Here is a 72,089-nt window from a genome sequence, read left to right on the forward strand (position 1 = left end):
CTCACAAAATAAAGACACCTTATTCACTCCATCTTTCTCTCACTTTGCTCCTATGGGAAACTCCCAAAACGTCCAAAACTTCCCTCTCCATCTTCTTGGGGCGCCACTCTTGTTGTTCTATCCAGAGAGCAACACGGGTCCCACTCTGCACTGTTTTTTCATTCACGATGCAGCTTTTTCCAGTTCTGGGCAGGGAAACAGAGAGGTAGGAATTAAGGAGTCCACATAAGAAAGAGGAGGCGAGATCAAGGATAACATATAAAACTTGACTCAAATGTATTCTGGGAATTCAAGGAAAATAACAGAAAGTCAAGACTTCTCACACCTATGTTCTACCCACCCCCCCATCCCCAGAGACCTAACCAAGACTGCCAATGTCCATGATTGTTGTATAAAACATAATTGCTACAATATTTTCTCACAGAGCTCCTGTTCTTGTATATAGCTTCTCTAGTTGCCAACATGGCGTCAGATTGTTCTGCACTGTAGGAGTGACCACAATAAAGTCTGCATCTTCCTTCAAATCCACTGGCCACCCCTTCATTCTAAGCTGGTATTTTGGTGTTATCTTCTGATACTTGGCCTGAGAGGGACTTTTCACTATTGGGGTGTAATAGTACTCTAGTACACCACAGAGATTTCTGTGTGTTGTGTGTAAAGACATGAATACTGCGGAAAGGAATGGTTCATATAAACAAAAGCGTATGAAAGGGTTAGCGTGAGCCTGGGAACAGGCCCCTGTGCTCCAGAGAATATCATGACGCTGACTTCTTGTTACATGAGGCACTGTGTGACTGTGGTCAACTCTGCCTTTTCTAACTTAGCCCCATGGGTGACTATAAAGCAGCCCAGATTTTAAAGGGACTAGTCCTGAGAACAATGATTATTAAATCAGCATTGAAATACTGACACCAGGGATCCTAACCCCAGAAGCCAGGGCAGTAGAAAAGTAGTGTGAGGACCAACTGTGCGATCCAGCCAGGTTTGGTCAGCTAAGACTTTCTTGTGTTTTACCTTCTAAAAACTCATTTGCATCATCCCAAACAGCCAACAGAAATTCTACATGAGTCAGTAAATGGGATGTTTCCTGATCCTAGACTGGTTCCGATTAGTGCTAATGTAACATGTTGACTTTCATTCCCCATAGTTCATCCTAAAAGATGATTTATAGAACACTTTTTCTGAACATGTGCACATGTCTATAATCTTAATAATTTGGAGGCAGAAGCAGGATTGCTACAAGATTGGGTCCTTCTAGATCTATGTAGGGAGTTTTTTGACAGCTAGGACTACCTAGCAAGAAACAAAACGTGAAACCACAAATCTTGTTTATATGGAGCTTCTTAGACAGAGTCTATGCCTAACCTCAAATTCTTACACGACCACTCCAAGTGGTCTTCTTTATAGTTCGCCTGCTCCACTGAAGAGATAGCTTCTTTCATAGAAAGCTACGTTCTACCAGGGTACGCATTCTTCCCTCTGTGGTGGTTTGAAAAAGCAATGTGCCCCTAGCTCATGTATTAGAACACTCACTTCCAAGCTGGAAGTAGCATTTGGGAATGCAATGGGGCCTTACAGAAGGACAACCTTACTTGAGGTGTATGTAACTAGGGGCAGAACTGGGGTTTTCTACCCTGGCCTCACTTCCTGTTCTCAGCTTACCACACAGAGGTCCTGCCTTCTCTGCCTGTTATTATATCTTTCTGGAGCTATGAGCAACAACCAAGTTTATAAACGGAGGTACAGAAAAAGCTGGGCAAAGGAAGAAAATGAATACCAACCATAACAGCACACCCCAAATTTTAAAGATGAAGCTCCTACTCAATGATCAGTGGTCCAACCTAGGGAGTAATTGGTAGCAATTATAGTAACAACAGCAGCTATGCAACAGTACAAGCAGGCAATTCCAGAAGACAGGCAGACGGATGCAGTATTTCATAGAAAACATTACACTTGTGGCAGATGGGCTACTATCGCTTTCACACCGTCAGTATAGAAAAGAACCGGCTTTGGAATCCTTTCCATAAAACACAGTCGAGACATACATTATCAATAAGTTGGAATTGATTCAAAAGATAAAATATATCCACTATCATTACACTACACAGAGTACAGAAATGAACTTCGGAAGCAAGCACGCTGTAGAGAGCTTGGACGTTGAAGGCCATCGGCAGGAAGAAGCTGAGCTCATGGAGATCACAGAGCAGGCGCCCAATTAATGTCTGTTGATGATTCATTTTTTCATTCAACAAACATTTAATGAGGCCTACAGTGTGCACCGGATTAGGTACTGTGAATACAAAGTCACCATCCTTGCCCTTACGGATTTATTCTGATAGACGAGAGCCATAGCCTCGGACAATAATAATACAACGTGCTAAGTGCTAGAACACTTAGCAGGTTGTATTATATCCATCCGAGTAGGATTTCTTCAGAGGAACACCACTCCACGCTGCTGTCGGATCCATGAAGTTTTCCTGATAACCAAGGTCATCTGTTGGTTCTTGCTCTCCTGCGTTGACTGTCGCAAGAACTAAGGGATTAACATAGCTAGTTCCTAGTTAAAATTGAGCTTCAGGTCAGCTGTGACCAGTTCACAAAAAGAATTTTCTGTATTTATACAAAAACCTTTATTCAGCTATAACACAACTTTTCAACAGCTTTTAACTTAGAACAAAGAAGAAAGGCAACAGCTTACTAATCAAGAGCATGAACAGAAGAATCATCTAGTTTCCTGCATGGACTGACTTCATAATCGTGGCTCATTGAAACCGTCCATGACCCCTCCCCACAACACCATTGACCATTGAAAAGTTATAATAGTAATTAACTTTCTTCTTTTAATTCATGGCATTGTCAGCTCCAACATTAACAGCAACCATAACTAAGATAGTATTTAGTGAAATAGTCGAACAGGCTAGCTAATGGACAAGGCCCAAACCCTACAGTCACTGTTTGCATGCTCACATTAGAGCTTCCTTTTCAAAGTCTTCCCTTGATGTCCTCCAAGTTAGTGAGATTATTAAATAAAAACGTAATCGGTATTAATGCATTATTTGAATAGTAAAGACCAACAGTAAAGGTCTACATAGAAAATATCTTCATGGATTTTGTTCTTAAGAAACTCAGGCCGGCCTAAAAGTCAAGACGGTGTTCCTGTATAAGCCTAAAATGCTGGGATCCTAGGCATGTGCCAACATACTTTGTTTTATAATGCTTTAAGATCAGAAAAACAAGAATAAATATTAAACATATTTAATATTTCAAAGTAAAGCAATAAACATTTTAGTGTCTAAATACTTCAAAAGACTTCACATGTTATTTGGAAGAACAATGAAATTCTGGAGAAAGCCTGCCTGTGAAAAGAGAATATTTTCGGATGAGAAGGATAGGGCCATAGCATCGCTGCTATCCCTGTCTCACTGAGGATCGGCATTTCCTAGATATGGCTACTCAAGGATTTAATGTCTTCTACTGAGAAGAAAGCAAACATCTAGGGAGGAAGAGGATGGCAGCTATGCTGGACAGAAAAATCCTTGCCTGTCAAACTCTCCTCTAGGTACGCCATCCCAAATTTCTTAGTGACTCCAGTCTTTAAGGTTTAACACATAGACCTGGATGTCTGTCATCTTTAGACGTAGGAAACAATTTTTCCTCTAAACCATAGACCATTTTGTACATATTGTCCCTCAAGAGTATATAAGCCAAAGTTCTGTACTGATCTATGTAACTGCTAGTTACATAGATCTGGAGCTAATTCACTGTCTGGAGCTAATTCACTATCCTGACTACTGAGAGAACTGAATACTAGTAGTAAATGACCTGAACTGTAGAAAAACATCTAGGTCAACAGGAAAAAGTGATCTGAGAGGGAAAGAGGTTCTGAGAAAGCCCCCGAAGGCTCTAAATCAGTTAATTCAGAGGTTCTGAATCAAAAGCCACCTCTTGACAGTGTTATCAATAGTCTTGGGCTGGGGGTTTAAAATTATAGGGTAATAAGCAACTTGAAACAGAAGACACTTAATTCTATCTAGATTCATATTGTTAAATGTTTAAAAATGACATTGTGTTGTCATTTCTCTAAGCTAATTAGAAGATGAACAGTAGCTCCAGTGTGGGGCGCCTGACTCCCACCCAGACTGAGCTAAACACAACTGGCAATGTAAGCCATTTAGAGAAGGAGCAAAAATGCCTTTAAATGAATTCAAGGCCAATAAGGATGTCTGGATACAAATTTCTCTGACAATCTGTTACTGAAAACTAAATCCTTCATTACCATCAATTAAAGTTTGCGAAAATGATACATTACCTAACACAGTAAGAGAGTATCAATCTTCTTTTTCATTCTTTTTTCCCCCCAATTGAGACTAGGTGGCCCTGGCTGTTCAGGAACTGGCTTTGTAGATAAGGCTGGCCTTGGATTACTTTAAGGTAGACAAAGGGAAAGTAACCCTGATGGGATAGTCCCATTATACAGATTTGTTTATAAAGTACTGGTTGCAATTTTCATAGTTAGCTATTCCAAAAACAAATGTGCAGGTAGAAGTGAATAATATTCCTTTTGCTGTGTGTGAGATTAAACCCTGGGCAACACACATGCCAGGGAAGTGCTCTACCATTGAGCAATGAACATGAAAAGGAATGAAATCAAAGTTTCACTGGCAAACTGAAGAAGTTAAAGAGCAAAGTTGATTTTCCAGATTAGGGAGCTACTGTTCATCTTCTAATAAAAAAATTTATGAAAGCAAAAAAAAGAGAAAGTTAAACTCATGAGAGTAAGGTGACACAGTCCAAGATATTGAAAATGTAACCCCCTACAAAATTGTAAGGAGAAACAAATTATTTTTGATGGGTTTTCAATAAGACAATGAGCTGGTTCTTGTGCCACATCCACACCTCAGAAGTAGGATAAATGGAATCAGGCCACTACAGAGCACTCAATACGCACATGAAGGATAAACGGCATCGCATCGGTCTCACAGCCTAATCACTTGTCTTCCATTCTAGCACGACTACTTGCTACAGTGACTGAAAACCCATGGGCCTAGGATACACGGATTACTTATTGCTTTTTGGTTCTCTTTATGAGACAGCATTTTCCTGTGTAGCCCAGGCTGTCCTAGAACTAGCTCTGTAGATCAATCTGTCCTTGACCTCACATATCCGTCAGCCTCTGCCGTAGGAGTGATGGGATTAAAGGAAGGCGTTCCAACTTCTCCTGAACATTTCTGAATAGCAAGATAAGAAGTCAGGTGCGCTCCTTTATCACACTCCAGACCCCAAGGGTATGATGTTCCCTCCCTGAGCAGGAAGCAGAGACGAAAAAATGAAGTACATAGCATTTATCTATAAAAATATTGAATAAAACAGTCCACCACCAACCCAAGTCCCAAAACCAAGCTCAAAGTTGAAGAAAGCCAGCTATTTGGAGTAATAAAGGCAGTTTCCCCTTACCAAGACACCTGGTGGTTACAAAGGGACAACAGTCACTGTCATGTCAGCTTGGCTAAAGAAATGAGCTACCCTACCAATTGGGCGCCTAATAAAATCCCCCTCACTATCCTGATTAGGAGACACAACAACTGAAAACAAAAAAACAAAATGAAGAAACCACCCAAGAACAACATTAAAAATATAAACAACAACAACAACAAATCAGTTTTAAGCATGTAATCAGCACACTCTGGAACTCTGTTCACTAACTAAGTATCTGGATCTTGGCACATGTTCAGTTTTGGTAGAATTCTCTTTGGCACAGATTTGGCATTAAATAAATGTGTGTGAGACTGTCTAAATCTCATATTTCACTATTCTTATAAACTTAACTCTTACATATCGTTAAGAGATTGTTAGTGAACATAAGCAAAACTAACACTAACAATTCATAAAAAATATTTTGGACTCAAAGGTTAGCAACACATGTGAAAACATTGAGAAAACAGAGCACATGAACAGTATTCTGCTATCCTCTGTTTTTTTGTATGAAACATAATTTTCATAGACTTTATTTATTGCAGGAAGTATCAGGTTAAAGTTACAGCCTCACATACTTTTTGGACTCCTATATTTTTCCGAGTTATCCTACTACAGCGTTCCATAAAGACACACTTACTGTGCAGTGACACAGAGCATATACATTACCATGAACAAGAAAAACAGTTCCACAATTACCATAAAAGGGTTTTGGTAATAATAACTCTCTTAAAAGCAGTCAAATTATTCCAATGCCAATAATGAGAAACAACTAACAAAGCTTAGCTGTACATTTGAACTCAGTCTATCTAACAATTGTTAAAAGCTTGATAGTGTGATTCAGTATATCATTAGATGACCTTACACAATAAACTAATGGGCAAAATGGAACATAGCTTAGAACACAAGTATTAAACCACACCTGCAAATCACTGGTCGACAAGCAAATGATGTTGGTTTTAGGGCTATTACTAATGTCTCCTCGCTCATTTGTAAAAGATAAGAACCTGAGGTTTATCACTGCAGGAACAGGCATTTCTAAAAGGTCAAGGACATTGCATATCAAAGAGAATTGTATCTGACTTTCCTAGATAACAAATCCTTAGAAGCCAGGGAGTGCCACTTAGGAATCCCAAAATTTTAAGGACTGCTTTGCATTTTGTGATAAAATGATAGGGGTTTTGCATTTGCAAGCTACTTGACCTTTGTCAAATTATACATGGTATTGGACAATTCTGATTACTCATTAGTTGTAATGAAAAAAATATTTTATGTCAATAACCGGGCACCTAAACATTACTGAGGCATTATTTCATGTGCTAGAATCTGAATTCAAAAATTAAGAAGGCAGCAATCTACCTGCCTCAGTGACGGGAAGAGAGGGATCGTGAATGTACCATTATCCTTCATTAATTTAAGTGTGTGATATGTGAGTGCAGATGCGCGTGTGTGCGCGCCCACACACTCACACACAAAGGCTGAATCGGTTCTTTCCTTCTTCCATAACTGTTACTTCTAATTCTCAAATCCAAACAAACCGTTCTCCTCTTGAATGCTTTTCATATGTAGCGATACTGGATTTGAGCAAGTGCAATGGAAAGCACTGAGGACAGTAAAAAATCGTCATATGTAAGTACCTCGTCTCCAAGCTCAGAACTGAACATGGTGTGCAGCCATTACACACAACAGCATGAAAAACATTTACTCTTCTTGGTAGACAAAGAACACTACTACAGTCAGGCTCACTCATCGCCTGAGGACGAGCTATTCTTTCTTGTCTTCATTACAAGTCTTTCATTAACACTCTACAGATTAATGTGCACAGTATCATTGTTGGGAACAAACCCCTGCATTTGGACATGATAATGTCCACATATAAAGTCCCAATTTGGGGCTGGAGAGATGGCTCTGCCGTTAAGAGCACTGACTGCCCTTCCAGAGGTCCTGAGCTCAATTCCCAGCAACCACATGGTGGCTCACAACCATCTGTAGTGAGATCTGATGCCCTCTTCTGGTGCGTCTGATGACAGCTACAGTGTACTTATATTGAATAAATAAAATAAATCATTCAAAAAACGAAGTTGTTATAATGTCTCCTAGCATAGATTGCTTGGAGTGCATCCTCTGGAATTTACTTACTCTAGTGAAAACCGCAGAAAACCTGAGGAACCTTCTGTAGTTTCTTAAGAAGAAAGTTGTAATGTCACCAGGACACCCGGGTTACTAATGAGTTTCTTTACATAGTATTTTACTCTAGGGAAAAAAAATCAAGGTACTGGTTTTGTTAGCATATGATTTTCTCTGCCGATGCTCTGACAAAGGAATACCATCATACATTAACTTAAAAAATAATATCCTTGTGTGTAAAGAGAAAAAGTAAGTGCTTAGTCAATGTTGCTAGGCTGTGGGGTCATGGCTAACACTTCCTAGGTTGGCCTGTGCTAAATGTCTACAACAGTCTGGGCTTGGCTGCTTTTTCTTAAAGCTGTTGAAGCAGATGGCTTCTAATGGCTGCATTTATATCTGTTGTTTAAATGTTCGATATTAAATGTATCACCCAGATCTATAAGATTTCCTATTATATTCCTAGGATTTCCATTTGCTTCTTAAGAGGTGACAAACCAAGCTATTAACATCTGAGAGGGGTGATGCACTTTCTTTCCTTTGAATCAGCTCACCATCCCACAGTAGGAAAGGAGCCTGAATAACACATTTTTAACCCTCACACATAGAAAAAAAAAAAACAAAAACAAAAAAACAACAGGGCCCAATGAATACACCTTTAATATAAGGATCTGTATTCCTTCTCTCAAATGACTTACCCTTGTCTTAAGGCTCTGGGGCTAGCAGCGGGCATAAAGGATACAGATTTTCTAAAGACACATAGAGCACAGTTTCCAAAAGAGCCAGCAGTTGCCTCCTTTGCAAATCTAACACCAAGCAGACATTTGTACCTTGTAATTAAAGGAATCTCTTAGATTCTGCTCACGTTTTCCTGTGACAGCACATTAAAAAGATCAAGTGGCAGAGTAAAAATGATCAAGTCTCATATTTGGAATGGCTTGAGCCATGGTTAATCCACGTGACTTTTGTGGCAGAATAAACTTCCTTAAGTTTCCATGAAGCAGTAGCTCTCAACCCTTCCAATGCTGTGACCCTTTAAGAGAGTTCCTCATGTTTCGGTGACCCCCACAACCATAAAAGGATTCTCATTGGTATTTTAAGCATGTAATTTTTCTATTATAAATTTATTGTTTCCAATGTTTGTAGGCAACAGCTAAAGGGTCAAGACTCACAGGTTGAGACCCACTGCCATAAGGAAAGAGAAAACCCAAAATAGTTAAAGGGAGGTTGAAAACCTAGAGCTGGGGCACTGGGCCTGGAAAAAAACACAGACAAGGCAGGGCCTGACTGATAGCATGCGTCTCACAAGAACCTTTGTTGTCTCTGTGGATCTGTAGTAGACTAAGAGGCAATCCCGAAAAGAAAAAGTTGAGAGGTAATCTAGCCAAAAAGCAAGGAGCAACGCTTCTTATGACAGCTGCAACACAGGGGCACTTTAGTCAGCAAACCAAGGCTATGGTCATATTGTTTTAAAAACACTTGGCGGGTAAGTTTGTTCATTGGGTAAAGATGCACACTGCCAAGTTGGATCTACTTTGGTGAAGAGAACTGAGAGCTATCAACTTATTCTCCGAGCCCGATGTATATGTTCCCTACACACAAACAAATTCTAATTTTTTAAATTTGTAAGCAAACAAACTGTGCTCCTTTTAGCGGAGACTTCTCTATTCAGAAGCCAATATACTACACTTTGGGAAAAGCCTCATGTACCATTTGCAAGTGTGATTTCACTGTAAGTTATTTGGAAAGACTGATTGCCGGGAAAATACAAAAAACATCAAGACTATCTACAAAGTTCCAAAGACAAAACCGGGGTTGGGGATTTAGCTCAGTGGTAGAGCGCTTGCCTAGCAAGCACAAGGCCCTGGGTTCGGTCCTCAGCTCTGGGGAAAAAAAAGGAAGGGGGAACTCTACCCTTTCACCAAGTGCACGGAGCCCCCAGCTAGTAAATAATCAATTAAAATGCAAATAAAAGGAGTCTCCATTGGCAAGAGAAACTTTAAATTGGAAAATGAATGACAACGATTGAGGGTGAAATTGAAAAACAAAAGCCAAACAAACAGAAAACAAAGTATAAGGAAACCAAAGACAAAAGCACTAGCATGGCAGGCTACTGTCTGATTGTACTCAGAGAAGGCACTCTTTGAGCAAATTTCGACCTTCACTAGTTGGATGACTTGTCTATAAAGTATAAAGAAAACAATAGGAGAGATGTTACAGCAGTAGTATTGAAGGCACATTTAAGGAAGTCTCTTATCTACCAGTGGAAAGAATGGAATTTACCTCTGGGTGCAGGCATGCCATTGTTTCCTCCCTTACAAATTAATCACGTTGGGCTGGGTCATGCGCTTTGCCAAGGGACAATCACTCAGGAAGGTGGGCTCACACCTTAAGCCACACTAAAGTGATAGGAGTAATAATTAGTCCTTTAACAAGATAGAATAATTATCTTTCCCAGAGTCTGTACCCCCTAGGGTGTTTGCCCCAAGTTCTCCTGAGGTTTTGTTGAGTCTTCCTGCCTTTGTAAGGCGAATTCAGGTTCATTATTAGACAGGTACTGCAACAAATCTTACCATTAGACTTTCCCATTCTTTTACTAATATCCCTAAAGTTTCCAATGGACCTCACTATTATGTCCAGCTTTAACATGACTGACAAGAGTTAAGACTGTCATTTATTCTGGGATATTTGAGAGTAATGCTTCTGAGCATGACTAATATTAATTGTCCAATCAGAATAAGCTATATTAGAATTTACTTTCTAAAGACTATAAAGCTAGGAAGGATCAACACCTATGTATAATCCCATCACTTAGGGAAGCTAAGGACATAGGTCACTACAATTTTGAGGACAAGATGGGATACATACTGACTTCAACACCAGCATAGGCTATTCAGCAAGATTCTGTTCCAAAAAATAAAAAACAAAGGGCCGGAGAGATGGTGGTTAAGAGCACTGGCTGCTCTTCCAGAGGTCCTGAGTTCAATTCCCAGCAACCACATGGCGTCTCATAACTAACAATAATATGATGTGATACCCTCTTCTCAAATGTAGATAGAACACTCCTATACAAAAAATAAGTGACGGGGTTGGGGATTTAGCTCAGTGGTAGAGCCCTTGCCTAGGAAGCACAAGGCCCTGGGTTCGGTCCCCAGCTCCGAGAAAAAAAAAAAATGTGTGCCACAAAAAATAAGTGACTAAATCTTTGGTGAGGGACATGGTGCTGCTGGTGTCAACTGAAGACCCAAGAGGCTAGATTTGCTGTTTCAGGCTGGGTTAGTTAGACTCAGGGCAGTTAGAAATTCATAGGAGGGCTGGAGAGATGGCTTAGAGTCTCAGAGCACTGATTGCTCTTCCAGAGGTCCCGAGTTCAATTCTCAGCAACTACGTGGTGGCTCACAACCATCTGTAATGGGATCTTGCACCGACTTCTGGCATGCAGATACTCCTACATTAAATAAAAAAAAAAAGAATAGGAGAAATCTAACTTCAGACAATAAAATTACTTCTTAGAGCAGCAATGCAGAAATGTGTAAAAATTGTACAAAGCTAAGAGTCAAGATCATCCTTGGCTATATTTTAATTTGAGGTAAAGAAGGTGTATAAGATTAGGCCCTGTCTAAAAAACACAAGACTGTACTAATAAAATACATAAAACAAACACATGGGGTAAGCTAGATAGTTGAACTCAGATACATAAAATTGGCAAACTGAGAAGATACTCACATACCTTTCCTTACAAAAATTTCATTTTAACTTATGAGTGTGTATGTTTGCTTGTGTACATGTCCACCAATGCATAATACCTTATAATATATGCACTTTAATGAAAGACCATACCTTGTTTTTTGTTTGGTTTTTTTTTTTTAAGATTTATTTATTTAATGTATGTGAGGACACAGTCGCTGTCTCTAGACGCACCAGAAGAAGGCATCCGATCCCCATCACAGATGGTTGTGAGCCACCATGCGGTTACTGGGATTTGAACTCAGGACCTCTAGAAGAGCAGTCCGTGCTCTTCACCACTGAGCCATCGCTCCAGCCCTTTTTGTTTGGTTTTAATAACAACCACTTAGAATTTGTTTTTTTCGTCCCCGGAGCTGAGGACCCAACCCAGGGCTTTGTGCTTGCTAGGCAAGCGCTCTACCACTGAGCTAAATCCCCAACCCCTAGAATTTCTTTTGCTAAAAAGCCACGGCTCTTCTCCTTACCTGGATCTACAAGGTCACTAAAACAAGGTCAAAGGCCTAGACCATCAGCCTTTAGTTTCTGTTTACTCCTTTCGGATCAGATGCCAGATGTTACTTATTCAAGGTTTACCTATCTAAAACTGGAGATGCCTAAGCTATCTTATCTTCGGGGCTGAAAGCCCAGAGATAAACCTAAGGAATTTCATTGTCACCTTTTACCACGCCCTATGCCAGACCCCATAGAGGTGCCTGAATGTCTGCCTCAGGTCTTTCATCCTAGGATCCTGAAGCCAGTGATCACCTCGTGATGCAGCACCTTAATGAGTCAGCAGGCCCTCCAGAAGTTTGACGGTTAAGCAATCCAAGGACTGACAGGCTTTAGGAGCCACCCAGCAGAACCAGGACTAAGATTAAGATCAGCAGGGCTCCATATTATCCAAAGGCCTGGTAGGAATGAAGGTATCTAGAGACGTTCTTCCCTTTAGACTATGAAACTATCAAGAAGCCCAAAGAATTGAAACTTTATTATGAATCTCATAATACCTGAAGTACCTGTGCTCCACTACTGGAAGAGATCTCACAGCTATGACAAAAGTTCAATCAAGGGGTTGGGGATTTAGCTCAGTGGTAGAGCGCTTAGGCAAGCGCAAGGCCCTGGGTTCGTTTGGTCCCCTGCTCCGAGAGAAAAAAAAAAGTTCAATCAACATATGTGCATTTTATAATCTTTGTTTTATCCTTTGTTTTTTGGGTAGGAGGGGGTGGTTTTTTGGGACTGAGTCTCAGAAATTAACAGTTGGCCCCCCTCAGTAGGTCACTAGGTTACTAGGTTAGGCTGGCCCTCTTTCACCGGACTGAGTGCTGGAATTACAAAGCACTCATTGGCAAAGCTGAGGAACAGACCCCAGGGCTCTACCAAGTGAGCTATTGTTCCCAAACTATGGTAAATAGGGTTTTGTTTTTCTCATCCCCAGGAAACTGAAAGCAGAAAACAAAGAATCATGCTTACAAAAGCCAAGTAGAAAAGTTTTCTTAAAGTAAAGTGATTTAGGGTCAAATTGCTTAGAAGGAGAAACTAGGCAAAACCATTAGAAAAAGGTGGAAAAAAAGATAAGCTGAAATCCAATTACTGGCAGAGACCTAAAGACTGTTATCCAAAACAGTAAATGCCTTAGCTCATCTTGTAAAATGTTTGTGGGCGAGACAGGACAGAAAGGAAAAATCGAGGGGCAAAAGAAGGCAAAGAAGGGTTGGGGATTTAGCTCAGTGGTAGAGCGCTTGCCTAGCAAGTGCAAGGCCCTGGGTTCGGTCCCCAGCTCCGGAAAAAAAGAAAAAGAAAAAGGGAAAAAAAAAAAAAAAGAAGGCAAAGAGATTCCCTCTGTGCTCTAGTCTGCCTCTACAGCTCACTGAGAGAAAAGCACTTCAACACAGCCAATAAAGACATCTCATACAAGGACTTTATAAATAAAAAAAAAAGCAGCAAGAATGTTTATAACTGAGTTTTACCTCATAGAAGCTCCTCATAATTTTTCATAAAATTCTCAAAGATGTAAAATAAGTAAACCTGCTCAAATAATTGTTAAAATTTTAAACATGATAACTCAACTAATTCTTGTTGTAATCCTTTGTGACACAGTTTAAAAAGCCAGGGACGGGGTTGGGATTTAGCTCAGTGGTAGAGCGCTTGCCTAGGGCAAGGCCCTGGGTTCGGTCCCCAGCTCCAAAAAAAAAAAAAAAAAAAAAAAAAAAAAAAAAAAAAAAAGAAGATCTGGGTCATCCTTATCTACATAGTTCAAGATCAACCTAGACTATATGAGATCCTGTCTCAAAAAAAAAAAAAAAAAACAAAAGGACCATCTATGTAGATGTTGTACATAATTTAACCTCAGCTCTCAAGGAGCCTTGAAACTGTGTACTGTACTTGTCCTTTCCCCACTTCTCTGCCTTTACTTAATAAGCTAACTACCTTTGCTTCACCAGGCTCACCCTGAAATTCAAGAACGAAGCTTTACTGGCATAGCATTCTCTAAGTGGATATAGATCACACTATGTCTCCCTGCTGCCGGAAACTGGGATATCTTTAGCAGCCACATGAGGTTGTGAGAGTCAATTATTGACATTCAGAAGGAAGCAACCAGAGATATAACCTATAAGAGTTAATTACAAAGACAAACCAGGACTTGTGTGCATAATAAGGAAAAATTAGACACCAAGTAATATGAAAAGCTCAAGGCAAAAGGCAGCTAAAACAGCTTAGGATCACTGCCACAAGACTTCAACACCATGGCAACCTAGAAATCTACCCAGAGACACTGAGCCCCAAATCAGAGGCTACGTACAATGGATTTAGTTATGAATGAGAAAACTTTTTGAGGGAAGGTAAAAGATTGATGAATTTCTCAAACTTCCCTATCCTTTACTATCTATGAGACAACTGATGATCAACTTCTAGGTAAACTCTTGTAAAACAGCATGCATTTAAAATTACTGAATTGATTCCGATCTGACAAAGCTGTAATCTTAGCCTTCTGAAGAGACAGCAGGATTGCGTTCTAAAGCAGCCTGATGTGAGCCTGTCTCAATGAAAAGGACTGGGGAGTGGACTGCGAGTGTAGGCCCATAACTCCAGCTACTCAGATGGCTGAGGCAGGCGCATAAGGGCCACCATGGGAAACTTAAAGGGCATAGCTCAAAAGGTTTAATTCCCAGTAGTCCTCAATGCATGTAGCTCTGTCAATAGTAGACTCTTTCTGCCTAGCACATGCTTAGCACATGGTCCTGAGTTCCTTCCCTAGCAGCAGAAGGGACGAAAAACACCCCAAAACCAATAAACTTGGGTACCAGTAACATGGCTCAGCAGGTAAATGCACCAGTCACAATGCTGACAACTGGAGCTCAATCACAAGGACACAGATGGGAGAGAGAACAGACTCTATGTCCAGCAGAATCTCCAGGAGACGGCTGCGGCCCTTCCTCACATGCACATACACACAGGTCAAGCATTCACACATGTGCACGTTCTTTTCTCACACTGCATCCTCTCCATTCCTCTCCCCTCTAATAAAGAAGTGGAGGGTGAGGGCAACTTGGGGCGGAAGGGGGCTCAGTTTGCTAAGTATTTACTGGTAAAATTTAAGAGCTCAGGTCAGGATCCCCAGCACAAGCTGAATGCCACTTAGGGTGGACATGATAGTTCACTAACAATCCCCGTGCTTAAAAGCTTGGACTAGGGATCCTCACTGAGAGATTCTGCTTCAATATGAGTTGTTAATTATCTGAGGAAGACAACTGGTAATCAATAAACACCGCCACAGGAAACAAATACGTATATGCACCACACACACACATAGACGCCAAAGAAAGTTAAAAGCTCTAACTGGGTAAGTAACATAAAAGGAAAACAGCTTACTATACAATGTGATACATTCTAGATGTCGCTTTAAAAATGGCCCTACTGTGGCTTGGACTCAGTGGAAACAGCCTGGAAGATGTATCTTTTCTTGTTTATCCCCCATCCCCATTGTGTTAGATTGACCCAAAGGAAAATATAGTGGCCAAATACTCTACTAATTAAAACAATTCCTCTCTGGAAATTTAGACCTCCTGTCTGATATTTCAGAAGAACATTAAAAAACAAAAACCTCAAGACTTTGCCTGGCATGATGGCAAATGCTTATAATCTCGGCTAGCTGAGCTGGGACAAGCTCCCCATCTCTAAACAACCAGCAGTTCTTCTCCTGTTTTTCTATATGTATAAAAATCTATATTTTTCCCTAGATTATTTCATCCTAACTTACACAGATGTATTCAAATTGTGGTCCAGTTCTAAACTCTGCCCAAAGGAAACTGTCAAGGCTCAGCTAAGTGAAATAGAAAGTGTTCCACATATCCTTGGTTAACAGTATAAGAATACAGTTAACATCGCAGTAACACAACTGCAAATAGACAGACTGTACGATTCTTAAAGCATTTAGGAACATATTCTATTGTCTGGAGGCATGCAAAGCAACAAAAACCTTGAAGTTACAAGTTTCCCTTGTAGCGAACCCGAAGTCCTGGCAATCCTGGATCCACATTTCCAGACAATTAACAGCAGCAAATATTAGCCTTTCTCTTTAGATTCATTTTGCACATTAAATTGATCGGGGGCTCAAATACTCTCCCATCCTCTTAGATCCAACACTTGACCCTTGACATCCAGTAATCTCTATGATAAATTAAAGAACAGCAAAGGAAAAACACAACAAAAACCCAGCTTTTCATGAGAAAGAAAAGAGAGAGAATACCAGGACCATCTCACACATCTGGATCCTGCAGGCATTTGCAACTGAAACCCCTGAAACAGAGGATGGAAGAAGTCAGTTGTTAACCGTACGTTAGAAACCATAAGAAATAAGCAGAGTAAAGGCAGACGCAACATCATATTAACCAAAAAACATAACACCAACATCTACAAACTGTTCTCGTTAAACTGCAACCAGACAGGTCTAGCAAAGAGTTCTCAGTTACTGGAACTGGGTTATTCACAGGAATCAGTCAAGGGAGGTCAAGGAGAAGGATACATTGAAAAGTCAGCATGCAGCACAAAGGTGAGGCTATGAGGGCTAAAACTAATAGGAAGCACAAGCAAGCAAAACGTAAGGAAACGATGAAGCCATAAAAAGCTATGAACTAGGAAAAAACCAGAACTGGAACCTAACAGAAGACATAAAACACAAACACTAAGCACAGAGACAAGGTAGCTCATCTAGGTAATATATGAACGGTACAGGCCATAGCATCAACATTCTGCTGCTCCATTTCCTAGAGTGTCTCCAGTGCAAATTCCCATTCCTAAGTGATGCTACCATACCCAGCTCCCCTTACACCTGGAACTGCATGTTATCCCAGTCACCGTTAGCCCCCTATGCCAAGAGGGCCAAAATACTTTATATTACTATGGAGGTTATTATAGGAATCCAATGTAAAAAGAATAACATGGGGCTGGAGAGATGGCTTAGCGGTTAAGAGCACTGACTGCTCTTCCAGAGGTCCTGAGTTCAAATCCCAGCAACCACATGTGGCTTACAACCATCTGTCATGGGATCTGATGCCTCTTCTGGTGTGTCTGAAGACAGCTACAGTGTACTTATAGATAATAAATAAATAAATCTTTAGAAGAAAAACATGGCTCATGTCTGTAATCCCAACCCTCAGGAGTCAGAAGCAGCTGGATTATTCTGAGTTTCAGATCAGCCTGAGTTAGAGTAAGACTCAAACTAAAGAAAGAAAGAAAAAGAAAGAAAGAAAGAAAGAGAGAAAGAAAGGAAGAGAGAAAGAAACAAACAAAACCAAACAAAGCAGACCAGCCTCCCAGTAGGAGCATGGTTTAAAGAATTAGATATAAAAGAATTCTTTTTTTCTGACAATTTGGTAAGCCATAGCCATGAAGGTATGCACAGTGGCATACAGCTCCCAAAAATCAGAGGCAGGATGATTGAGAGTTAGAGGCCAGCAGGAGTTAGAGAGTAAGTTCTAGGCCAGACAGGGATATGCAAAGAGGCCTTAGAAAGAGAAATAGAAAACAAGACAGAACGGGAAGAGGGACAGCGAAGGAAAAGACAGACCCTCTATAACATTCCTGTCCCGTTATTTGCTACCCGTAACCCAAACTGTTGGATGAATCGGAGGCCTTCACAGATACCAGGCAGGTACTTCAGCAGCTGAGCTACAGTCCTCAGCGGAAAAGCACGACTCATTTCCTGATATTCCAGAAGAACATTTAAAGAAAAATAGCACCCTAGATTTTGCCAGGGAAGAAGGGAGGAAGAGGAATGAAGAAAGCAAACAGGGTGAGCAGAAATGACCACTCAGTTTATAGTCAATTGGAAGTCTGCAATCCCACTGGCTGGGTCTATACCCAAGTATTTGGGAACCTAGGAACAGTGAGTGTCCAGAGCTCAAGGGTTTTGAAGGTCAAAAACATATTCTGGCATGTCAGTTGGCAGTAGGGGGAGGAGGGGGGTGTCACAGGAAGAAAGCACTTTAGCCTACCCTTCACTAAGATAAGCAGTTACCTGGAGGGTGTTCTTCTGCATTTGCAGGCAGTTTAGGGAAACTGAGATAAGTAGTTTGCTGGAGGGGCTCCTGCACAAATAGGCAATTAAAGAGAAGTGAGAATAAGTCAGCAAGGACATTCTGACCTTGGCTTCCAAGGGTTTCCATAGGGTTCTCTATTTGAGGATGACATTCTACTTAAACCTGAAATGGCGGCAGCAAGAATACAAGATGGAGGAAGTTCTGCTCTGTCTTTCCCTGTAACAGATGGTAGTACATGTCTATAATGGCCGCATGCCAGCACTCAGGAGACCAGGGCTAGCTAGGGCTACGATGAATATAAGATTAACCTAGGAAAAAACTATATTCCAAACAAAACAACTTCTGCCCACTAGAAAGTAAGTCTTTGAGAGACCTGCAAGTTACTGCAACATGAAGTTTTAAATCAGTCCAATTAATCAGATTTAAACCTATTCAAAATTCAATAAACAGTATCTGTGCTCCCCATGTTCAATTCAAAATCTAATGAAACTTGAAAAAACAATAAAACCAGTATTCTAGTGTCTAACTATGCATCGTCCCAAGCCAGCTTCAGATCCCCCCCAACCTGAGCACCACCACAAAAAAGATCAGATTCAAGGACATGTATCCATAGGCCGGTCAAGAGCCTAAGGTTTGTCATGCCTCAGAAATTTTCCTCAAACAAGGACAATGTGACAAAATTTTATATAATTTAAAATTTCAAAAAACAAGGACTTGGAATATAGCTCAGGGGTAGAACACTTGTCTGCTATGTGTGAGACCCTCGGTCCAATCCCAGCTCCATTAAACAAATAAATACAAACAAATTAGGTATGGTAGTGTATACATATATTCTCATGTTTGGGAGGCAGAGATATCATGATTAGAATTGGGAGACTAGCCTCAGTTTCCATAATAACTTTGATGTCAGCCACAGGATGCTATGTTCCAAAAATAAAATAGAAAAACAACAAAACAGAGAAACAAAAACCAGCTAATGGGGTAAATGGAAATATGAAAGAAAATACTAAAGCCCAAGAAGTAATCATAAAAGACCTAAACTCAAGTCATGAACCAATGTGCAAAGGAGATTCAAGAGCTTTGCGAAAACAGAATCCATTCATGCACAGTAAACAGAATGAGGAAGTCCGTTAGCAGCAGGGAGAAAGCAAGACAATGAATGCTAAGAGAATGAGGTTTCAGAATTATCTGTGTGATGGGCAAGGTCCGAAGATAATGGGATATGATAACCACTCCAGGGTTAGGTTGCCTTTAATGATTTACAGTAATTGAATAAAACTGATTGTATTTCCATTAGCTTGATTGTTTTGGGCTGAAGCAATTTCGACTTACACATAAAGAGCAAATCCATTCACACATAACGAGCAATGGTGGAAAACGTCCTAGGAGGATCTGCTGCACCTCCATTGTCAGGAATGTAACAGCCAAGAGGAATGAGACTTAACAACTGACAATACTGGGGCACTGAGAGCCACAGCACACAGTCTATATAGGGAAAGACGCAGGAGCAAGATGGCCATGCCCACAGACCACAAAAGCTCAGGGTAGGAGTAAAATAAAAGGAGGGGTTGGGGATTTAGCTCGGTGGTAGAGCGCTTGCCTAGGAAGCGCAAGGCCCTGGGTTCGGTCCCCAAGCTCCGAAAAAAAAAAAAAAAAAAAAAAAAAAAAAAAAAAAAAAGAACAAAAATAAAAAGGAAAAGACATAAGACAATCGGAGGGAAAAGCTACATTATGAGGGCACCAGTATACAGCAGAAGCAAGGGGACATGCAGAGAGGACCAGATAGAAGCTGCAGCAGTCATGATACTACACTAGAAAAAAGCTCCAGAAACTTCAGCCTGCTCCTCCAATGAAATATGGTCGAGAAGAACCCTCTTCAAATGGTGTGACAGCTTAATTTTGCTTTTCATCATACCTGGGAAGCGGACCCTTAACTGAAGAAGTGTCTCCATTATATTGGCCTGTAGGTGCCACTTCTCGGCAGGAGGCCTAGCCGGATGAGAAAGAAAGCTGAGCAATGCATGGGACGAAGCCAGTTAGAATTGGTTCGTGCTCTCCTCATTCCCTACCTCCAGGTTCTTGCCTTGGCTTGTTCCTTCCTCACATGGATTTGGTTAATATTTTATCACTGTAAGCTAGGACAAAAGGAATGCAGCAACTTGGAATTATACTAACATAATGAATCACTTTCACAGCTCAGCACGAGAGCTAATGAAAGAGGAAGGTCTAGGTAAGCTAATATGTTTGTTCATTGAAAAACTAAAACACAACAAAACAAAACCTGACATGGAAACAGGTCATCAAAAAAAAAAAAAAACAAAAAACAAAACAAACAAAAAAAAAAACCCAAAAAACCCTGAAGTGAATCAACGGAATAGATATAAAGCATATTCCAGTTGAGTCCTAATTCTTCTGGAGTCCTGAGAATCACTGCAACTTGGAAGTCAAACATAGGGAGTTCCAGGCCTGGGCTACAGAGCCAGAGCCTCAGAAAAGAAAACACATAACAATTTAAAGAAAAAAATCTCCCAGCAATTTAGAAAGGAGAGGCTGGAGAGAGTGCAGTTAAGAGCACTTCCTGTTCTTAGCTAGGACCCAAGTTGTATAACTCCAGTTTTAGGTATCTTCTAGCATCGGTGGGTACTGTACACTTGCCAACACAGGCAAAGCAGCCATGCAGAGAAAAAAAATGAATCGTATAAAAGGTTATAGCAGACGATCAGATGCACAGACATTTGAAAAAGAAACAGAGGGTATTAAGAGCAAGATGTAGGGGTTGGGATTTAGTTTTAGTGGTAGAGCGCTTGCCTAGGGAAGCATGAAAGGCCCTGGGTTCGGGTCCCCAGCTCAAAAAAAAAAAAAAAAAAAAAAAAAGAGCAAGATGTAATAAAGCAGGTACAGGCAATTTGTAGTCTGGACACAAATACAGCTCACTCACTTTTTATCAAATCATGTCAACCTCACATCTATGTATTGCCTATATTGGTGTTCATGCTACAACAGCAGAACCCATACAATCCATTAAATCTAAACTGTCATACCCAATATGAAAACTCAAAAATCTCTAGAACCTAATGCCAGTGTTAGCAAAGCCGGGCTGATACTCAAAGAGGGACTTTCTTTATATCCTGTTAGAAGCGAACACTGGGAACTCAGTACTAGGGGACCTTCACAGATCCTCTTGGCGGCATCCCTGACCCCAGCCCTGAATGTGCTGACACGAACATACTAACTACAGTAGGGTGCAGATGGCTGAGCGGGGAAGAGCACTGGCAAGAGGAGGTGACCCCAGCACCCACCTGGAGGCTCACAACCACCCGGAGTTCCAGTTCTCAGGAATTCAATACAAGCATACATGAGGTATACGCATACATACATATGTAGCCAAACCACTAGCACATATAAATTTAAAAAATATAAATTGCATGCACAAAATACGTCACAAATCATGGAACACATTTATAATTGCAGGCATTGGGGTGTGGAATTGAACCTAAGTCAGGAGCATCACAAGTTCAAGACTGCACAGGCTATAGAGGAATGAGTTGAGTTTAATCATTGCCTAGGCAACTCAGTGAGATGCAAAAACAAAGTGTTAAAAAATAGAGAAGGAGGGGTTGGGGATTTGGCTCAGTGGTAGAGCACTTGCCTAGCAAGCACAAGGCCCTGGGTTTGGTCCCCAGCTCTGAAAAAAAGAAAAGAAAAAAAAAATAGAGAAGGAAATTATCCAGCTCAATGGTAGACTGCTACTTACTTTGGTAGCATGTACAAGCCCAGTGTGCACAGAAGGCAAGTTATGATAAAAACTTTGTGACGGCTATGCATATACCTAAGTTAGTAGCCCGTTTGCCTAGTGTACATTGAGGTCCTGCTGCTAAAAAGATCGTTATAAACTATAGGAAATTATACTTATGCTACTCTCATGAAAAGTAAGTACAAATTAAGCATATTGGTGACACATGCCTGTAATCCTAGTTCCTGGAGGTTATGGTAAAGCAGGAGGATTCTGAGTTCGTGGATGGACTTGACTACAGCGAAAAACACCATGTCAAAGAAGAAGAAACCAACCAAAATACTGAGTGTCACAAAGAAAAGAATGCTTAAGCATTCTTAAATACAGTTAAGCTACATAAGTATTTGTAGGATAGGCAGACAAAATATCTGAAACAGAAGATAATAAAAGCAAGTAGAGGCCAAGCCTAGTGGTTCGACCTTAATCCTAAAACAAGAAGTGCTGAGTTTGTGAGCACTCTGCAGTACAGTGAGATCCAAGACACCCTAGCCTGTGATACCCTGTCTCACAAAACAACCAAAGAAACCAAATTCACAAAGAATCCAACCAAACAGTTTCAACGCAGAAAATGAACTCTGATTTCCTTGATATCCGTGATTTCCTCTGATATCCGTGAGACCACACACTGCAAAGTCAGTAAAGAAAGGCCAAGGGCGGGCTGGAGAGACGGCTCAGTGGTTAAGAGCACTGACTGCTCTTCCAGGGGTCCTGAGTTCAATTCCCAGCAACCACATGGTGGTTCACAACCATCTGTAATGAGATCTGATGCCCTTCTGGTGTGTCTGAGAACAACAGCAGTGTATATAATAAATAAATAAATCTTAAAAAAAAAAAAAAAAAAAAAAAAGAAAAGAAAAAGAAAGGCCTAGGGCATGGCTCAGCAGGTAAACGGGCTAGCCATGTAAAAAGACTGACTTGCTGGGAGCCATCTGTAACCCCAGCACCCGGACAAAATTGCCTTGAAGCTCCCAGGCAAACTAGCCTGGAAAAGGAGCACTAGCAAGCTTGGAGTAGAAACAGTGTAGCTGGAGAAACAAGAGAAAGTCTCAATAAGACAGAAGGAGAGGGCTGGAGAGATGGCTCAGCGGTTAAGAGCACCCGACTACTCTTCCAGAGGTCCTGAGTTCAATTCCCAGCAACCACATGGTGGTTCACAACCATCTGTAAAGAGATCTGATGCCCTCTTCGGGTGTATCTGAAGACAGCTACAGTGTATTTATATATAATAAATGAGTAAATTAAAAAAAAAAGACAGAAAGAGAAAATCAACTCTTAAAACATATGCTTTGCTATCTACACACTTGTGAGCATTTGCACTCAGTCATTCACAGATACAAACAATAATATTTTTAAAAATCAAATGGAGGAAAACTCAAAATAAGAGCCAAGAAACACTTTTACCTGTTTTATTTAATTAGCAATCAAGGAAACACAAAGTAAAAACAGTAAAGGAGATTATGTTCTGCTTTCATAACCAGTAACAAAATGTTTCTCTTTCCTTGTTTCTGCATTTTGGATCATAGGATCAGACAGCCTAGTATGCTAGCGTCCATGTTATAGCAATATTCCATCCTCAGCCTTTCCAGTGCTGGGATTACAGATGTGAGCCACTACATTCAGCTTATGATTGGTGAATATTTAAAAACCTATACTAGTATCAATGTAGAAATATGGCCACTCTCATATTTCCTAGACAGGCTTACACTTCACCCAATTTTGGGAGATAATCACTGTAGCTCGCTTTATGTCAATACAGGTAAGAGCAGTTGGACTATGGGTACAGCCTCGCTTGTAACAGTCTTGAATTCTATCTCCAGCACAGGAAAAGAGGTAGAAGAGAGACGGTAACTGAGATGAGTCTAGAGAAATGTAAATTACTGTCCTATAATCGTATAGTAGGATACTGTGTCCGTTGTAAAATAATGCCATTAAAGCATACTGAATGGCATGACATGTTTGAGATCTTAGATTGAAACAGGCAAAAACCATTAATAGTTCCATCCAAAAATGACACTGCCAACCATTCCCCACCGAAATTCGATTTGAATCTACAAATAAAACACTAATGAATTAAACAAAACAAAGTATAGAACAGCAAACTTAACAAACTGAATTCAGAATCCTTGGAAAGTAGGGAGTTTTTCCAGAAATGTAAGGCTAGCATAGTTTTAGAAAAGCTACTGAGTGCCACAAAACCACACAACAGCAAAAGAAAAAAGGGATAACTGTTTTGTCCCTTTCTTTATTTGTTTCGAAGTCCTGCTATGCTGCCCTCCGTGGATCCTCCTGGCTCAGACTCAAGGGGTGGCATTACAGGCCTCCCAGAGTCAACAATCACTTACCTACGGGAGTGAGATACCTGTTCCTCTGCCCATGTCTCCTTTTGAGATAGTCATGGCAACATTAACTCCTCTGAATCCTGAAAGTCAAATGGAAAGACTAACATAGCAAATCATCGGGACTTAACCATTGGGAGTGTTATAAACAACAATGAAAACAAACAAAAAGGTGATTTGGTGGGAGTGATGATGCCTATGGAATCTTTGAGAAGTGAAGTCTAGTCAGCAGAAGTGGGCTATGGAGGAAGACCTTTGAAGGTAATAACTGAACCTTACTACCTCTCCCATTCTCTGCCTCAAGATAGAAGAACTCGTATCACAGATCTCCCATAGAAGTGGACGAAGCACGGGGCATCATGAAGGACTGTATTTTCTGAAACTGTAATCCAAATAAATCCTTGCATGGTTTGTCCAGCCTGGGACTCATATAGTGCAAAAACCAACTAGCGCATTTGTACCATGGCATATGCTTAAAAACAACATAAAAACCCTCTTCCCTTAAACTGTTTCTGTCAGGTACTATTATCAAAGGGGTAAAACAAAGTAGTAAGGGAGGCAGGGGTGCAAATATAGCTCAGGGGTAGGTAGAGTACTTATCTAGCATGTGCAAGGCCCTAAGTTTAATTTCTAGTATGCCTAGTATGCGAGTCAAGAAAAAGAAATCACTTGCAAAGTGTGCCACTGATTAACCAGAGTAACACCTCATCTAAACCTTAAGGCCAGCCTGGGCTACTGAAAGAATATCTCAAAACCAAAAAGGAACATAGGTCTGGGAATGAGGCCATGGATTCACCAGGGGAGTGGAATGGGGCCAGAAAAAAAGATCTTATCTTTACAGTAAAATTAAGCAAGTACATTCAGGGCTAGAAAAATGGCTCGGCAGTTAAAACCACTTGCTAGTTTAAAGGGATCTCAGCACTCACATAGCAGCCACCAACCATCTGTAAATAAAGGTCAGGAGATCTAAAACCTCAGGTCTCACCAGGCACTGCATACATGTGCTACACAGGTAATACATGCAGACAAAACACCCATAAAGTAAAAAGAAGGGAGGAAGGAAGGAAGGAAGGAAGGAAGAAAGGAAAGCAAGGAGAAGAAAACTCACAAGGCCTCAACACTATATAAGCAACTAAAGGGATGCCTCAAGTGAGAAACATACATGAGCTCGTTGTGTTTAGGAACACACACACACACACACACACACACACACACACACACACACACACCAATAGAAACAAAGAAATAGAGGCATGAACTTCAAAGAAAGCTGGTGAGGAGGAGGATACAGGTGAAGGCTTAAGGGGAGAATGGGAAGATAGAAATGATATAATTATATCATAAAATAAAAACATTTAATTAATTTAAAAAAAGGAAAAACGAATGTTGGTGTACACCTAGTCATTATTAATATCACTGAGAGGATGAAATAGGAATATCCGCAATTACAAACATCATGGGCTAAGATGCTGCCAGAAAAATCAAAATCAACAATAACAAACATAACATGGAGGGTTGGGGGATTTAGCTCAGCGGTAGAGAACTTGCCTAGCAAGCACAAGGCCCTGGGTTCGATCCCCAGCTCTGAAAAAAGAAAAGAAAACAAAAACAAAAGCAAACATAACATGGGAGCTTGGAGATGACTCTGTGGTTAAGAGCTCTGGATGTTCTTCCAAAGCATCACGGTTTACGTCACAGCACCCGCAACCATCTGTAATGCTGTAATTCCAAAGGATTAAATAGTTCCTTTTCCCTTCTGTGCGCAGGAATACACAAGGTACACATCCATACATGCATGTAAAACACACACACACACACACACACACACACACACACACAGTAACAAAAAAGCCAGGCATTACACACACTAGGTAGATGAAGGCCTGATGATGGTGAGTTAAAGCCAGCCTAAGACATATAGTAAGACAGTGTCTTAAAAAAATAATAGTGGGATAAAAGTGGGCTGGAGAGATGGCTCAGAGGTTAAGAGCACCGACTGCTCTTTCAGAGGTCCTGAGTTCAAATCCCAGCAACCACATGGTGGCTCACAACCATCTGTAATGGGATCTGATGCCCTCTTCTGGGTGTGTCTGAAGACAGCTACAGTGTGCTTACATATAGTAAATAAATAAATCATTAAAAAACAGTTTGTGGGGCCTGGAGAGATGGCTCAGTGGTTAAGAGCACTGACTGCTCTTCCAGAGGTCCTGAGTTCAATTCCCAGCAACCACATGGTGGCTCACAACCATCTGTAATGGGATCCGATGCCGTCTTCTAGTGTGTGTCTGAACACAGCTACAGTGTACTTATATATAAAGGAGGATCCCAAAGAATGCAAGGGCTTTCATTTTATTACATTTTTTGAGGCAAGATATAGTTCTATGTATCCTAGACTTGCCTTGACTGTACTCTTTCAGTTGAAAAAACCAATATGGAGTATTTTCCCTGATGTTAAGGGTAACACAATCAAGAAAGGTACGTGGGACTGGAGAGATGGCTCAGCCAACTAAGAGCTCTTCCAGAGGTCCCGAGTTCAAATCCCAGCAACCACATGGTAGCCCATGACCATGTGTAATGAAATCTGATGCCCTCTTCTGGTGTGTCTGAAGACAGCTTCAGTGTACTCACATACATAAAATAAATAAGTAAATGTTAAAAACAAATAGAACATGGGTTGGGGATTTAGCTCAGTGGTAGAGCACTTTCCTAGTAAGCGCAAGGCCCTGGGTTCAGTCCCCAGTCTCAAAAAAAAAAAAAAAAAAAAAGCAAATAGAACAAAAAAAAGAAAGCTATGTACGTCTAGCCTAGTGGCTGAAACTTGTAATCCAAGCGCATAGAAAGCTGAGCCAGAAAGATCACAATCAGTTTTTAAAAAAGACTGACTCAAAAATTAAAACACAGGGCTAGGGAGATGGCTTAGTGGGTAAAAGCATTTGTTAGGCCAGCAGGAGGACCTGAGTCCGAATCCCAGGTCCCAAGTGAAAACTGTGAGCATCTATTTGTAAACCAGTGCCCCCGGAGCAGATGGAGGTGGAGACAGAAGAATCCCTGGAAGGTGAAAGGCCAGCTAGCTTGGTGTATACAGTGGTTAAAATAAAAAAGATCTTGTCTCAAACAAGGCAGAAGGCGAAGACGATGTTCCGGATTGACTTCAGACTTCTGTGTGCACACATGGACACACAGACAGGCACTTATATACCTGCACACAGAAATCATGAGAGTGAGGGAAACTCAATTCTAGAGATGGGGTAAAAAAGAGGATTTAAAAAGTATCATTTTCTATCAAGAGGCTGAGGCACTGTAGGTGGTGAATTTGAGGCCAACCTGATCAACAGTGAAACCTTATTTCTAACCAAAACAAACACACAAATGAAAAGTTGTACAAAGACACGAATAGCTAACTTTAAAACTACAAAAGAATTAGAAAAAACAAAAACAAAAAAAACTTCCAAGTAGTCTTGGGAAATCTTCCAGTGCCATGCATTTGGTTGTCTTAAACCAATGAGGTATTCTTCTTTTACAAGGCTTTTCTATGATTCATTTTTGATAGGAGGCCACTCAACATTGTAAAATTACATTTTTCTTGTATGTGTGGGTGTCCCACATGCTACAGTGCAGGTGGAAGGCAAAAGACAACTTGTGGGAGTAGGTTCTCTCCTTTAGTTGTGCAGCTTTTAGAGGCTTGAACCCAGCTTGTCAGGTTATTGGGTCACAAGCACCTTAACCCACTGACCCACCCTATTTTTTTTAAATATTTTATTTATTCATTGTATGTACATGAGTACACTGTAGCTGTCTTCAGACACACCAGAAGAGGACATCAGATCCCATTACAGATGGCTGTGAGCCACCATGTGGTTGCTGGGAATTGAACTCAGGACCTCTGGAAGAGCAGTCAGTGCTCTTAACCTCTGAGCCAGCTCTCCAGCCCGACCCACCCTATTTTAAGAAAGTGCTATGGAGAAAATAATCATATCCAATGCAAGGGCACAATGACTTCTACTCTTAGACTGGCAGACTTTTAGTGAAAATTCCTCTCTCGGGGTTGGGAATTTAGCTCAGTGGTAGAGCGCTTGCCTAGCAAACGCAAGGCCCTGGGTTCGGTCCCCAGCTCCGAAAAAAAGAAAAAGAAAAAAAAATTCCTCTCTCTGTGGCTCTTCTTTTCAGTCAAGGTCTTACTTGGGCCTCCAGCGACGCCACCATGCCTAGTCAATTTATAACTATTTATTATTTCTCAACTGGAACCTCACCTTACGAACTGTCAGAGGCATGTACCTATAGACCCAGTTAACCAGAAAACAAAGCAGTAGAATTGCTTCAGGCCTAGCCTATGCAATAAACCTGTATCCGCCCCCCCACCAAAATAAAAAAAAAACAAAAAAAAAAAAAAAAAAACTTTAAATTATTTAAAAAAAAAAAAAATCTAAAATTTGAATTAGAAATTTTAAAATTTCCTACAACCTCCCAAAATCCCAGTCACCCCAATGCTATTAGCTATTAAAACAAAACAGAAAATAGGGCAAGGGGGAAATAGTCCTAATCAGTTGTTTGATCATAAATACTTATTACTACATAACGCTGTTCCCAGTCTTGAAAAGATTAGGCCAGGGATCTGGCGGGTTGGCCTAGCTAGAATAGGCACTTACTGCTTTCCCGGAGACCCCAGGTTCAATTGGCCGGACCTACATGCCTGCTTACAACTGTGTGCAAGTCCGGCTTCAGGCGATTCGATATCCTCTTCCAACCTCCATGGAAATCAGGCACATGCACAGTACACATACCTACATGCGGGCAAAACACCCATGCACATAAGGACAAACAACTGTCTTTAAAAGGGGGAGAAAAGATAAAGAGAGGAGGGAAAGTGTTAGAAAGTGTGCACATAGCTGCCCGTCACAGAAGGTAGTAGACAAGAGGAACTGCTATGAATGTGTCAGTGAGAACATCACCAGCTTACTCTTCTGCTTGCTGGGTCTGGGGAAGGGATAGTCATTCCTATAGACAGACAGACAGACAGAATGACATGCTCGGGAAGAACAAAGGTAATCTTACAGGAAGATAGCAACACTGGCTTTCTGATTCCAGTTAGCAGCTATTATAATTCTGAATAATCCAATTATATTTTGCTATTTCATGCTCATTAAGAACAAATTCATATTTGTATGAATGCATATGTGTACATATATGTGCATGTATGTAATGTACATATATGCATATGCATGCATGGGAATGTTCATGAAGAGGCCAGAGGACCAAGAGTCCTACTCTATTACTCTCTACTTTATTCTTGTGACACAGGGTCCCTTACTGAGCTACACTTAGTGGCAGCAAGCTCCAATGATCCTCATGTCTCAGTCAGCTACAGCACTGGGGTTACATACACTCATGGCCGTGCCGGGCTTTTTTTTTTAATTAGGGTTTTACTTTTCTGTGGATAAGTGTGTCCATGGAGGTGGGAAGGGTATTGGAACCCCTGGAGCTGGAGTTACAGGGAACTTGACATGGATATTAGGCCTGAACTCTTATCCACTGCAAGAGCAGCAAGCCCTTTTCAGTCTGCTGACCACCTCCCTACCTTTCATGGCCAGCCTTTCATGTAGGTGTTGAGAACTGAAACTGAGGTCTTCATGTTTGCATAGCAAGTGCTCTTACCTACTAAGCCGTCTCCCCAGCTCCCAAGTTGCAAGATTTAAAGTGTAAGAATAGGGCTGATGTCCAGTGGTAGACTGCTTGTCTCATATCCCTAAGGTCCTAAGTCCCCACATCAGCAGTGTCACAAGAAAATAAAAAATGTCAAGATGTCAAGCCTGGTGACAAAGGCTTGTAATTGCCTGTAATTTCAGCTACTTGGGAAAGTGAGGCTACAGAGTGAATTCAATGGCAGCCTGGACAATAAACTGAGATCCCTGTCTCAGAATGGAGAGTGGGGATGGGGAATCAGCAGTAGAGTACTTGCCTAGCATGCAGAAGACCCCAGGGTCAGTCTGATACCACAAAAATTCCCCCAAACAACAACTACTACTACTGCTAATACTACTTCTTCTTTAATAGTTTGTCATATTTAATGTATGAGCACACTGTAGCTGTCTTCATGCACACCAGAAGAGGGCATCAGATCTCATTACAGATGGTTGTGAGCCACCATGTGGATTTGAATTCAGGACCACTGGAAGAGCAGTCAGTGCTCTTAACCACTGAGCCTCTCTCCAGCCCCACTCTAAAACTTCACAAACTTAAAAAATGTCCTGGGGTGGAGAAGGGGTGCTCAAAAGATGGCTCAGTGCTTAAGAATCTGGGCAGTTCTTCCTGGGGTCTTTTTTCCTCTTCTGCACTCTATTATATGTATGTTGTGCCCACATACATATAGGCAAAATATACATACACATAAAATAACAATTTAAAAATGTTTTTAGGGGTTGGGGATTTAGCTCAGTGGTAGAGCGCTTGCCTAGGAAGCACAAGGCCCTGGGTTCGGTCCCCAGCTCCGAAAAAAAAAAAAATGTTTTTAAAGAAAATAAGAAGGCTGTGGGTGTAGCTCATTGGTGACGCATGCACATGGACATACATCTGATCATTCTGGGATAGTAGAGTGGGCTTTGAACTAAGTTCAGTGAAAGACTGTTTGCCTAGCATGTGTGTGACACTAGGCTTGATTTCTAGAACCACAGGGGAAGTCGCTATGGATATAGTTCAGTGTTAAGAGCAGCTGCTTAAGAAGGCCCTCTGTCAGTTAACTTAGCATGGAAGGGAAGAAAGAAAATGGCATTTTTAAGCATGCTCTTAACATCTAATTCTACCACTAATTAGAAACCTGACTGTGGCTAGTAACCTTACTGACTCTATGACAACATACTAGAGACAAACAGCTTAAGAGGAGGAAAAGTTTCTTATGACTCACAGCTCTGAAAGTTTCAGTCCATGGCCAACTGGCTCTGCCCTTTCAACCTGTTGCAAAAAAGAAATCATCATGGCAAAGAGAACAGGCAGAATGCTGCTCATGAAGAAAACGGAGGTACAGGGGTCACAGCCAGTGCTTCCTTCAAGGCTACATCCTCAACTTCCTCACAAAGAAAAAAAAGAAAAAAAAAGCCATCTCTAAAAAAGCCATCCCCATGTCATAGCAGAAAACAAAGCCTCAAACAAATGAACCTTAGAAGGACACTTACAAATCCAATCCTAAGAAAAATATAACAACAGTAAAAATTCCAATCCTATTATTCCAGTGTTGTACACTCACTAAGTATAGTGAGTAAAGCCACAATCACTTGAACTAAGGAATTTAAGACTAATCTGGGGTCTTACACCAATGGCCACAATACCATTGGAGGATAAAACAACAAGAGAAAAATAAAAATAAAATCCAAACCTTGTAGCAGTGGTTTAGGGTAAAGTTATATATGTTTGAAAAACTCATTTTGGAGATGGAAATGGCAACTCTTACAGGTTTTGGTAAAATTTCAGAAGGCAAGTCTCATAGTAGATGCTCAATAAAAGGCATCAATTAATAAAAAGCTCAATTATCACATTACATGTGCATGTACACACGTTACAATAATTTCCTAATTTTTAAAAAGCCTGATAATGCTGGTGTGACCGTGCATGCCTTCAATCCTGCCACTTAGGAGGCAAGAAGGAGCTGATCCCCGAGACTGGACAGTTTACATAGCAAGTTCCAGCCAGCTAAGGCTATGCAGTGTAACACTGTTCCAAAACCAAAAGCAAACAAACAAGAACTAGATTTTTAAAAGGCATCCGTGAACAGTAAAGGGGAGAGCCACATAGAATAAATTAGTTGGCTACTATGAGGCATATAAAAGAGCCTTTCTGTATTCACATCCAGTCTGAAAATGCTTTTGTATTTTCTTCAGATGGGTCTCATGTTACTGAGGCTGTCCTTGTTTTCCTGCTCTTCCTGAAGTCAGTCCCCAAATGCTGAGATCACAGGAGGGCATGACCATACCCTCTGTGTCAGTGTACACACCCGCTTTTTAAGATTTCATTGTATTTTGTATACAATGTTCTGCCATCATGGATGTCTGAAGGCCAGAAAAGGTATCAGATCTCATTACAGATGGTTGTGAGTCACCATGTGGTTGCTGGGAATTGAACTCAGGACCTCTGGAGGAAGAGCCAGTGTTCTTAACCACTGAGCAATCATCTCTCTAGCCCCCAATGGACATTCTTGATCTCAATTTTCCTGGGAAAAAGTTTAGAAGCAAACTAATTTTAATTTGTAGGATCAGTTGTAAAGGCAAGTACTATAGAAATAAAATGGGAAGAGGACTTACCTTACACTGGCAATGGGCAAAGACCAAATGGTAATGTTTCAGGCTCTACAGACCACATAGCCAGTACACCCAACCATGCAGTACCACAAAATACCAGACAGTAATAAATGAAAATGACTATGTTTCAACAAAACATTCCATTTCAAGCAGGAGCTTGGGGACTGGTGGTATAACTCAGTGACAAAGCATGAATTTGAGCAAACCAGGAACTTCTGACACCCAGCTTACTTTCCTTGGGAGCTATTTCAGCTCTTCTGGCCCTCAGCTTGGTGATCAGGTTGGGAAGCATTTGAGAAGCATATATGTACCGTCAAATGACTTGTGCTTAGACGTGGCATTTCTAAGAGTCTCCCTGACAAAAAGTGAGTCAACATTAGCCTTTATTTCCTTACGTACCTTGCTTACTATGTTACCTTTATCATTGGAGTGTCCCCTCCTCTTCTCTTCTGAGGTCACGCACTCATAGGATCTGGCAAACTCTAATCCGTTTTTCAAGAATATCTTCCCTAGAACCAGAGATACAGTTCAGTGGCAGGGCGCCACAAAACGGAAAAAGGGCCATTTGTACTCTAGCCAAAAGGGGGGCAACCAAAAGATGTCCTGCACTACCTATGACCTTCCCACTTACCTAGGTCAGCCATGGTTTCACGAAGTTAATGGCAGGTGTTAACAGTGGCCAAGATGGGTAGGTTTGTGCGTACGTGTAAGTCCCAGTACACAGGAGGCCATGCTGGGCTAATGCTCCAGGATACAGGGACCCTGTCAAGTTTAAACAGAAATAACAATAGAAAGAGAGGAAAACAGAAGACACTGTTTTGGTTATTAACTCAGACATCTGCTCTTTTTATTTTGAAACAAGAGATGGCTAGGTAGACTGTGATAGCCCCAAACTGGTAATCTTCCTACTTCGATCCTACTGGGATTACAGGCTTGAGCCACTATGTTTGGCTAAATTTATTCAATTTATCTTTTCATATGACAGGGGGAAAACCTAATATAACATATGATACATTATACATTCAGCATTTATCTCTTCTTACCTCACAAAAAGGAAAGTCCCATAAAGGCGCAACTTTCTTTCTTTTTTTTTTTAAGATTTATTTATTTATTTAATGTATGAGTATTGTGTCTGCATATACACCTGTGTGCTGGAAGATGGCATCGGATCCCATTACAGATGGTGGTGAGCCACCACGTAGTTGCTGGGAAATGAACTCAGGACCTCTGGAAGAGCAGTCAGTGCTCTTAACCACTGAGCCATCTCCAGTCCCCTGGGCAGAGCTTTCTTAACACCTAAAATAATCTAGGGTAAGCACATACTATCTATTGAAGAAGTCTGGAGATGCCACATGTGACCACTTTCCTTTTGTTACAAAATGAGAAACCTCACCCAAAAGTATTGACAGCTTACCAAAGCTTTCAACTGCCTCCCACAGTTGTCCATGAAAACAATGATTCATCTTGGCGTGTTGCTGAAATCTGAGCAGAAAACCTCAGGGTAAGTAAGGGTCAGATCTGACAAATGACAAAATTCTGACTTCCCAGCAATCTGTATAGTCAACAAGCATCCCAGATGACTTGTTATGTAATAAGTAATATTTTATATCACGGTAATTACCATTGTCAGGAAACTATGATCTCAGAATTTGTTATCCTCCAAGAGGGGTGGCTCGTGCTTTTACCAGGGATAGGGAGAATAAGGCAGAAGGATTGCTATGTCTTAGACCAGTCTGCACTCCACATTGAGATTCTAACGTGCACACACACACACACACACACACACACTAATAATAATCTTTAATAAAAATCTTTTAGGAATACATCACTTCTAGATTGAATTCAAATCGCCCTTCTACCAGAACTATCATCTGAGACAATTCCAATTTCCCCCTCTATAAACATGTAACGTGAGGAAAGGAGGTTAGGGAATCTCAATCTGTTTTCAGACAGTGGGGAACTGTGGAGTAGCTGATGCTTAGGACGATCACCTTCCAGTCTGCTCATTAACTGAGCAAGCCGGGTAAGTGTCACTTACCACGATTTTGCCGTGATTTGAAAACTATATTCTTTAATAACTTCATGGAATCCAAAGGGTTCAGTTTATCACTTCACAAGCACCATAATTCCTGACAGCCATCACCTGGAGATAAGGAAAAGAAACAAATTCACAAGGAATATTCAAGGTTGAAATCCAATGTTACTTTTATTTTATCCTCCATGTAAATCAGTCACGGATTTCCCACTCTTACTCCCTCCTTCCCCTGTCTCAAGGGGTGTTTGAAACCTTAATTTACTCCCCAACACAAGTAAACAGATAAATAGATCTAATGTTTTTAATTAAAAGCAATATTTTTACTTTTTAAAAAAAATATTTATGTGTGAGTACACTGTAGCTGTCTTCAGATACACCCGAAGATGGCATAGGATCCCATTACAGATTGTTATATGGTTGTGAGCCACCACATGGTTGCTGGGAATTGAACTCAGGACCTCTGGAAGAACAGTCAGCGTTCTTAACCACTGAGCCATCTCTCCAGCCTGCATTTTTACTCTTATTGTCCCTATTTTTCATTAAAAAAATTGTATCTTTTTTTATTTTCATGCATGTACAGAATAATTTTGATCACATTATCCAATTATCTTTTCATCTCTATTCTACATATGGGCCCTATAGCCCTTCCTGAGAACCCCCCCTTTCCTGTTTGTTTATATTATGGAAAGTTCATTTTGAATAGGCAAGGTGGCATCCCCAGCACTCCAGAGACTGAGGCAGGGCTGCGTAGGCCAAGATGACCCAAGGTGCAAGCCTGTCTCCAAAAAATCCCCAGAAGTCTTGAGTTTGACTCCCAGCACTATAAAAAGACAAGGTAAGAAATTAATCTGGGTGGAAGTACTAAGTAACTATACCAACAGTCAATAGTATCCTACTCTTTCTTCGTCAATGGAATAACTGGTAGGTGAGATGTTATAGGAGGAGCCAAAGAACCCCCTGAGCGTATCCATGATTCTAAGAAAGAATCGTATTGTTTGTATATTATAACTTTTCAGCTGCTTAACATAAAAAGTAAGCCAAAAACCCAGCAGTCCAGCAATGACCCAGAGCCTAGGCTATTAACCTGTTACTACCTGTTGGTAGCATCTGTTAAAATTGCTAAGTCTCCTGTTTCTCCACGAGAGGAAAGCTTTTCTCAGCTTAAACCCCAGGAAGGCCAAGAGGCAGGCAGATTCCCCGAGCTTAAGTTGCATATCGTCATCCACCACCCAAACACTATCTGTTACTCTAATTACTAATGGACATTAAACCTCGTCAAAGTTCTCTCACGAGGTGGAGAAAGGCTGGTGCCTCTACTGATGGGAAACTAAAGCTGTTATTTACAAAGAGCAAAGACCTGTATACGAGCAGCTGCTGCCTCCTGATAATACCATGTATAATCTGAGAGCCAAGGGCAGAGAAAAAGGATGACATGCCCTCACAGGGCAATGCGTTATCAAGTATAAACTATTGTCTGTAAAAAAAACTGCGCTGCACCACTGGCAGTGCCTTTCTCAAAAGCAATGAGCTTGTACCGTCACGCCCCTTCTGTCACGTTCTGCCATTTTTCCAAACAAAGGTCCTCAGCTTCCAAGTTCTGTGACCACCTTTATTTACTCCTTTTCTGTTGAGGTCACTGCATTGAAGAAGAGCCTTAAGTGAGATGCAAGAATGCTGCATGGCACAGATTTGCACACTTGAGTCCCTCGGAGTGCAGAGCCCAGTTAATAAGATACCTAGTACCATACTACCAAATCATAATAAAACCTCATCACAGGGTGACTAGAGGATCAGGGTCAGTGATAGAGTACCATGTTGAATATGAGGCCTTGCTCAACACCTTGTAAAATAAGACAAAATAGATCACACTCTTTTAATAAAGGACAAAACCAAAGCCATCTGAAACGTCCACAACATGGAGTTTATTTTTCCCAACTACTTTCATGTAAAAATTACACCAACTATGTTTATTGTTCTGTAGTGACTTTCTCTGATTACTATAATGTAATCTAAGTCAACATTCATCCCGAGACATTTTCTTTGTTGAAATGGCTTAGGTAACCCAGATTAGCCTTAAACTCTATGTAGCTAAGATGATTCCACTCCTGATTGTGTCGCCTCCACTTCCCAGGCGCTAGGATTAATTTGTTATAGAAATAATTCCCACTTTGTCAGTAAAGGAAAAGCTCCTTAATCCCACCTGTCTGGCTCTGGCTCATGGTCAAACAAGAGGGGCCTTGAAAAGAAAAATGTACACACACCTTGGTCTTATGCACTCACCATATCCTTAAACCGTTTTTATGTCCTGGAGCCCAGGTTACACAGAGACTGAGATTTTTAGTCTTGCCACTGTGACAGATAGAGATTTACACAGCAAAGATACTGCCAGAATATTTTTGGGTTTTTGTTTGTTTGGTTTTTTCCCTCTTCTGGATCAGGCTGGCCTCAAACTCAAAGAGATCCCTGTACCTTTGCCTCCTCAGTGCTGGAATTAAAGGCTAGCCAAAACTATTTAAGCACACCAGTGTCGTTCCTTTCAAACAGTTGTTATCCAGCATGATTTTCTCATCTGTCAGAATTGTGCTCCTGTCCCCCAAAAAGAAACCTAAGAACTTTATTGTAAGCCAGGCCTTCACATGGATTGCGGTCCTACACTGCCCCCTTGGAGTTGCTAGAGGTATAGTCCCTGGGAATGGGCTTAAGAGCTCATTTTAAGCCAAGATTCTCTCCTTTTGTTATGTGAATGGGCCTAAAGGCTGGTCAATCCTGGTGGATAAACATTTACACTCTAGCATCAGAAATGCTTATTTCTAAAAAGCCCCATTATCTACTACCTTGCAGAGTTTTAGAAGCAAACCTCCATTTGCTAATTCTACTTTTTGTGACTAGCTGTCTCCTAAGCAAATCTAATAGTAAAATCTATATTACATTAGCTTTGTTACTTTTAAAGTTTGTTCTACATTGATTTATTTATTTTTGAGACAGGGTCTCACTAATGTAGTCTTGGCTAGTCTGGATCTTGCTACATAGATCACACTGGCCTTGAATTTCTAAAGATCTACCTGTGCCTGCCTTCCAAGTGTTGGGAATATTTTTATTTTCAGTGGCTTTGATATTGTGCATGAAATATACCAAGTTTTATTTAATAAACTTCCTACTCATGAACAGATTTTTCCACTATTTACTGCTACCGAAACTGAACATGCCCATCCTTAAACCTTTTTGTATATTCCTAAATGCATACTTGGGCACATATACTGGGAAATGAATATAATTCTTTATTAATAAGGGAAATAAACAGGGGACAATGACATTCCTGCCCTTCCACTTAAATTAAGGTAACAACCACAGAGGTAACCAGAGTTCAAGATAAAAATAAACATCGGGTCTTGCTTGTGTTTTTGTTTGTTATTTGTTGTTTTCAGCGCAGGGCTTTTCGGTATAGCCCAAAGCCATTCTGTCTATACCCCACTGGGACCTCCTACCTAGGTGTAAAGATACCACTGCAGGATTTTTGTTCTTTTCTAACTTACCCAAATTGACTAAAGGAAAACTACCGCAGCGTGATATTAAAGTCCCATTACTAGAATCTCAAAGTTATGCTAATGCTAAATCTACCTTCATTGGCATTTCAATGTAGACTTTGGGTGTAGATACTTAACCAGGACAAAGTACGGGATGCAGAGAAGCGATGGAGCCCGCCTAGTGCTAAGTACTAGGCCTGGCCGTACACTTTCTTCCTTTCCTCGTACAGATTCTCAGCAAGCAGCGCACAGAAGCCATTCTTTCAAAAGCTGCGTGGTTGCTTACCACCATTCCTTCCCGGGTGGATTTGCTTATGTATTTAGTTAGGCTGTGCTAATTAATACTTCAATCAAAAGACGCAGTTTCGTCCCCAGCTCTGAAAAAAAAAAATAAAGAAAAAAAAAAAAGAAAAGAAAAAGACGCAGTTTCTCTTCATACTGGTAAATCAGGTAAATACAAAAGAGATTAAAATAAACTTTTTTTTTTTAAAAAAGTCCAGCAATCAAGAATGAATAAGATAAAGCGAATACAGTAGAAATTCCCCTAGAAATCTAGGAATTTGGAATTCTATGTGGGTACTTGAAAGTAGTTTGAAATCTCAAACTGTGAGGCCCATCCCACCATTTTACCTCCAGAATGAGCTCATGACAAAAGTATTAAGCTAACACTGGCCTAGATCTTCAACCTCGAACCCCATTAGGGCGGGGTGTTGTTTTTAATGCTTGCTTTGGTGATAGGCGGCAATGCCAGCCAGGCCTTGGACTCCTACAAAGCTGAACCCTGAGGCAGAGTTGTTTTATTTTATTTCACCTTTAAAAACAAAAACAAAAACAAAAACAAAAAAAAAACCTTCTTGCACCTAATTTCTAGGTCGTTCACTTTTCAGTGTAGCAAAATGAATCACAACAAACTCTTAGGCAGACTAACAAAACAGTGCTTTTGCTCTTGGGTCAGGGATGGGCTCTGAACTCATTACTATTCCAGCTGGCTAGCAAAATAAATCTGAATAAGTGAGGAGCTTTGCACTCCTGGTTTCTCTTGCTAAAAAAAATAAGAAACCTCGATTAGACCTTCTCCTAGCATTCTGGCTCTGGTCTCGCTTCTGTCCCCAAACTGCTGCCTTCACACCTAGTGGACACCAGCTGTTCCCGTGCCACAGATGAATCCTGTTCTTGCACCAGCTCCGGCAAGAAGAATTATTGCTGGAAATGTGCTCAAGGGTTTACCTATAAAGAAGCTTTGGACAAGTGCAGCTGCTGCATCTGAAGTGGGGACATCTTCACAACTACATACAGAGAATAGGAAAAAAAAAAAAACTAGTTTGTTTTTTTAAAATTACAAACCTGACCCCATTCTCCACAACCATTTCTAAAACATGTAACTGATAAGTGTTGATTTGATTTAAGAAGAAATTAGTGCATTAAAAAGAGTTAGGGGCAGGTGGGCAGTGGCAGTAAACTCCTTTAATCTCACTACTTCAGAAACAAGAGGCAGGTAGACCTGTGAGTTTGAGGCCAGCCTGGTCTACAGAGCAAGCCAGAGCTACACGGAGAAACCCTGTCTCACAAAACAAAACAAAACAAAACAAAACAAAACAAAAAAAAATGTTAGAGATGGCCTTGGCAGTTTGGAGCAGTGGCTGCTCCCAGCACCACATGGTGGCTCGCCACCCACTGTAATGCAGTTCAAGGATTCAGTATTTTTTCTGGAGTCATCAGGCACTTCTGCCACGTGGCACACACACACACACACCCATACAGATAAAAATGAAGGTTAAAACAAAACTAGTAGTAATTATGCCAGGTCTTAGCCCATGCCTGCAATCCTAGAGCTTTAGAGGCTGACACAGGAGGATCAGGAGTTCAAAGGCAGACTGGTCTACATCCCAACCCTAGGTCAAAAATGTAAACTTTTTAAAAAAGGGAGCAGGGAGTGATAACGTAGTTTGGTTGGCGTAGTTCAGTTGGTAAACGGTTCATTTAACTTTTGGAAGCACTAGATTGCATCAGTAGCACTAAGGTCTGATCTGAAGAGCGAGTTCCAGAACAGCCAAGGCTACACAGAGAAACCCCGTCTCCAGAAAAAAAGAAAAAAACAAAAACAAAAACAAAAACCAAAACCAAAAAACAAAGGCTGGTGGCAGAAGCACTTGTTGAGGTAGAGGCCGTTACAAAAATAGGGGTCTAAAGACTGCTAAGGATGGCTAAGGAGCTAAGGACAGCTCCGGTAGTGGTGGCGGTGGCGGTGGTGGTGGCAGGGGTCGAATGAGAAATGAAAACAATGAAAAAAAGCCATATGGCAAATACTGGGGCCGTAAGGATGTCCCAGAGCCAGTATCCGGGCCCCATCAATAAAGCGAATATCTGGCGTGCAGTATGAGTCGGTGGGAGCGCCAGGGAGTCAGGTGCGCCCCAAGGCCTACTTGCGCTCAGCTTCCCTGTTCGCTGGGCCTGCAGTTCGGCGCTTGGCCTGCAGTTCAAGCGTGGGCTTGTAGTTGGGCCTGCAGTTGGCGTGGGCCTGTGGTTTGGCGCTGACCTGCAGTTCGGGCGCGGCTTTCCTCCTTCGTTGATGGGGGCAGCGCACGAAGAGCAGGTGGGCACGGGGCGCCTGTGTACCTGGCACGTGTGGAGAACCTGAGAAGAGATCTTGACCGAAAGCCATCTTGAGCGAGCGATCTTGGGAGCGAGCAGGCACGCGGCGTGAGAAAGATGCACATCATCTGTTACCTGTAGCTGCCCATCCAGCTCAAGGAGGAGCTCAAGAAGATGCTGGGCCGGGTCTGCAGCCAATAAAATAGGTAAAAAGAGTTTAAAAAAAGAAAAAGAAAAAGTATAAATGTTAGCCGTACCAACAATGGAAAAGTGCAAATATCAAGGCCAGAGATTCAAACACAAAAAGAGAACTGTCTCTTGAAAAATCCCCGACAAAATAACTAGAAAGAAATGTAAAGTGTCTGACCATTTGAATAGACAGTTGACAGTCTAGAACCTGTAGCGGTGACTTTACCAGGCACACAGAGGCTTGCTGATGGACTAATTAATTACTCATCCAATAAAGATTTACTGAGGCCTACAAATATGCCAGAATGAGCTTTAGAAATGGAACTCCCCTGCCCTCATAGGAAAGCAGATATGTACCCAGACAGAATACAGTCTGACTAAATGCAAACTGTATTATGCTGGCTGATGTAAAAATTTCTGCCCAGGCTGTAGCAACTGGAGATGGGGAAAATAAAGGGTTAAATGCTTTATTTATTTTTTTTTACCCCCCTTTGGCCATTTCAAATAATTCCAAATGTCCCTAATTCCGGATTCTACTTATATTAAAGAAGCAGATGCTGACCTGGGGTAGAATGCTGAAGACAAGCGCAGAGCTTCAAAAAGAACGCCTTCCATCAACCTTCTGTAAAGCACGACCCCACCCTAACTCAGTATATCCAACCCACTACATACAAAGGTTATTTAATACTATCTACAGCTAGAAAAATACTGAAAAATAAGAGGTTACAACTAACTCGGTTAAAGTCAGTGTAACGATGTAGTTGAAAGCAGTTAAGCCTACCTGACACCTTTAAAACCCCAAATCTGCAACCTACTGTGACTTTTTAAAAGTTCCATTTGCTAGGTCTATAATCCAATCCTAGTCCGTGGGACTCTGAGAGACTCTGAGGCACAACGATCCTTACAACTAGCAGCAAGCCTGCATTAAATAGGGAACATCAGAGCAGCCTGAGCCATGTTAAGTGAGGCTGATCCAGAAATACGTAAAATAAAAAAAAATAAAAACCAGAGGTAGCAATGCCAGCCGCAATCCCGGCACTAGAGAAGGGAGACCAGGAGGACGAGACATTCAACGGTCATGTTAAACAACGTAACACACACACACACACACACACACACACACACACACACACACACACACACACACCCCCTGATATAATGTGCACGTGAGCACACAGGAAAAGACTAAGAAATGCAAAATAGATGAAACATACATATGGAATAAAAATACAGTTACACCACTGTATCTAATAAGCCTAACCAAGCAAAGTGTATATGGATCAGGAGCAACTAGGTTCAGGAATCAAAAAATACTGGCCACTCTTCCCACAAAGTCTGAGAACATCGATTCACTTGTATTTTAAAGCCAAAATGAAGCAAGCAAGGAACACATTTCACTCCCTTTTCAAAACTCAGCAACAGTAATAGTCTCTTTAAGGAGATATTACCACTATAAAAAGTTATTCGTGAGTCCTAACATCTGGAAAAGCCACAGCAGCACGTGCTGCAAGGCTCACCCCAGCTCTGGGAGGCCCCCCCTTCTCCAAGTCCGGGCCTTACCGCGGTTCGTCACTTCCTTCTCTGCCACCGGTGCTCACGCGTTAGGGCGCGCATCTAGCGCGGGAAAAGAAGCTTCCTCCGTGCAGCGGAGGCGGAGGCGGGGGGGGGGGGGCGGGGGTTGCTGGCTCAGCCCGCGCACTACCAGAGACTACATTTCCCGAGGGGCCTTAGATGCAATGTCACCCGGAAATGGATCCTAGCCCTTGCACGCGCGTGTGAGGCGAGCGGGTCGGAGCCAACAAAATGGTTCAGCACTCCACCAGGGAGGGATCTTTAGGGCCAATCAGTTTGCTAGTAGAGCAAGTTTCCGGCTTTAAACCAAAATTAGATGAGAACAGCATTTAGTATGTGAAAACCTTAAGATTAAGCTTTGTCCTTCTAGTGTGCATAGGAAGATGGAAGTCAGCAGCCCCACCCGCATAACCTCAAAAGGACAGTGCGGGGAGGGAGGGGGTGCAGGATGGCAGAGAACAAAGCGTTACTTTCACGTGGTCAGTACTGACCCTCAGAATTCCATCTTTGGGGAAGGGACTTTAAATTTGAAAGAATCCAGAATAACTAGTGGCAGCATCTGACATGTAGTTCCTGCCTAAATTTGTATATTTTAATGTAGACAAGTTGATGATAACGTTTAAGCATTTTGAAAGATCAGCAAGCAGTGCCTAGTATTGCAAACTCATAGTTCTGCACGGCTTTTAAAAATAAAAATGCTCCTAACCCAGAGGATCCATCAGCAAAAGATGTATCATGTACACCTTTGCACAACTTTTAAAGCAACGACTCTCTACTTTTATTGCTTTTACTTACTTTATTGTGGTTTAAAGGATAAAACAGTGTCAGGGATGATGATGGGTTTTCTGCTTTGGGATTTTTGTTGTTTTGAGGGGGGAGGTACTTTTTAATTGTGTTTGGCTTCCTTTCTTCTCTTTATGGTGCTATAGTTGTCTTTTTAAAAGCATTTCACCAGTTCTTTACAATATTCTCTGTAGGCAGCGCTAAGTGTTTAGTATGACAGATATAAGCCAAGTTTAACTGAACTCAAACTGGAATATTAAACACTACAGTCCTTACTGTCAAGTGTAGATTCCTCCCTTCAAAAACAACAAAAGTCTGGTAATGACTCTGAACAAGTCTGAAACAGCAAATCTTTAGTAGTAATTTTGTTATTCTGAAACAAACCAAAAAAGGTTCCTTGGTTTGTTCAGATGGTTTTACAAAGGAGAGATGGAAATTCTCTGTCCCATAGAGGGTTTTTTTTCCGAGGTGGGGGTTGGGGGTTGTTATGTAGCCAACTCACAGCAACCCTTTTGCCTGGTTCTCTAGAGTGCTAGGATTATAGGCATATGGACCATGCTTGGTTTCAACACTTAAGGAAAGGGTGCATGTACCCCTTCAGGTTAGACTTAAATGAATTATGTAACAAAGGATGGACTTGAACTCCTAAGCCTCATGTTTACCTCCTGGGGGATGGGACTACAAACATGTGCACCAACCATCTCAGCTTTTATGCTCTGCTGGGGATTGAACCCATAGCTTTGTTCATTCTAGGCAAGCACTCTACCAACTGAGCTAGCGATCTTCCCACCCTGCCACACCACTTTTTAAACGAGACGGCCTCGGGTTCTTATTATCATTGTTGTATTTATTCGTAAGTAGGTAGGTGCATGTGACGATCAGAATTTCAGGAGTGGGATCTCATCAAAGCCTGTGGGTCTGGGTTTGAGCGCAAGTGCTCAGGCTTTAGCTACTCAGCATCTTTAGCCACTGAGCTGACACTCTAGGCTTGTTCCAACAAACGACTGTAATATAGTATTGGCAGTTACACTGAGACCGGCTTTGGGGACCCATTTTACATCTATGAGTTCATTGCTTTATTTTAAAACAAGAACTAGGTCGCAAAGGCCTTTTGCCGTGGGTGATATTCCTGGAGTCCGCCTTTAAGGTGGTTAAAGTAGCCAATGTGTCTTTTTGGCTCTGTACAAAAGGCAAGAAGGAGAGACCAAGATCATAAAATCTTGAAAATAGAAACAGAGTAATAAATTTTCATATCCTGAAAAAAAAAAAAAAAAAGAACTAGGACTAGTGGTACACATTTGCAATGAAGGAGGGAGGCACGGGATCAGTAGTTTTATCATGCTCTCCAACACTGTCCATTTTGATGCCAGCCTGGTATATGTAAGACCCTGTCTCCAAACATAATACATATTTTTTCAAAGTAACTTTTACGTATTATTCTTTTACGTATTAAGTGAGAAAAAATTAAGTACTTAAATGACAGGGTGCAAAGTATTATGTAATTTTCTGGAAAGCAATTATGACCAACATTTATTTCAATCTTTAATGAGTAATTCTAATTCTGGACCTTGATGAAGAGATAAACAAACCAGGGCAATCTTAGCCTGATGACCAATCTGAGTTTAGTTCCTGAAAAGTCACATAATGATGTAAGACACTAACTTCAAAGCTGATATCTGACCTCACATACCATGGTACGTATGCCCCTACCCTGTAATAATAATGTTTTAAAAAAGAAACAGAAACCAAAATGAATAAAAACCAAAAGACTTTCATTAAATAATTTACTAAAAAATTATATAGTTACACATATGAAACCACTGAATGACAAATGTGAAATTATGAACATAATGTTAAACAGAAAATATAATATGAAGTATATCAACTGTACAGAAAAATACACAAAGAAAACTAGTAAACAATCTAGTTAACACAATCTCTGGGTGCTATTAGCTTTTTCTTCTGAATGGTTATCCACAGACAAAGCCACAGTGAGTATTTAATTTGTGTGGAGACCTACTCAAATGAAGAATGGGAGAAAATAAAATCTGACCACATGGTCTCAACTCTCTATTACCCCAAAATTTAAAAAGATGAGATGTCAAATAATAATAACACGTACTTATTTATCCATGTTATAGAAATCTGAGTAGTAGAATAACGGGCAGTAAACAGTAAAAGTTAATATTTCTTCAACAGATAGTAAGATATGAAATATCATATGAATAAAGATAAAATTGAGAAACATACAAAGAAAAAATATAATTTCACCAATTAAAAAGGATGGCTTTTTTTTTTTTACACAATTTATCTAAAGCCATCAGGCAGTACTTCTGAGTAAACACTGACACAACCTTTTGGGGAAGAATTTAGCAATGATTTGATCAAGTGATAAGATGTTCATACCATCTGATATTCCATGGAAATGGATCTAACTAAATCATTTTAACTAGTATTTTTCTTTCTTATATCACCAACAAAAGCCATTCTTTACTATTAGATGACTAACATATAACACATTATCAATAAAAGGTTTCCAAAAAATCTGTCTGCAGCAAGTGGGATTGATTGCCTTAAAGCCTTGGACCGTAGCACGAATCAAGCAAAAACAAGAGTGTGTCCAGCATCCTGCAGTCGGCCATTTTATACCCTCTGCAGAACAAAAAATCCAGAGGACAACTGTACACTCAGGAGAGGCAGCCCCACAGGTTCCACATCTACGACTCACTTTGTATCTCCCATTTGGGTAACCAAATACTATGCACTGAGGTAAAAAACAGTCTTTCTTAATGCTTTGGCTAAGGTTTATGGTTTCAGACAAAAATTGAAATAACTCTCTTAAATGTGTCCCTTCAATATAAGGGATAAGGAATGTTTAACAACACAGAATTATGGAGCAATAAAACCTTGAGAAATAACCAGCCCTGGCCATTCAATTGGCTATAAAACCTTAGACAAATTAATCTGTGTGTTCCTCAAAGTTCTCATCTGTAATAAAATGAGTAATACTTTAGCTATTCCATAGGATTGTGGAGACTATGAAATAAGTTAATGTTAGCGCGTTATGTAAAACCTTTATACTGGTCTCTTGTGCTAGTAAGTACTGTAGACCTGGACGTGAATTATTTGATAAACGGGCCCAGAGATGAAACTGGAACTGCAAAAGATTGGCAGGATTAATAGGAAAGATATTTTAAACTGCTCTACCCTTTCCTATAACTGAATGCTAAATTACTAGTTTTAAGCAATTAACTATAGATTTTTCACTAGCAATCCTCAAAAGCACAACAGTTCAGCAGCCAAACAAAACCTAACGACCAACCTCCAATCTCTCACCTTTACCTCAGACCAAATCATGCAGAAAGTTCTACAGAAGAGAAAGGGGGCCACACACACGTAAGCCCTGGACACTTTCCTATCACCACTGCCTTTCCTTTTCAGTGTAGTGACACTGACGACACCGACGTGACTCTGCTTGTCAGAGTTTCAGGAGGTGGTTTGCTCAGATCTTAGGTTTCAACCAATGTAATAAGCACTCAGAAACACACCGAAATCCTCTCCTCTATGTTCTGTAGGGGAGAAAACCCCAAGGGTTTTGGGCAGACGTACAGTGGTAACGTACTTCACTGTGGTCACTGCGTTCTGCTGCTCTGGTGAAATGAGTCTGTGGCTAGCCAAGATCGGCCAGGATTATTCAGGAGTCTTTCGCATAGGCATTGTTTGATTGTGGTTGGACTATAAGCGCAAAGCGCTGCGCTGCGGCAGCAACCCTTCACAGCCTCACTATCTCCTCTGCATTTTAAAATTCCCATTATCAGACTGACCAGGGAGAGATTAAGATTCTGGAGTGACTTTTTTTCAGTGGGTTTGGCCACACCCTCCACTCACACTAATCCCTTCAACTACTAGAATGCTCGAATTCCCTCTCTACAGGTCCACCCAGCCTAAAATGGCGATTTGGGCGAAAGACAACTTACCGAACCCCTCGCTATTTCGCAATCATAATTACCAGAACGTTGCACGCCTACCGCCCTCCCAGCCAAGCCACTGGCAACACGCACGCGCAGTTCTCGATCCCTAATGTTAAACTCACTCAAACCCGCGACATGCTTCCACTTACGCATGCGCATTTTTATTCCCGCGCAGAAGACTTTTGCAGGCATGGAGCATGCGTGACTTCACCTTCTTGCCTCTGCCCCACCCTCGCCTAAGGGCCCACGATCTCCCGTGCCGGCGCAGCTCTAACCCTCACGTCAGGCTTTCAAGAGTACTTGAGCGCCACCATCTGGTGCTATGGTTACTCTTTTGAGATCCGCGCAAAGCGTGCCGATCTTTACTATTCTCCCCTCCCGTGAAGATATACATATACATATATATACATATACATATATATGTATAAATCTTTACGGCGTTCTGCTACACTGGTGAGATGAAGTCTGTGGGATATTATATATAATATATATATGTGTGATATATATATGATATATATTATATATATATTCTCATGCCGGGTGAGTCTGCACGTGTTTCTCGCCAAAGTTGTGCCCCAGTGTCTAAACCATATCATAAACAACATTTCTTAACAGGATTAACTGTGATAAACTAAACTACACATGGGATTAAAAAGACGTCGTAGGTGATAAAGCAGATCCCAAATCCAAATGGAATCCGTCAGCAACCTAAAGGAGAGGTTACATGGTACACGGATTCCTTAATACAGCTAAAAACCTTCCAACCTTAAACCACTGAGTCAGAGCCCGGCGTAGTGATTTACGCCTGTAATCCCAGCTTTACGAGAATAACCGCGAGTTCGAGGCCTGCTGCCGTCACTTTCAAACTACGTTCACTCACCCGCAAGGAAAACAAAAAAGCGGATGAAGCCCAGTCCTAAAGACTCATCCTTTTGATTCACCCGTAGCAGATGAAGAACTCGAAAGTTTTTTGTTTTGTTTTAAATAGGAGATATCAAAGAAAACAGTGATGCTCAGGTGCCTTAAACCTGCTTAGAGAGTCTAAAAATCTTTCCCAATATTAAGTAATGCTCAACATCCTTTTGGAGGGCTGGGGTTCGTACTGGCCTCCAGTTCTCCCTCCCGTCAAAGGAGAAAATGCACAAATTAAGGATCTCCCTGACCCAAGTTCCCTCCTCCACCCTCCATGTTACGTTTTTTGCCCTTCGTCGTTCCTTTACCTCCTGCTGAAGAGAGTGTCGTAGCAAAAATTCTTACTGCTGGCAGTGCCGAGAGGGTAGAGGGAGCGGCGGGATAGAGCCGCGCCTGAGTGGTAGCAGCGATGACTTAACGGCGATGAACACCAGGTACGAAACCTGCTACACTTGCGGCCGCTGCGCGGATGCCACGGACCCACAGCCTCTCCCGGAGCGCTGCACTGTGCTGCAACGCATGCGCCGCGCTCCTCCCTCTCAGAGCGCCCCTCCACAACCTACAGCAGCCCACTGAGCCTTCACTGTTTGCCCAGTACTCAGGTCCCTAGCCCACTCTTCTTTCCTTATCGCTGCTCACACTGGCGTCCACCACCCGTCCCTCCCTCAGCCCCTTCTGTCATCAAATTCTATCATCCCCATCCTTCCTAATTTACCATCAAATTTCACTACTGTTATTAGTCCCTTTCTGGTCCACCATACAATTCTTGGCCTCCTCTGCCTCTCTGGAGTTGTGTTTCCTGTTGTGCCTAATATTCTAAGTGTTGAAAAACAAAACAAAACAAAACAAAACAAAAACACCGGCATGGTGATGAGGGCCTGTAATTCCAGGGATTTATAGACACCCTCACTCACCTACATGACAAATTCTAGGCCAACCTGGGCCACAAAAGATACTGAAGGAAAAAAAAAGCCTCCACCGCTGGGGCTGGGGGCAGGGGTCAGGAAAATATATGTATGTAGACGTAATTGTGGGCCCAAGTTACAGAGACTGAGGAATAAGTCTTTCTAATACCTGGAACGAATGAGAAGTCTTGGGGCAAGCACTTTTCACTCTCAGCATGATGTTTTCGGTAGGGAATCTTGGTCTTTAAGGGTCTCCTCAAGATTCAGTCCCCCAGGCTGGAGAGAGGACTCAGTGGTTAAGAGCTCCCCACTGCTCTTCCTAGAGGTCCTGAGTTCAAATCCCAGCAACTACATGGTGATTCACAACCATCTGTAATGAAACCTAATGCCCTCTTCTGGTGTGTCTGAACACAGCTACAGTGTACTTATATATAATAATAAATAAATCTTAAAAAAAAACAACTCCCCGTCTTATTCATCCCTGGATCTTGACTGGTGCCTATCGATCTATCACTGCATTAAAATGTGGATTTTCATCTATAGCACCAGAAGACTACAAGTAAAATGGAGCGAGGAGGAGGGGGAGAAGAAGAAAAAGGAGAAGGAGGAGGAAAGGAAAAGCAGTTGCATACCTGCATCTGAAAAGAAAAACATATATATCATAAGCAGAATAGAAGCAGAAGACAGGTCTAGCAGATACATTGCGCCACCTAGTGGACAGATAGATAACATGCATTAAAAAAAACCCTCGGCTCCATCCCCACGTTAACAAATCACTCCCGTGTTTCTGAAAGAGCCTTTTCTTTGGGGGAAAGGGGAATGTGATAGAAAAGCTCTTTTCAGCCAAGTTTGAGCAATAGAAGAAGCCTTTAAGCTAGGTTTACCTGGAGTCCACTGCGAAAGTGTTAACTAGCATCTTAGAACAAAAGTTGTACTCATACAGAATTAAAGCAGACTGTACTTAGGAAGTTTAAACTAGGGCTGGAGAGATGGCGCAGTGGTTAAGAGCACTGGCTGCTCTTCCAGAGGTCGTGAGTTCAATTCCCAGCAACTGCCTGGGGCCTCACAACCACCTGTAGTGTGATTTGATGCCCTCTTCTGGTGTGTCTGAAGACAGCTACAGTGTTCTCATATAAATAAAAATAAATGAATCTTTTTTAAAATAAAAAACAAAGTTCAAACTAAACTTTATTCCTGTAAAACTAGCTTAGTTCTGTCTGAAGAATCCATTTAAGAGACGTTTTTTTTGATTACCATCAGGGAAATACATATTTTTACATCTGACATACTGGAAACACAAATAGAAATGCTAGAAATCATCTCTAAATTGCCAAGATATCTCTTTCCCAGAGTTTAATTTCTCTGATATTTTTTTTTAATTTTTATTTATTTATTTTACATATGTGAGTACACTGTAGAGTGAGTGAGTACACTGTCGCTGTTTCAGACACACCAGAAGAGGACATCAGATCCCATTACAGATGGTTGTGAGCCACCATGTGGTTGCCGGGAATTGAATTCAGGACCCTGAAGAGCAGTCGGAGTTCTTAACCACTGAGCCATCTCTCCAGCCCCTCTGATATTTTTAATTATAAGGGATATAAACAATTGTGTTTTAGGGTTTTAGGATGCGGCTCAGTTGGGAGAGTATTTTCCTAGCCTGAACAAAGCTCTGGCTTCAGATCCCCAGCACTATTTAACCCCAGAGGTCCTGAGTTCAATTCCCAGCAACCACAAGATGGCTCACAACCATCTGTAATGAGATCTGATGCACACACCTGTAATGTCAGCGTTCAGAAAATAGAGAGCGAATGATCAGAATTCAAGGTCATCTTCAGCTACATGGAATGTTCAAGGCCAGCCTGGGATATATATAACACCCTGACCAGGAAAAGAAAGAAAGGGAAGGGAGGGAGGGAGGAGGGAGGGGAGGAGGGAGGGAGAGAGAGAGAGAGAGAGAGAGAGAGAGACAGAGAGAAACAGAGAGAGACAGAGAGAGACAGAGAGAGACAGAGAGAGACAGAGAGAGACAGAGAGAAGACAAATATACAAAAGACAGCTTTGGGGCTGAGGATATAGCACTGATAGCACTGAAACTCAGTGTCTGTAAGCCAGTTTGTGTTTGTGACCCTGTAATGGCAGCACTTGGGAAATGAGGCCAAAGAATTAATGATTGAAGTCTACTTAGGCTACATAGTAAATTTCATGCCAGTCGGAGCTATAGAATGAAACCCTGTTTCAAAGAAGAAGAAGAAGAAGAAGAAGAAGAAGAAGAAGAAGAAGAAGAAGAAAAAGAAGAAGAAGAAGAAGAAGAAGAAGAAGAAGAAGAAGAAGCAGCCACGTCAGGAGGCAGAGGCAGGTAGGTGGTCTCTGTGAGTTGAGGCCAACCAAGTCTACAGAGTGAGTTCCAGGACAGACAGTACTACACAACGAGATTGTCTCAAAAACAAAGAAAGAAACAAACAAGCAAGCAAGAGAAAAGGGAAGGAGGAAGAGAAAGAAAAAAAAAAAATGTAAAAAGTTAACACATTTGACATTTGTAGATTATCAACTTTTTTTTTTTTTTTTTAAGATTTATTTGTTTATATGAAACACTCCAGAAGAGGGCATCAGATCCCTTTACAGATGATTGTGAACCATCACGTGGTTGCTGGGAATTGAACTCAGGAACTCTGGAAGAGCAGACAGTGCTCTTAACCTCTGAGCCATTTCTCCAGTTCAACATTTTTTTTAAAAAAGTTATTTATTTTATGTATAGGAGTACATTGTAGCTGTGTTCAGACACATCAGAAGAAGGTATCAGATCCCATTACAGATGGTTGTGAGCCGTGGTTGGGATTTGAACTCAGGACCTCTGGAAGAGCAGCCAGTGCTCTTAACCGCTGAGCCATTTCTCCAGCCCCAGTCCAGTCTGTTTTAATTCTGTATGAGTACAGCCACTGAGCCACTTCTCCAGCCCCTGATTATCAATCATTTTTGACCAATTAATACCATACTAATACCTGTACTTCAGACAAATTGTTCCCACTATGCTCGAACAAAAGCACATTCATTAAAATTATAACAGATCTGGGCTGGAGAGATGGCTCAGTGGTTAACAGCACTGACTGCTCTTCCAGAGGTCCTGAGTTTAATTTCCAGCAACCACATGGTGGCTCACAACCATCTGTAATGAGATCTGATGCCCTCTTCTGGTGTGTCTGAAGACAGCTACAGTGTACTTATATAGAATAAATGAATAAATCTTTAAAAAATTATAACAGATCTTAGTGAGAAAACATAGAAGTTTTGTTTCCAACTTTTTAAGGTCTTGTATTTGCTTTTAACAAATTATCCTTCCTTTTTTTTTTTTGTTTTTGTTTTTGTTTTTTCTGGTGAATAGGATCAAATGCAGGGCCTTGTGTATGATAAACAAGTGTTCTCCCACTGAGCTACATCTCTAGCCCCTGAAAATTTATTTATTATTTATTTGTGTGTATGTGGGTGCATACAGGTGTGTGCAGTTTCATGCATTCATGTGTGCAAGTGCGTGCGTGCGTGTGTGTGTGTGTGTGTGTGTGTGTGTGTGTGTGTGTGTGTGTTGCATAGTGGCCAGACTTTGACTTCAGATGTATCCTCAACAACTTTTCACTTTAATTTTTTCAGACAGGGCCACTATGGCTGAACCTAACGCTAATTTGGTTGAACTGGTATGAAAAGTGGAACAAGAAATCCACTTGCTTAGGTCCAGTGCTCTGCCGGCACTGGGATCACAGGCACGGTCTTCACGCCTCCCTAACTTGGCTTTCTTTCTAGCAAATAGGATTTTTGGGTTTTTGTTTGTTTGTTTGTTTGTTTTTGTTCTTTGTTTTTTGTTTTTTGGTAAATTAATGGTTCCAAGAGCTATAATCAATTCCTTTGAATAGGAGACAATAACCAAGTCAAAAGAATAAATGCTTGTTAATTATCAAAAAAGTTTGTGGCCATCTGGCGTGCTGCTAGAGCGCAGAGAACAATTTTTATAACTCTAACACAACAAGCCCCTTCCTCTCTTCTTCGACTAAGTCACTAGGAGGGTACAATCTTACATGCCATGTAGGTCTCATCTTTCTCTCTGCTGTTGACATTTGTCTGCTCTCAACAACAACAACAACAACAATAAAAACATGAATAGGTTCATCTCTGTTTTATATCCTGGCTATTTTCAAGTTTCCCCAGGCAAGCCTAGCTGTTGGTGATTTGCACTCTAAAATTTTAGTTGGGAAGCTGGTGCTTAGATTAGCACAGATTGAGGGAGGACAGCTAATTTAAGCAGGCTTCAATCCCGAGGGGCCCAGTGTTTCCAGTTCCTTTCTTTTTTTTTTTTTTTTTTTTTGTTTTTTTTTTTTTTTCTGGAGCTGGGATGAACCCAGGGCCTTACGCTTCCTAGAAAGGCTCTACCACTGAGCTAAATCCCCAACCCCTTCCAGTTCCTTTTTAGTTCTACCAAAGCTTACTGTCTTGAGTTCTTTTGAAAATGAACCATCAGATATTATTTCTTGTTTTCTTTGCAATCTTGAAAGGGTTTATTACAATAAACAATACAAACAATACGTACAACACCAAAGGTGTCACCATGACAGCCTGAACCCACAGCTGCATCGTTCCTTCTCAGATGCTTCCTTCCTCTCTGAGGTACAGCATCTTCGGGAGTGATCCGGCAAAAAATATAGTCTGTTCTCAGCAAGTTCTGAGAGTCTACTTATTCCTTACAAGTTAAACATACCCCTGTGACACATGCGGTTGGTCCATTCTGACAATCTTCATAAGAGTAGAGATGACCACATCTGTTTACCTGTGGTCACCTTCCTTCACCAGATCTTATGTCTAGTTTCCATTTTCTTCTCTATATTGTTTCATACACATATCCTTATTTCTGAGGCACCTGTTCATGAGCTGTTAGAGCTTTTATTCTGTTGTTCTTGACATGTTGAAAATATTTTCTCCTCAGCTGTTACCGTTTCATGATTTTATAATGGATATGCAAATTTATTTTTTATATGCTAACCTTTAAAAAATGTATCCATATATGAATAATAATAATAATGTATACACTCAAAAAAAAGTAAGGATGACCAAATCAATGGCACATACAGGAGATAGGAGGCAGATTGCTTTATCCCCTCCCAAATATTATTTCTTACACATACATGCATGTATACACACATGTATACATATATTCAGTAAAGGTCAAGAGGGTAAAGTGCCATGTATTCTAGTCCTTGGAGAGGCTGGGGAAGAAAGATCATTTAAACCTAGTCTAGCTACATACTCTAGTAAAACACATTAAAATAAAGAAAGGAGAGAGACTGTCAGACTGGGGATATAGCCCAGTGGTAGAGTGATTTCCTAACATGTATAAGACCTTGTTAGACTTCCAGTATCTCTCTCTCTCTCTCTCTCTCTCTCTCTCTCTCTCTCTCTCACACTCACTCACACACACACACACACACACACACACACACACACACTCTCTCTCTCTCTCTCTCTCTCTCTCACACACACACACACACACTCTCTCTCTCTCTCTCTCTCTCTCTCTCTCTCTCACACACACACACACTCATTCATGTAAAAGTGAGTGTGGTATCACATATCTATAACCCAGCACTAGGAGGCAGCCGTGGGAGGATAAAGTTAAAGGCCACCTTTGGCTACATGAAACCCTGACTCAAAAAAACAGCCAAATAAACAACAAAATAGAAAAATTAAAAGATGGCTAATTTCTTAGGCCTAATACTTCTGTATTTGTTTAAGTGAGCATGTCCATATATAAGGTATAAACAGTCTGGAAAACATCTATGAGAAGAGAAACCCAAGGATCAGAGGTTCATTCTCAGATACTTGAAGGCTATTTGAAAAGCCTTCATTCCCACAAAAATGGAAAGTTAAGCTTGCAACAATAAAATAATAATAAAGTGTGTTATCTGTGAGCAAATTGGGGCTGGAGAGATGGCTCAGTGGTTAAGAGCACGCACTGTTCTCAGAGGTCCTGAGTTTAAATCCTAGTGACCACATGATGGCTCACAACCATCTGTCATGGGATCTGATGCCTTCTTTTGGTGTCTGAAGACAGCTACAGTGTTCTCGTATAAATAAAAATTTAAAAAATTAAATAAAAACTGTGAGCAAATCTCATTGTAGATTTTTAGAAAAAATATATTAATGTGTTGTTTTCAGCTCTGGATTATTAGATGTGTACATGCTACTACACAAGTACTGCACCTCTGAGCTACATCCCAGCGCTTGTGGATTTCTTATTTCTGTGAACATATTAAGAACAAACATGAATTATCCAAGTTGGATATGGCATACACCACTAAACCCAGCACTCAAGAGTCTAAGGCAGGAAGAGTCCTGCAAGTTTGAGGCCAGCCTATGGTACATAGCGAGTCCCAGGTAATACAGGCTACTCAGAGAGACCCTGCCTCGAATTAGTTAATTAAGATAACATAAAAAGTATGCAAAGGGCTTTCTTTGTGATCTAGGAAGTAATCAAGTTTTCTTGTTATGTACCCAACGTTGAAGTGTAGGCCTCCTGAGTCTGGGAGTTTAGGCCTGTGCCACCACATGTAAAGAGACTAACTGAAACATTCTACAGGTCAGACTTCCTCAACAGAAAGCGATTCAAACTTAAATTTAATAACTCAAGTGTTAAAAATCAACCCAAAAAAGGTAGTCCTGTGCTGTGGTACATATGTGTAACCCCAGCACTCATAAGACCAGGCAAAAGGATCTTGAGTTCAAGATGAAGCTGGAGTAGGTGGTGAGATGAGATCCACTGTCCAAGAAAACTAAAACTAAACCAACTTAAACTGAATTAAATAAGAAAATAAAAAGTTAAAAAAAAAAAAAAAAAAAAAAGCCCAAAGCCTTGTGACGTGGCCGTTGGGGCCGTGTGCAAAAGCTCAGGTAAACGTCACAGAGGCCTGCAAGGAAAAGCTGCCATTTCCATCTAAGCCATCGTAGGGGGGGGTAGCCTCGGGGCTCCGTGGCAGCGGTGTGTGGGCCTGCTCACCGGAAGATCTCACCGTACCCATGAGCGGTAAAAGTTGCTTCAAGTGTGGACGCTCTGGCCACTGGGCCCGGGAGTGTCCTAAGGGAGGAACTCGAGGGCGAACAACAAGAGGTCGAACCAGAGGTCCCCAATGCAGCTCTGCCAGCCAGTCCGATGTCTGTTATCGCTGTGGTGAAACTGGTCACTATGCCAAGGACTGCGATCTTCTCCAGGACACCTGCTACAACTGCGGGAGAAGAGGCCACATCGCTAAGGACTGTACCCAGGCTAAACGAGAGAGGGAGCAGTGTTGTTACATCTGCAGCCGACCTGGTCATCTGGCTCGGGACTGCGACCGGCAAGAAGAACAGAAATGCTACACTTGTGGTGAATTTGGGCACATCCAGAAAGACTGTACCCAAATCAAGTGCTACAGATGTGGTGAGAATGGCCACATGGCGGTGAACTGCAGCAAGGCAAGCGAAGTCAGCTGCTACCGCTGTGGCGAGTCAGGACATCTAGCCCGGGAATGCCCCATAGAGGCTACCGCTTAACACCCTCCCCTAAACCCTCCTTTACTACTTAGTTACGCAGTTTTATAACATTTCTTTACTAACTGAAAGGGTGATAGATGAAACTATACCTATACCACCATAATTACCATCTTAAAGCAGGAAAAGACTTGTTGGGGAAGAAACCCGTCAAAAATATTATGATCGATGTGCTGTTTGGTTGCCAAGAGGAAATTCAGATAGGGCACAGCCATTTTGGATGGCACACAACTGGTGGGTCCTTTGAGTATGCTTCGTTTTGACACACTAAATTAGAATGGATAGTGAAAAATCAGAACAAGTTTGGAACATCACCTTTGAATTTACTAACAAATAATATATATGTGTGTGTCAGATAGAAATAAACTGCCTTGAAGCAAAGAATACCGACTTAAAAGGATAAGAAGAGAAACTACTTCCTTGGTGGTGGGGGCAAGAGCATTTTGAGGAAATAACATTTCTTCAGAGACTTTTAGAGCAAATAAAAGTGTTTCTGAAAATATTGACGACTTTGATAAGTTTTTATATTTAATTTAATTTTATTATATTGATAACTTAGATTATTTGATTTTTGTCAGCTTTTTGCTTGGTTGGTTTTATTTTAAGGGATGTTTTGATGTTTTGGTTTCTGGTTTTTAATCAAGAGCTCATGCTATCTTAGATTTGACCTCCAAAAACATATGTGGAGGGGTTGGGGATTTAGCTCAGTGGTAGAGCGCTTGCCTAGCAAGCGCAAGGCCCTGGGTTCAGTCCCCAGCTCCGAAAAAAAAAAGGAAAGAAAAAAAACATATGTGGAATGTGGAAATCAAGCAGACAAAAGCTATCTTATTCTCGAGTCTTCCACATACATCTCTCCTTCTGCCTTAGTGCTGAGATTACAGGTGTGAACCACCACCCGAGCTCTGATCTTATTAACTTTAAATAATATTGAAAGACATCTTAGGCCAGTGAAATGAAACCGGCCCCGCTCAGCAGGTAAAGGTGCTTGCTACATGATGATGCCAATTTGACCACTTGTTTAGTTCCTGAAACCACAAAATTATCTTCTCACAGGCATGTGTCATGTGCATGCACCACACACAAGCTATTAGTAATAGAAATGAAAATTATACTAATAATAAGATCCAAAAATTTTTCCTTTTTTTTTTTTTTTTTGAGACAGGGCCTTTCGATGTAACCCTGGCTGTTCTGGAACTTGCTACGTAGACCAGATTGACCTTGAGCTCAGTGATCCTCCTGCTTAGACCTCCTATGTGCTGGAACTAGAAATTATAAACCTCTTACATTTTATACAGTGTACATACAATTATAAACCACAAAATATATAATGTCTATGAATCATTTTGAGAAAGTTAGAAGCATCAAAAAATCTTTTATTTATTTTATAGAACTTAAATAATTTATTTTATATTTTATGGTTGTTTTACTTGGATGTATGTCTGTGCTCCACGTGCATGAAGTGTCCATGGAAGCCAGAAGGGGACATCAGATCCCCTAGGGCTGGAGTTACAGGTGTTTGTGAGTTGCCATGTATGGGGGTGTGATGGTTAGAATCGGTCCTCAGAACAGCCAGTATTCATAAGCATTGAGCCATCTTTCCAGCTCTACTGTTTTTTTTTTAATATTTATTAAAATTTGAATTATGCTTTTGTGAGTGCAGGTGCCTTCAGCGTCCTGGAGCTGCCATTTGTAGGTGGTTTTGAAGTGTTCAACGTGGGTCTTCAGGAATGCCTTCCACAAGAGGAGTAAGTGGTATTTATTGTTGAGTCATCTCTTTTTTTTTCTTTTTAAAGATTTATTTATTATATGTAAGTACACTGTAGCTGTCTTCAGACACCAGAAGAGGGCATCAGATCCCATTACAGGTGGTTGTGAGACACCAGGTGGTGGCTGGAATTTGAACTCAGGACCTCTGGAAGAGCAGTCAGTGCTCTTAACCTCTGAGCCATCTCTCCAGCCCGTTGAATCATCTCTTTCGCTCCTTAACAAAAACCTTTAACAGCATATAATGGACTTACAGATATTGATAATACAGTTTGGATTTACATATCTTTACATACAAAAGAAAATATAATCATTAAGATTAAGTATAGTTTGAAGCTTCTAAAATGTCGAAAAATTCTTCAGAAGGCAGAATCTTATAGACTGCAGCCATGTAGAGACATGTTTACTCACTTTTTAAAAGATTTGATTATTTTATGTATATTAGTACACTGTAGCTCATTTTCAGACTGTAGCTGTCAGACATACCAGAAGGGGGCATTGTATTCCATTACAGATGGCTCAGATGGTTGTGAGCAACCATGTGGTTACTGGGAATTGAACTCAGGATCTGGAAGAGCAGTCAGTGCTCTTAATTACTGAGCCATCTCTCCAGACACCACCACCAGCTTCTTCTTCCTCCTCCTCTTCCTTCTTCCTCTGCTTCTTCCTCTTCCTCTTGTTCTTTCTCTACTTCCTCTTCCTCTTCCCTCCTCTTCTTTTTTTTTTTTTTTAAGATTTATTTATTTATTTTGTATATGAGCACACTGTAGCTGTCTTCTGACACACCAGAAGAGGGCATCGGATTCCATTACAGATGGTTGTGAGCCACCATGTGGTTGCTGGGATTTGAACTCAGGACCTCTGGAAGAGCAGTCGGTGCTCTTAACCACTGAGCCATCTCCCCAGCCCCCTCCTCTTCTTCTTTGCCTACTCTCTTTTAACTGTAATTTTTCCTTCACTTCTCTTTTTGATCTTTCTTTTTTTTAATATATTTTTTTTCCGGAGCTGGGAACCGAACCCAGGGCCTTGTGCTTGCTAGGCAAGCGCTCTACCACTGAACCAAATCCCCAACCCCTCACTTCTCTTTTTGAAGCATGCTTTTCTTCACAGTGTCCTCACCTCCTGCCTTATGGTTGCTTGTGCACCTTTAGTCAGCTCTCCAGTGCTCCCCGACTCCACTGTCCTTTTCTCCATTCTCCAGGTGAAGTTTTACAGCTTGCCTGCCCTGAGGTGTTCTGCTGTTGCCATTCTTTCCCTCCTCTAATAAAATTGTCCCTGTGATTCCAAACAATATAATCAGAGGTCAAAATAATATTTACAGTCAGGAGTTTTCTGAAAAACACTTTCACAGACATAAAAACATGTCATTTGGGACTGGGAGTGTAGCTCAGTGGTAGAGTTCTTACCTAGTTTGTGCAAGGTACTGTAACCCATCCTCAGCACTAGAAAAACAAACAACAACAATAATAACAAGAATTCACACCCCCCTCACCGCCCCCAGAATGGACAGTTAATTGTAACAACACGAACCATGGGCACTGGTCAGAAAACAATGAAGCCAATGCCTTATGTCAAACCTTGATTATGACTGGGTTTATATAAAAAAAGATTAGCGAGCTTTTGTGCTTTTTTTGTTCTATAAACGTGCTCAAGAAATGCAACTCATTTTTACACTGGAAACCACATTCTTTTCTTTTGTGAACCTCCCGAGGACATGCATGTGATCATTCTCATCTGAAAGACTCTTTCAATCAATAGTGCCAGTCCACTTCTGTGACCCCCTGCCTTCTAGAATTGATTTTGTCACTTTTTGAATTGTTTCAATAAGATAAATCCAGGCACAGTGACATAGTCCTTCCCCCAAAGAAGACAACTCAGTCTAATCTGCAAAAACCCATAAAACTCCTACATTAGACAACACAAACTGCTTTAGTTGCCTCACTGGGCTTGACTGTTTCTAGGAAAAGAAGAAAGGAGGCATGTGCTTGCCCCATCCCTAACCCAAGTACTGGGAATCAAACCCAGGGCCTAGACATCATTCCAGGCATTATCACTGAGCTATGTGTCCAGCCCTGGATCATCCTATATTTGCATCCCTTCAAACCCTCTCGAATTTTATTTCTCCTGTGCTCAGGAGTTTTGGAATTGAACAGGAAAAACACCCTTTATTAAGGCACATTCAAGAATAGACTCCTTTTTTTTTCTTCACTTAGGTAATTCTTTCTACTCAGGGGAAGAACACCCTGTTTTGGTCTCATCAGTATTCCTATACCAGAAGACAGAAAAGCAGGCTCACAAGCACATTATTTAACCCTCACATTGCTTACAGTGTTTGTGAATTAGATGCCAACATTTACAAAGGGGAGAGCTGAGGAGGAAGCTTGGTGGAGAATAGAGTGCTGCCCTAGCATTCCCTGGGCCCTAGGTGCAGGCCCTAGGTTTTAGCATTCCTGAGGCCCTAGGCTTAGACCCTAGGTTTTAACATTCCTGAGGCTCTGGGGGAAGTGGACATGAGGGACAGGTGCTGCAGGACTGCAATCTCCATTCTTTGAAAGGAAAATCAAAAAAAGCAGTAGGACTAGGAATTTAAGGCCAACCCTGGGCTATATAGTGAGGTATAGGTTACTCTGGGCTATGTGAGGTCCTGTCATAAGTAAACAAACAAAAAAGGAGGACATTTCTCATAAAATACTTATTTTTAGTCTCTCTGGAAGGATTAGGAAGCTACAAGCACACGCTGCTCTGGAGAAGCATGAAGCTGCAGGAGTGAACTACTCTATTCTTTTCTTTTTTTTTAAGATTTTATTTTTATTTATTGTATGAATGTGAGCACACTGTCACTGCCCTTAGACACACTAGAAGAGGGTATTGGATCCCATTACAGATAGTTGTGAGTCACCATGTGGTTGCTGGGAATTGAACTCAAGACCTTGGCAAGAGCAATCGATCAGTGCTCTTAACCACTGAATCATCTCTCCAGCCCGAACTACTCTATTCTTGTAGACATATTCACACGGTACTTTAGTAATCCCTGCCCCTGTGGCTCAACTGCAAAATCCCAAGAATTCCAGACACCATTTAAAACATTTTGCATTCATGTAGTACTATTTTATTATTTGAAATCACATGGGGGCTGGAGAGATGGCTCAGTGGTTAAGAGCACTGACTGCTCTTCCAGAGGTCCTGAGTTCAATTCCCAGCAACCACATGGTGGCTCACAACCATCTGTAATGGGATCTGATGCCCTCTTCTGGTATGTCTGAGGACAGCGACAGTGTACTCACATGCACAAAATGAATCTTAAAAAAGAAAAAGATACAAGATAAAAAGAAATCAAATGTATTTTGAACATGTCCAACTCCCAGGACCCTTCAACCAGTCTCCCAAATTCATGTTTTCTTTTTCTTATTAATAATCCCTGTGTTCAATAAATGCCTTGCTTAAGATGCATGGGTATGGGAGCATTCACTAGGGCATGGGCAACCTATGAGCAGCCATAACCTCAAAGAAAAATGACTCTTCCTCTCCTCATAGTTAATCAACTAATCACCTGCCAACACCTATTCCTCTGCAGATGGGTTTGCAATAAATAGCCTCTCCTTCCCTGACGGAATGTTTGTTGGTTTGATCTTGTATAGGCAACCACAGCTGCCTTGGGCTTATATGTGCAATAGAGATTGATGAATATTGATGAGAGAGAGAGAGAGAGAGAGAGAGAGAGAGAGAGAGAGAGAGAGAGAGAGAAAGAAAGAGAGAGAGAACCATAACACTCCTGTAGAGGCTAGATGAATCTTGTGGGAGTTGGTATTCCTGCCTACCATGTGGGCCGTGGGGATCAACCTCAAGTCATCAATCTTGGTGGAAAGCACCTTTAGCTACTGAACCATCTGGTCATATGTTCTCAGTATTCTTTTAAACATTTACTTTATCTGCCTAGTTCCTGCCTAAACCTGGAGATTGTTATATTACCCTCATTGTAATAGACGGAAACACAGGCCGGGGATGCATCTTCATTGACGTAATGTGTTATCGAAGACCCCCCTTTTTGGTGGTTTTGGAGTATGAACCCCAGGGCCTCATATAAGCTGGGAAGCACCCTATTGTTGACTCTTTCATGCAGAGTTTTAAAGACTCTATTTTCACACTTGAAACCATCGCACTTCACAACTTTAGATGTAAAAGGTTAAATACAATTAAAACCATATAGAAAATAAGAACAATTTTGCCCCCAAAACTGGGGGGTGGCATGGGAGGGGGCTGAAAGCTATAGAAATGAGAATGCAAAAGTTGCTAGGATGGCACATCTCTTCAGGAATAGCTAGTACTTGAGAAGTGGAGGCAGGAGGATAGTTTGTCATCTTGTTCTGGGCTAACTGAGACTACCCCCCCCCCTCTAAACTCAAGCTCACACAAAAAGTTAAGAACAAAACAAAGCAGTGAATTAGTTGGAGCCTAAATGCAGGGAAGAAACAGGATATGCAGCTACTGATCTGAGCTTAGGCAGTTAGCAAGTGTGGACCCCAGTAGGGAAACAGAGCCTCAATACTGCAGGTGAGAGACACTAAGGAGACTGGGGAGTTTACTTTGAATACTTTGAAGTCAGGATTTGTTTCCTAAATAATGAGGGCATTTGCCCAGATTTACTTGCCTAAGCCTTTACCCATGGACTTCCTGCTGCAGAGCTCTGTGGACAAGGGCCCATCTCTATTTCTTGATGATTAGTTGCTCCCTCTCCCCTAAATTTCTGTGTCCATTCTAAACTAAATTTATGCTACTTTGGAGGTTCTGGAAAGCAGCCATTGGAGACACACACACACACACACACACACACACACACACTCACACACTCACACACACATACACATACACCCCTATATGCACACTAGCCAAGCATAGAGCTACGAGTTGGGTCTGACGTGAATTCTGAAAGTACAGATGAGATACTCTTTTAAGGGCCCATTTGTTTTTACTACTGCTACTCTGTGTGTGTGGGGGGGCAAGGGTCTCCTGTCCCACTTTAGACATCTTTCTGTGGCGAATATGTGCCTGCCTACTAGAAAGATCTGGTGGTTTGGGGAAAGAAAGTGGTGGTGTGGGGACAAGCAGGCCCTACTTTCTGTCTCTGGGGACCTAAGTCCAGAGAGATGTTAGCACGGTGGACTGTGGGCCACAGGCAACATTGGGCATTTCTCACTCCTACTCTAGTCTGTAAACACCTGGAGGTGGGCTTCATTGACTCCCGCTTGCTTGTCTTGGGCCTAGGTGTTACTGGAGATCCACTGGACTCAGACTCAGGCCAAAGTCTTCCTGAGGCTGAGAGGAAGCCACAGAGGAGATGGGATGATAGGTAAGCTGGGACTACACTCATGGCTCCTTTGGGGGGATTTAGTCATCTCTTTTCCCCATCTAATTCTGCATTTTAAAATAATTGATTTATTATATGTAAGTACACTGTAGCTGTCTTCAGACACCAGAAGAGGGCATCAGATCCCATTACAAATGGTGGTGAGCCACCGTGTGGTTGCTGGGAATTGAACTCAGGACCTCTGGAAGAGCCACTAGTGCTCTTAACCACTGAGTCATCTCTCCAGCCCCCAGATCTGCATTTTAATTTGACCATCTCTGAAAACTTTTGGGAGAAGACCTACCTGTCATAGTTGTTCACAGAAGTGCTCTCTCTTCCCCTATACTCACATGGACACAACCCTCTTCTCCAAACCAGGAACACAGAGGGGTAGCAAACTATCAACAAGTCTTGGAATGGAGATGGGCTCTGGTCCAAGGGGAGTGGCCTGGACTCCAAACGCTGCTGGAATAGGAGACAACTGTACCGACAGATGCTAAGACCGCTACTTAGGCTATCACAAGGTCCAAAGCTCTCTGTTTCCTTAGGATGTTTATAATTATTTCCTGCTTCATTATAATTGGTAAGGCAGGCAATAGTTATAGCTAATACAGAAATAGTATTAATTACATGTGAGTAAAAGTCTCCCTGTGCCTCTGTAGGGCCTGGCCTAGCATTTTAAATGAACATGTCAGCTTTTGTATACAAGTGACTAAAGATTATACCTAGAGAGTGAGATGGAAGCCATTCCTTTTAGACTCCTAAATGCTCTACTTTACCTGTAGAGGCCAGGCCTGGGTTTCCACAGGCCTTGTAAAGTACCATATTTTAATCATTTTGTCAAGAAATGCCAGTTATGAAAACCAAACTCATCCCCTCCTTTGTTTTCTAGTCATTAATTCTAAAATCCAGGGCTGTTTTGGACTGTCAATATGACTTTAGCTCATCCAGATTCTGTATAGGAGAGGGAGAAAAGAGAGAGAGAGAGAGAGAGAGAGAGAGAGAGAGAGAGAGAGAGAGAGAGAGAGGAGACTCACCATGTATGAGTTTTCTAAACATTTATTCATAAGCTTTCATATTAGTAGAACAGATATTTAAAAACACTTTGTACTAAAAGGCACTCAATTCCTCACCTGAACTTCTCTGCCTTATTATTTTAAAAATGTACCTGTTTTCTTTCAGACATAGTTTAATGAAGCACAAGGCCATGCTAATCATTCGAAGCCTGTTTGAAAAGAAGTAAATCCCTAACCACTTCAAGGCTGAAGGCACAAAGGTGAAAGCTTTTACCATGGTCAGTTCCTGGTTCTCTAAAATGCAAGCCCTGAAAGTCTCATTGTCCTCAACCTGCAATCGCCTTTGATTCCAGGAAGAGCACAAATTACTCCATGATTAAATTACCCTCTAAGCAGAAGCAATCATTTCAAGGAAATTACATTGTCCCTAAAATAATAGGGAGATAAGGACTTCTCCCTGGCTACCTGGCGGAAGAAGAACTAACGTAATGTTCAACCAGACCACAGTATGACCAAATCACAAATGGCCCAATGCTTAAATGCCAAAAAAATCCTACCCTCACCTTTTCACCATTATTTTTGTTTGTTTTCCTTGGAGCAAGTTAGACCTGACCTGTTAGAGACCCTGAAAGCAGCCTCTGTTCTAAGACTCCACTACTAGTACATCCAGAAAAGGCTATTTTAAACTCTGGTCCTCTCGTATTTTGTCAATTTCTTTTCACGATTTTCTGAAAAATCTAGTTGGCAGAGGTGGACCTGCTTTTTTTGGCTCATATCCGTGAATGTGAAGACTTTTTTGTTAGTGGAATGTGATTTCATAGTTCATAATCATGAATTGGTTTCCAGCAGCCTACCCATTAGGAATAGGTGGATCCACTGATCTCAACTTATTATAAGAAGTTATGGTCAAGGAAATGTAGTTGAAAGGGATTTAGATAATTAAAAATACTTTCCCAACTTATCCTGGGTCCTTTTAAAATGTGAAATGGAATCAACGTTGTGGTTTTGTCTTACTGTTTGTTTGTTTATCTTGTTTTGTTTTTGCACAGGGTCTCTCACCGGCCTGGAACTCCTGGAACTCCAACTCAAAAGCAATCCTCCTGTCTCAACCTCACTTTTATCTTTGGTACTGTGGGTGAGTAAAGCAGGGCCTTACACAGACTAGTCAAGTTCTATAACACCTTTTCTTTCATCTGTTTCCTCACCTAAATTTGTAGTTTAATCTGAACATTTTCCGGGAGAGGTTGTCTTCTGTGTTTGTTTGTTTATTGTTTGCTTTGTTTTTTTTAATTTTGATTTTTTTTATTTTGGTTTTTGTTTTTAGTTTTTGGAGACATGGTTTTTCTGTGTAGCTTTGGCTATCCTGGAACTCACTCTCTAGACCAGGCTGGCCTCGAACTCCTAGAGCTCCACCTGCTTCTGCTTCCCGAGTGCTGGGCCACCACTGCCAAAGTTCTATTCAAATGTTTTTAATTTGGTTGAGTCTCTGGAAGCAGAAGCTAAGAATACAGAAGGCTAATCACATGTCTTCATGAGATGTGATGAGTCTAAAATCCTAGTCCAGTCGTGCGAATAGTACCAATTCTAACAGCTTAGAACAGCGGTTCTCAACCTGTCCGGAGGGATTATCTCCAAAAATACTTACATTATGACTCATAAAATAAAATTAAAGTTATGAAGTAGCAATGAAAATAATTTTGTGCTTAGGGGTTCAAAACCAAACCATCAGAACATAACAAACAAATGTAACCATATACTGCCTAGGTTACTGGAGCAGAAAATGGCCTGGTGACAAATGACTTAATCCCAGCACTCAGGAGGCAGAGGCAGGTGGATCTCTGTGAGTTTGAGGCCAGCCTGGCCCATATAGTGAGTTCAGGACACTAGGGCTATACACTGAGAACTTATCACAAAAAACCCAAACCAAACCAAAACACAAAAAACAAACAAAAACAAAACAAAACAAAACAAAACAAACCCCTTGAGCTTTAATACGTGAATATTGGTTCACTAGTTGTAACAAATGTATCTTAGTAGTAGAAATACTTAATAACGATAGAAAGAGTGAAAAGTGGATGGGAAAACTTCCTATTCCGTCTTTCATTTGCTGGGTAAATCTAAAAACATATAGCTGGGCCTCGTAGAGCATACCTGCAATTCTAGCACGGGGGCTTTGGGGTTAGAGGTCAGCCTGGACTATAAAGCAGGACCCTGTCTCAAATAGAAAAACAAAGAAAAAAGAAACCCAAGCAAACTATAATGAAGAGGGGGGCAGCCGTGGTGGAGCATGTTCAGCATCAAGATCAGGTTCAATTTCCTCTCTCTCTCTCCTCCCTCCCTCCCTCCCTCCCTCCTCCCTCCCTCCCCCTCCATTGTTGGTGCTATTTTTGTTTTGTTTTGAAACAGGTTTCTCTGTGTAGCCCTGGCTGTCCTAGAACTCAATTTGTAGACCAGGCTGGTCTGGAACTCAGAGATCTATCTGACTCCAGAGTGCTGGGATTAAAGCCAGGTCCCTGGGGTCAGTTTCTTGCACAACAAACAAAGAAACAATAAAGTTGGTTTAGCTAAGGAGTGCTGAGGCTTGTACCCAGTCCATGGCTCCCACATGTTAAATAAGTGATTTACCACTGAGCTACACCTCTAGGCCCCCTTTAAAAGGTTTTTATTTTGAGATGAATTCTCACTAAGTTACCCAGACTGGCTTCAAAACTGAAGTGCTGTCTTAGACTCATCCTATTTGCCTGGCCTCAGGTCAAGACTACTTAAAATGATTAAGAACGTCTTAACTAGTCACTAACTTTTTATCTAACCTAGGTTTGTAACCAGTCTCAACTAAGCTTTGCAACTGTCAGCTGTTAGAGAGCAAGGGATACTTCCATTGTTTGATGGCTATGAGGCTGAGAAGCCGAGGGAAGCAGAGTTAAGGCCTTCATAGCGTTCCATAGTATTTCTTAATTCCAGCTGCCCCTTGGTTCTTTATTCTGGTCTTACTTGATCGAATGAATACATTGCTGAATCTTTTTTTTTTTTTTTTTTTTTTTTTTTCGAGCTGGGGACCGAACCCAGGGCCTTCGCGCCCTTTTAGCAAGCGCCTACCACTGAGCTAAATCTCAACCCCTACATTGCTGAATCTTATGTATTGGTTCTTCTTCTTGGATAAGTTGAGGTTCTGTCTCGTGCCATCAAATTGTCCCCACTTATGTAGCAGATAATAGGATAAGGGGACAGATAATATGCTGGAAAAACTAACCATGAGTCATCCTTAGCAGCCTGGGCTATATGGCACCTTGGGTTTGTTTGGTTGTTTTCTTTTGTTTTGTTTTTAAGAGTTATTTTGTTTCATGTACGTGGGTACACTGTAGCTGTCGTCAGACACACCAGAAGAGGACATCAGATCTCATTACAGATGGTTGTGAGCCACCATGTGGTTGCTGGGAATTGAACTCAGGACCTGTGGAAGAGCAGTCAGTGCTCTTAACCACTGAGCCACCTCTCCAGCCCAATACCTTGTTTTTAAAAGAAAGAAAGGAAGAAAGAAAGGAAGAAGAAAAAGATAAAGAAAAATAAGAAAAAGGAAAAGACTATATAACGTTGAAAAAGGGTATTATCTGGGCATGATGGCCCATGCCTATAATCTTGACAGTTTTGTTGGGGTGGGGTGGGAGGTGGGTGTGGTTATGAGTAGATGGTGAGGAACTCAGGCAGGAGTTTGAGGCCAGCCTGGGCCATATCATGAGTTTAAGTTAGCCAAGAATGCACAGTAAGATCTTGTTTCAAAAAAAAAAAAATCACTCCAACAACAAAACAAAACAACAACAGCAAAAAACAAAAAAGAAAACAAAACAAATGGGCCTGGTAGCACAAACCTGTAATCTCAGCGACTCAGGAAGCTGAAGCAGGAAGATCACAAATCCAAAGCTTGCTTGAACTATAAAGTACGTTCCTTAAAAGGCCAGCCTGGCAACTTCAGTGGAAACACTGTCTTAAAATAAAAGCAAAATGGGCGCGACACGATTTATGGTGCAGTGCCTGCCTAGTGTGCTCCAGGTCTGCCCTTCAACCCCACTATCACACTTGAATTGAAATGAAAATAAGGGGTTGGGGATTTAGCTCAGTGGTAGAGCACTTGCCAGGGAAGCAAGGCCCTGGGTTCGGTCCCCAGCTCAAAAAAAAAAAGAACCAAAAAAAAAAAAAAAAAAAAAAAAAAAAAAAAAAAATGAAAATAAAATAAAAAACTTTAAAATAGGTTAAAGTTTAAGTATAGGTTAAAAGATACAGCATTGTCTTTTCTTCCCAATTTTTCTTCTTGTCTTTCTTCTTTCTTCTTTTAAACAGTCTACCCAGCTCACATCAGCAGTGGTTGGGCTTGAGACCTCTGTGAACTTTCTGATTTTCTTCTCCACTTTTTTCCCTGCCTGTTTCTATAGCCTTACCAGCTGCTGTTTCCGGTAGTGGATCTTGGCCGGCCTCTTCTCCAGGACAGCCCTCAGCACCGGGTTTTTCCAGGTGACCTCAGGAGCCAGTCACTTCAGGTAAGCGAACTTTCTAGTAGGCTTTAACACACAACCTTGGGGGATTGTGGGGTATCCATCTGAGAAGACTGATTGGACATGAGATTAAGGTTTGAGATTCCAGGGCTGGAGAGATGGCTCAGTGGTTAAGAGCACGGACTGTTCTTCAAGAGGTCCTGAGTTCAAATCCCGGCAACCACATGGTGGCTCACAACCATCTGTAATGAGATCTGATGCCCTCTTCTGGTGTATCTGAAGACAGAGACAGTATATTATATATATATATATATATATATATATATATATATATATATATGTGTGTGTGTGTGTGTGTGTGTGTGTGTGTGTGTGTGTGTGTATATGTATATGTATAATAAATAAATAAATAAATCTTTTAAAAAAAAAGGTTTGAGATTCCAGTGCAGCACCACCCCTTACTGGAGTGAGTTCTTTTTTTTTTTTTTTTTTTTTTTTTGGTTCTTTTTTTTTTTCCGGAGCTGGGGACCGAACCCAGGGCCTTGCGCTTCCTAGGTAAGCACTCTACCACTGAGCTAATCCCCAACCCCTTGGAGTGAGTTCTTAAAACCCAAAACCAATGTCCTGGGTTGATATATTTCAGTTAACACAAACAGTTAGCCAGAAATAAATTGCGAAGTCCAAAGGCAAGAGACTTGCCCAAAACTATGGACTTTGATGGATTAGGACTTGGCTTCTTCTTCTTCTTCTTCTTCTTCTTCTTCTTCTTCTTCTTCTTCTTCTTCTTCTTCTTCTTCTTCTTCTTCTTCTTCTTCTTCTTCTTCTTCTTCTTCTTTTTGTAGGTGGCGCTGTCTACATGCTGAGTTTTACAATCTGAGTGCTACTTCATTATAGAGTTGGTTGTGTTAAGACTGGGGTTAGAGGAGGGGTTGGGGATTTAGCTCAGTGGTAGAGCCGCTTGCCTAGCAAGGCCCTCTGGGTTGGTCCCCCAGCTCGGAAAAAAAAAAAAAAAAAAAAAAAAGTGACTGGGGTTGGGGTGTATCTACTAAGATATGAGTCCTGTTACAAATCCTGGCAGGTACCATGGTCAGCTTTTTCTTGTCATGGGATAAAAGAATTCTATCAAACACCCAAGACAGTCCCAGGCAGCCTGGCTTCATTCTTGGCAGCATGACTGGTACAGTGAACTAAAAGACATGACTGAAGGCCTGAAAGTCGTAAGGGTCACTGGAAAGATTGCTGTTCATCTGCTTTGGAAGGCCAGCTATTTTAACTTGTTTCTGTAGAAGTTTCCAGAAATGTTGATGTCTTCCAAGTATACAACAACTATCTTCCTGCCCAGCAGTTATTCCCAGTACTGCTGGACCACAGTGGCTGTTAAGCCTCTGAGGAGATGGCCCTAGGAAGTAGAAACACCAGAATCTGCCAGGTACTGCCTGGGAAAACACAGACATACCCTTTTTGTTACTGGGGATTAAATCTAGGGCTTTGAACATAGGAAGCAAGTGCTCTACCACTGAGTTATATCTATAGCCCTAAGATACTGTCTTTCAAGTATCAAACTGTCAAGATGAAAAAGAATGACACATTTAATGTTGTCTGGGGCGATGATAAATGTGAATATCATACGACATTTCCAGAAGGCAATTTGGCATTATAGATGAAAATTCTTTAAATAGCGCTTATCTTTTGAAATAGTAATTACATGTTAGAAATGTATCTTATGGTAATGTTCATGTATATGTACTCAAAACATAATTAGAATCATGTTCATTCCTGTATGACTCATTGCAGAGATAGATTAGAAGTGTTTATTTTGTCAGTAGGAAATTATTTAAATTACGACACGTCTATAAGATAGATGTGTCGGTCATGGTGGCTCATACTGGTAATTCTAGCACCAAGGATGGAGGACAGAGTCAGGGGGATTGCCACAAAATTGAGGCTGGCTTGGGCTACAGAGTGAGACCCTGGCTCAAAGACAAAGCAAACACCACACCCAAAGTAAGACAAAACCCCTGATTGCCCTAGAAACCAGTCCCAGCAGATTGTTTGTTTGTTTATGTATGTCAGAGAGATCTGGTCAGATCACCATGGTGACCACCAACATCTGGTCCCCCCCACTGGTTCTTGGAGACTTTTTTTCACAACTCCCAAGAAGACAGTCAAAGAAGCCTCCTTTTTTTCCTCCTTTTTCCTTTCCTTTGTTACCTCTCCTATCCTGTCCTGTCCTCCCCCCCCTCCCCTCCCCTCTCTCTCTGCTCCCTTCCCTCCCTTCCCTCCCTCCTCCCTTCCCCCTTCCCTCCCTCCCTCTTCTCTCTTCTCCTTTTATTTCTTGAGACAGGGTCTCTCTGCATAGCTCTGACTGTCCTGAAATTCACTATGTGGATCAGTCCGTGGCCTGGAACTAAAAGATATCCTCCTGCCTCTGCTTCCCAAGTGTTTTGACTCAAAGTGTCAAAGCTTGAGACTTCCCTTTGAATCCAGGAACCATGGGACATTTGAGTACCTTGGTTCCAGGAGACTGCTGGGCTCTTGGCTTCCTGTTGGAGGCCACTGGAGTTCAGGGCTGTGGCATCTTTGATGTGCTTATTCTATTAAGCTTTCATTTTCTTTCTTTTCTGAGTTCTCATTCACCTTCCTCATTAAATCAACCAACAAAAGAAACCCCACAAGAAATGGATCAGATCAAGGTCTAGGGATAATATAGCTCAATGACAGAAGATTTCCTTACTATGTGAGAAGTCTAGAATTTTTGTTAAACCTGAATATATGAGGAGAAAGACCAAATCCACAACAGTCCAATTTACGCGAGCTTTATTTTAGAGGTGGACTGAGGTCTGGCCAGCTGGCTTACTGGCTTTTTGAGGTCCCTTTTATGGGGAAAAGTTAAGGCTGATACAAAGGAGCTTTGAATGTGTTTACAAGGATGAGATAATTGGCTATTAGAAAAAATACAGTGAAAGGTAAGAATCAAAGCAAGAATATACTTCACATGGAAGAGGAGTCAGATATTATGGGGTAGGTAGATAAAATCTAGATCAAGATGTCTTGAACTCAGAGACCCGTCAGCCTTTGCCTCCTAAGTGCTGGAACTGACGGCACGAGCCATCAGAGCCAGCTCAACATTATTTTTATGTCTTATCTTACAATT

The 72,089-nt window shown here is 41.3% G+C and overlaps 1 protein-coding gene and 3 long non-coding RNA genes across 4 annotated transcripts; 1 reads left to right on the top strand and 3 right to left on the bottom strand.

Annotated features, from left to right (window-relative positions):
• Positions 1–15,302: 15,302 nt before the first annotated feature.
• Positions 15,303–32,795, bottom strand: LOC116888265. The gene is made up of 4 exons (XR_004386293.1): positions 32,692–32,795; positions 30,889–30,935; positions 23,997–24,073; positions 15,303–16,119 (listed from the first exon to the last, which is right to left on the bottom strand). It is a non-coding gene; the product is annotated as an uncharacterized LOC116888265 (long non-coding RNA).
• A 904-nt stretch (positions 32,796–33,699) lies between these two features.
• On the bottom strand, positions 33,700–48,333 carry LOC116888266. Its single transcript, XR_004386294.1, has 3 exons — positions 48,162–48,333; positions 34,314–34,418; positions 33,700–33,757 (listed from the first exon to the last, which is right to left on the bottom strand). It is a non-coding gene; the product is annotated as an uncharacterized LOC116888266 (long non-coding RNA).
• LOC116888267 lies at positions 44,738–46,992 on the bottom strand. Its single transcript, XR_004386295.1, has 2 exons — positions 46,948–46,992; positions 44,738–45,622 (listed from the first exon to the last, which is right to left on the bottom strand). It is a non-coding gene; the product is annotated as an uncharacterized LOC116888267 (long non-coding RNA).
• A 7,481-nt stretch (positions 48,334–55,814) lies between the features above and the next one.
• On the top strand, positions 55,815–56,327 carry LOC116889364 (cellular nucleic acid-binding protein-like). The gene has a single exon (XM_032890471.1). The coding sequence runs from the start codon at positions 55,815–55,817 to the stop codon at positions 56,325–56,327; it is 513 nt and encodes a 170-aa protein (XP_032746362.1).
• Positions 56,328–72,089: the final 15,762 nt, after the last annotated feature.

This window comes from Rattus rattus, chromosome X (assembly GCF_011064425.1).
Source record: "Rattus rattus isolate New Zealand chromosome X, Rrattus_CSIRO_v1, whole genome shotgun sequence".
In the NCBI taxonomy this organism is placed as follows: domain Eukaryota; kingdom Metazoa; phylum Chordata; class Mammalia; order Rodentia; family Muridae; genus Rattus; species Rattus rattus.

Excerpts from the sequence above, each read along its gene's own strand:
- LOC116889364 (XM_032890471.1), top strand. The coding sequence starts at position 55,815 with ATGAGCGGTAAAAGTTGCTTCAAGTGTGGACGCTCTGGCCACTGGGCC.